Below are 72,089 nucleotides of genomic sequence, written 5' to 3'. Positions count from 1 at the left end.
TGAGTGTTTGAAATAACTTGCATTTTTGCATAGACTGGCTGTTGAACTCTGAATTCTCGGTAATGCTGAGGAGAGGTGATAAATTCATTTATTCTGATAACTGCAAATCCTTGAATTCACCACTGTCTTAATCCACTGAGACTGGTATATAATGAAGCCTCTTGGGCAAAAGGGCAGGTGAGATGTCCCTTCTGCCCTTCACATTTAGAAGTGGAAGATTTCATCTCTTGTTCCTCAATATTTGTCTACCTGATTTAACATTTTTTCAAAGCACAGTAGAACAGCCTGTGCCCAGCCCCACACTGCTCTGATTGGATAGTTTCTATTCATTTGTTAGAGCTCTACACTGCAGTCCAGCCATAGAAGTAGATGTACTATAAATTTTACACTTCTGTTACAGTGACCCAAGACAGGTTCTTGAATATCTTCTCTTTCTCAGACATGTAAAGCATTTTCCATATGCCCACCAGACATCTGTGACAGGCTATAGGAGCCTCCATGTGGAAAAAAAGGAGAGTGTGGACAGGCATGGAGACAAGGTAATGCCATGAAAGGAAAGGAGCAGGACCCTCAGCCAGCAGCCCGCTAGTTCGGCTCTTTTCTCCTTATGTCATCTGGGACTATTAATAGCCTAGAAATGTTAAAGGCTTGGTGGAAGGGCTGAGGTTTTGCAACTGATCGTGCCTTAGGCACCGAAGATTGCACCAGCTGATCAGCCAAGTCCTGTCCAAGGGCATCTTGTGGAAGTCCAAATCCATGACAGTATCCTTTGCATGAATAATAGAATCATAGAATCATTTAGGTTGGAAAGGACCTTTAAGATCATCAAGTCCAACTGTTAACCTAACACTGCCAAGTGTAATGCTTCCAGGCCCCTCAAATGGGAATTAATTTCCCAACCTAGTTTGTGTTTACCAAGAATCTCAGGATGCTTCTTGTTTGTGGAGAATGGTGATATGACCACAGCCTAACTACAGGCAATCGCTGTGGTTTGTTTTTTTTGGGGGGGGGGTTGGTGGTTGTGTTTTTTTGGTGGTGGTTGGGGTTTTTTTGGGGGGGGCGGGACGGGGGCGGGAGGGGGAGGAATTTTCTTCAGTGGAATTTACATTTGTGTCTAATTATTTTTGGACCACCAAACTTTCACTTTCTAAAGTCCTTTCCAGCCCCTTGTCTTCTACTCTGTGATCCCAAAAGAAAATATCTCTCACGTAGACTGTAATTTCTATTATTAATTAAAAACATAGTTCCTGATGAAATGTTGTAGATACAGAACATGACTTTAGATAGCGGTCTATGAAGAAAAGTGTCTCCTGGGGGAATACTGAATGTATGGAAATGGATCCATGCTTTTCCTGAGGCCACTTCTTAGGAACTTGTCAGGGCAGTTTTTCAGTGTAGAAGCATGTGGCATTAGCCACATCAGCAGTATTCCTCCCCTTGTTGGTGGATGAAAGTAACTTTCTTTTTTACTCATGTACACACACATATGCTAACAAATATTTGGATTTCTTCTGGTGCAGGCAGAAATGAACAGTTCTGTTTGGTCGTTATGGGGTAAAAATAAGTGCATCTCTGCTGTTGGTCCTTCTCATTTTCCTGACTCCCAGAGTGATTTGCAGCTTCTATTGGAGGAGACAAACTTCCCCAGGCATCTAAATTACACTCCAGCAGTATTCATTATTCATAGCCTCATCCGAGCTGGTGGTATAAACTTTGTGTCCTAAGCCTGTTTTGTTCAGTCAATGGATTGTTTTAAATGCTTGTCTACTGAACTAATCTATTGCCTCCAAAGTTTAGGCTTTGTCTCAGTTGTATTATCAGACCACAGGCTGAGCTTTGTGCTCCTCTTGCTTGATTTTGAGTTAATTCTTTCTCTGTCCCTCCCTCCCTCTCTCTCTCTTCCCCGCCACCCCGCTGCCCAGTATTTTGGAGTCTCAAGCACGTATGTGTTCAGGCAGGGGTAGACCAGTGTCCATGTTCCTTAAGTTTGTAGCCTGGATTGGCAACTTGTCTTGCAGGCCAAGCTCTCCCCCATCAGTCACAGACTAATCGAGGTTTTTCAGCAGCTTTTTGTATCCTCTAAAATGAAATGTAATTTTGACACTTGCCTTTGTTTTTTGTTTGGTTTGGGTTTTTCTCTGGTCAGAGTGCAGTATTTCTTCAAGTTTGGTAACACCATACCATAGCTTTAGCTTTAGCCTTAGCCTTTCTTGTCTCACTGAAAACTATTAAAAAAATCTATGCTTCAGAATTTGAGTTAAAAAGTTTGTGTTTTTTCCTGAATGTCTCCTTTTTATTAAGCACCATTGCTTGCAGCTATGGAATGGAGATCATTGTTTGGATTTTCATCAGTAATCTTCACCATTTCTTGAAAAATTCAGCTTTTGCAACTGTTCCGATCTACTGTGTCAGTCAGTATGTGTGTGTGTACGTGTGCATGTACACGTTTAAGGCTTTTTCACTCTTGGTACCAGATGCTCTTCAGGATTCAGACTAAAATAAACAAATAAAACCCATGACAAAGGCACACATCCTTTAGTGGCCCATTCAGACTGCTCTACTGGTACGTTACACAACATGAGATGCTCAGAGTTCCCAGTGGGATTGAAATTAAAACTCAACCACAGTTCTTGATATCGGAATAGGAACAAGTTCTGTACCCATCTTCTATCTCGGTTATGCATTTGGTAATTTTATTCTTGGCTTCTTGTTTTAATTCCTTCCACTTTCTTCATACCTTTATATTTTCTACAGATTCCACTGACCTTTAAAAACCAGTCTCATTTTTCTGTAATCTTGTGAATTTTGTTTTTAATAACTAATAGTTTTCTTCCAACTATTAATTCTTTTTGATAAACTCCATTTTTCTTAAAGTAATAATGTTGCACATCACTGGATTAATTTTTCTTTATAACAGCTTAGTTAAAAAGACTATGAACTCAAACAACCGTCTTGCTGCTGTTGTGATATTTCCCTAACATTCTCCATGATTATAAGGTGCTAAATTTTGTCTCCTGAACTTTAGAAACCACTGCAAAACACTGAAAGAAAAATTCTAATTCTCTTTTTCATTTATTTTTTTAAATCAGTGGACTCTACATAATGTGAATGTGGCATTAGCCTGAATAATGATTTATTCTCCAGTACCATCTGCATATTCTGATTTAATTATTCTCCTAAGAAGGGAAGGCAAAGGAGATATTATCTTAACAAGTTAAGTTTTAACTTGCACAAGAAACACTTTCCCCTCACTGCCCTTTAAATAGCTATTTCATATTCCCCGATACACAGCAGGGGGAATGGCATTTGCCATCCCGTGGCAAAATGAGTCTGTACTCCTATGTATGTAAAACTAGTCCGTGTGTGAATTAGCTTTGAGTTGTATTGTGTTTCTTATACTAATATAATATTGTTCTAGTGCTTGCCCCTGATTAAAGAAATACATAAATAAATAATTTATAATTTAATTAATAAGGTATAATATGCAAAGCACAGTAATTTCAAACAGCTTGTAATGTCTCTAATGTACTTTCAATTTTTTATTTTACATAAGGGCTATATTCATTATGTGGTTATGATAAACATACTAATGAATTTTATTACAGGAACAAATTTAAACATGTAAATGAGATCAAATAGTATTAAAATGCAAACGATGGTGAAACTTATTACAAACTAACCTTGCCAACATACATGGAGGGATGTTATAAAAAGGACTCTAGGAAGTTGCATACTTGATAGAAAGTTAGTACAGTCATTTTACAAAGTCACTGAACACAAGAATTTGTGAGCTCTTCATTTTTAGTGTTGTATAAACTCTCTGGAACAAAAAAAGTTAACTAGAATCCTGGGTTTACATGTAACTTTGGGTGACAATTAAAATCCCTTTTCTTGTTCCAGTGAACAGTAATCTGTGCATAATTACATTCAAATGAGATATTAGCATTTTTTGTGCTTACCCTTTGTTAATTGCAGAGTTCACTCACCATGGTGATGCTTTTGATAGAATCAAGCAACCTTATTGACCTGATGCTGCAAGGCATGTTTGGAAATTCTGCTGTATTCTCCTTTTTTTTTTTAATTTTTTTTTTTTTATTTTTTTTTTTTTTTGGCATTTTGAGGAGTCCTGCTGCTTTTATTACATTCCTGACACTTTTGTTAATAAATCATTGCAAAGTTAATGAAAATTGCATTCAGGCATATCCAAAATAATTGTGTCCTTTGTCATGCTAATAAATTGAAAGATGTTGATCCAATGGGTGAATGCGTGCCCATTATGGTGAAGTTTGTGATATGTGTGCCTGTTGCGCTTGTACTTTCTGGCTTGGCATATCATTCCATGTAGAAATGCGTATGGGGAAAACAAAAGTCAATATGTTTTATTTCAAAAGTTATGCAAACTGCCTCTTAATTATATTGGAAAGTGAGGAAGGATTGAAATGTTTATATTAAGATGTACAGTTATGGTATTATCTGCAAGAATCAGCAACTGCCTTACACCAGAATATATTCTGCGATGAAAACAATTAAATATCCCTTTCTTCTTGCCTTCTGAACATTCATGCTTATTAAACCCAGATGATAAAAGATAAAAACCAACCAAACAAAAAAACCCCAACCAAAAACCCCCTAAGCCTCACTTTCATACAAAGCTGTTGTGCATGTGAAGGGAAATAATCTAACAGTTGTGCAGGGCTTTTTAGAAGAGAGGGAGGTGGCAATTTTTATTTTATTCTCTATTCCAGATGTAAAGCTGGAATAGTAAAATGCAGGTGGGATTAAATTCTGCATTTATTTTCATTGTGTTTTTTCAGTAGGGACCTCAGTGACATAATATCAACTAGAAGTACCACACTGATAAAAATTGGTTTTGATTTTTGGTGCAGGATATATCTTTTATATGTTGTAGTATAACTAAAAAAAATAGGATGGAGACAAAATGTTAGGGAAATGTTTAGCTGGAAAAAATCATATTTCGTCATGCAATGTTAGAGTAAAAAAAATTTACTACTATAAAAATATAGGTAATTTTAGTCAAGAATGCTTAATTTATGCACTGGCCCATCATGCTGGTTTTAGGTGGGTATTTATTCTGCTACTCAATCAAAACGCGTAGTTTCCATAACAACTGCCACATCAGTTGTAACATGCATGATGCTGTTTGAATTAGTAGATATTTAAAAGATGTGTTTTGTTGTGTTGTCTGAATGTGTATTTTTCCTCTCCTAATTAAAAGAATCGTGTATTGCCCTGAGATAGGCAGCTATAATTTTTTTTTTTAACAATTAACAGCGATTTAAAGCTCACTGAATCATAATAAGGACATTCAGTGTCTTAAAACAGTATCTGAACAAATGCAAGATTTAAAATTTTCAACTCTTCGCTTTAATTTGCTCTTAAAGTACAGCAAACTCCTTTATACGCAAGAAGCCCACTGACTTCAGTGGAGGTATGCACATGTAATGAGGGTGAAAAACGGCTAAGAAAAGGTTGTACGTTTTGGAGACTTAAAAGACGCCTTTCAAAATGAGCTTGGACAAAGGGTATGGAGTGAGGGGAAAAGAGGTATGTGTAGCAGTATTGGCAGCATCCTTGGAGAATTAGCGCTTAGTTAAAATCTATGACTTCTAAAAGTTGAAAAGAAACTTTCCCTGAGAGCCATAATCACCCACTGTGTGATTTTTCTTCTGAAGCATTTGATAAGCCTTTGGCCAATGATGAGGACTGGAGGTGGAATTAAGTGAAGTGGTAGTCTGATCCAGTTTTATAAGTGTGCTACATAGCTCTGTGTTTGTAGCAATGTAATTTACTCCATTTGTGGCACATTTATAAATCTTAGAAAAATGAAATTATTAGACTATCAAAACAGTAAGGTGAAGCAACACAGTTTCAAAGCAGGATGAAGGAATGTCTCATTGCTCCTTTTTATTTTTGAACATTTTCTCTGTATGACAGAAATGGATGGCCTCTTTCCCTTCTAAATAGCCTCTGCAAAGATGTATATTTACTAGAAATAGATATCGAATACTGTGTGCATGTCGGGTTATTGACCAGGTCAGATCATCTACTAAATTTAGATTTAGGGGTTTAGATCAGTGAAGAGCAATTTACAAAGTTCAGCTTTCCTACTTGTGCTCCTTGTAACTCACTGGAGTGAAGACTGACTGAATTCAAAGGGTAGAAATATGTTCCCCTGCTTCAGTATTTGGGTCCGGGCTAATTCTATTTTGTTCTCCCAGCCACTGAGGAGTTGCCTGTTGTATTGTTGCTGAGCTCCATCCCTGTTTTGTACACATTGGCATAGGATGTTGATTAGTATTGCAAGATGCACCACTTTGACCTCCTCACAGCAATTCTGTGTGATCCTGACCTAACAACAGGATCCTGGTGATAGCACAAGGTAAAACATTATGCCAGCCCTGCCTGTGTTAGCGTGATTCCTAGACAGAGTTTCACCATGGTGATCCTTGCTGAAAAATGGCAAATCCCTGCCATTTATGCTTTTAAAGCAATGCTAACACTTCAGCAGATAGTGCTGTAATGTGTATCCTGAGAGTGTTCACTGAGGCTGAATGAAGTGACAGTAAAATCCTCACCAAAGTATGAAAAGGTTACTGCAATCCTCTTATAGCTGGAGTCTGACGAGTTTTCCCGAGTTTCTTCTTGTTTCTTCTGTTGCTCTTTCATATTCAGGCAATTCTCATAATAAAGTTGCTAGTGTCTGTTTTATGGTGACTGAATTGTTAGCTTTATCATTTGTACTTCATTGCAGGGGTTCCAGTAAAGCATTTGTTTGTTGCCAGTTTTTTGTCTGTCTGTTCATGTGAGTTGCTTTAACCTTACTTGGAACTCTGCCCATCAAGGCATTTTAAAATGATATGGTGGTCTGCAAGAACTGAAGAGGCTGGCTGGTCAATAAGCATATTTAATTACCTGGGGGTGGAATGTGTTTTTGTGGGTCAGGTCATTCTACATACACTGCCCCTATCCCACAAAAGACTTTATAAAAACAAGCCCTTTTCAAAAGTCATTTTACACACGAAAATGTGGCTTTGTAGAAGTAAGACAGGTCATAGTCAAGCTGCCTCCAGTGTACACTGTTCCAGAAGTGCAAAGGTATTTTTTTGCATGAGTGTGTTGCATGTCATATGTGTATAATGTTTATATCACATGTTTATAAACTTTACAAAGTGCTTACATTATAATTCCCAGTTTTCTCATGCAGAACTTGTTACAACTTTTATCCTAGAGGCCGAATTCCTGTGCTAAATGCTTAGCCAAACTGTAATAGAAAAGCAAGCAATGTAGAAACCTTTCTTCTTTTTGGGGAGAGAATTAACGAAGGTGAAGAAAATTTTGCTCGATGCTTTCTAAATAATGCAACGTGAAAAATAGTTGAATTTGGTATTCAAAGCGTAGTATGGATGTTATTCCTATTGAATGCTGTTGCTGAGTATTCGCGGTGCCCATTTTGGGGAGAAGAACAAAATAAATATTTCAGGTAATACAGTTAGTATCCCTTTGACTGCTTTAAGTTTGAGGTAAGTTTACAAGAGGTTTACCTTCAGTCAAGCTAATTTAGAGACTCAAAAAGCTCTGCTCACTTTTCCTAGTAGAGAATCTTGTGTGAAAGATGGAAAAATGAACAAGAATAATCCAGGAAAAATTTGTGGTCAGAGCAGTTGCTAATGAGCCTTTCGGGGTTGATAATGACTTACTCTGACCTGGTACTGTAATCCCAGTTTCTCTAATGCATATTCCAACAGGTACAGGTATTAGTTTGCTTTGAATTTAACAACCCGAGGGCTGACTCAGCCTGTCTTGACCAAGCGGCTGTCTGTGTGGGCTGAGAGCAAGCCATGTCAGCAGTCTAAAGGGAGTCCTTGTGCAGTGCTAGGGAAGGGGCAGACAAGAAGAGACTCCTTTCTGAGGAATTTGGGGGCACTCTATGGGAAAGGCACTGAAGCTCTCTACTCACTAGTCAAGGTCGCTGAGTCTTGTTGGTAAGCATAAAGCTTGTCAGATGGCATCAGCACATCCTGCTGAGAACTTCCACAGCAGGGATGGCTTGGGTCAGGAGAAATGAGACCTGAAGAACAAGGAACTTCTGAGCAAGAGATGGCAGCATTATTTTTTTTTTTTCCTCAGTGGATAGAAGAAAACAAGAAGCCAGCATATGCTGAAAGTGGAGAGTCTGAGCCCCCAGAATGATTTTATTGTTTGAGAAAACATGACCAATAAAATTTAAATGGTTGCCACCTTATATGGTTGAGTCATTTGCTCTCAGTTCTGACTGTGAACAAAGTCAAAAATAAAATTTTTTTGGCAGTCAGAGAAAGCAAGAGACAATTCATCATAACTTATAAGAACTGTAGTATACAATAGATGTTTCTTTTGTTACTCCTGCCTTAATTCATCATATATACAAGTTGCCCACAAACAGACTGGTTTTAAGAGGTTCCCACCACCATTTATTAAAAGTACAGGGCCTCTCTTTGCCCCTCATTTAAGAGTGTCTTATAATTCCCTGCAAATCTTTCTACTAAAAAAAGCCATGTTGCACTTGGAGGAAGTCCAAGACTATCATAAAAATAATCAAAATAAATATCAGTTATTTTAAAATTAAATGGATAACATCGATAAATAACCCCACTAGATCTTCGGCACTCTATATTTAGAAGAGTAAAGTAGCTGACTTGTAATATCCCTTTGCAGATAAGTGTTTGTTTTCCCCATGCTGGTGCGCATTCTGAGTGGTCAGTGTGTACAAGACAGTGTCTATTTAAAATATTGTGCTGGACCACCTCCGTAGTGCAAATGTCTATGGATTTTAGTGGATGTTTTGTGAATGGATATACTCTAAAGAACTGTAACGTTTCAGACTTTTTAGAGGAGTTTTTTATTTTATATGAGGAATTCTAAGATTTAAGAGAAAAAGAAATCGATTTCGTCAAATAAAAAAATCATAATCTTATCCTATGTAAATTTAACTAGCATTTTGTATGTCTAAAAAAGATATTACCTCACCCTACAAACCTTGTCTTCCTAGAAGACTTATATATGCATAGATTCACACCGATGTATGTGCATGTTTTCTAATAAACTCCTGTCCTTATTCCAATACGTACACACAACAGTGTAATGTTCTTTCTAAACTGTAATCGTATATTTTCTTGAGATGTCTTGGTGGAGTATCTTCTTTTTGCGAAACTATGGATCCTAGCTCATATGACTGTAGTCAAAGTAAATTCTTTCTAAAGATTATGGCGCCTTATTATTCAGTTCTTATCAGAGTAAGTATCAATGAAAGGCAGGAATAAAATGTAGAGTAGTAGTATTCATTAGAGGCAATAATTTCAAATTAATATAGAAATGTCTCTAATACATGATCCTTTGCTAGGTTGACTTGTTGGAACTGGACATTTATATTTCTACTTTGATCTTTTTTTTTTGCAGTCACATGAATATGGGAGGGAAGATGTTTCTTATTATTTTCCTTCAGTCCCTCCTGACACTCCCAGGCTTCTTTGAGCATGGCTAGGAAGTTTGAAGTTTGCCCTTTTAGCCCACAAGAGCAAAGTTGCTGCAGTGCAAATAAGCACAGACCTGCTGTCTACTTGGTGGTAGCTGAGATTTCTCTGTGGATCTCGGTATACATGCAAAGGTGATGGATTGCTGGTCCTGGCTGCTCCGAGTTGGGAACCAAAGAGACAGTGGAGTGATACTTCAGGGCACTGCCAATTTTTTGTTTTATAATTAGCCATGGCACCCGTTTTTCCCACCAGAGGGCATGGTGCAGGCCTCCTGATCAGTTGCAAACTAGCAACAACGCTAAACTGTAATTTCTGTGTAATTTCATGCTGTTACATGATAACTTTAAACCCTGCTTGCTGTTGAAAGTTCTGTAATTGCACAGTTGTTTCAGTGAGGTTCTAAAAATGTTACGGGTGTGCTGCCGTTTTATGGGTCACCTATAATAACCCTGATGCTATTCTACATATCCTGGTACATGCAAATTACAACAGTTGCATGTTATTTTATTCTGATTGTCATGCAGTTTGTGCCATGTGCTATAAAGCTTTAAAAGTGTACTTGGGAAGTTAAATAAAGGAGAGAAAAACAAACAAATGGTGTTTTTGGTGTAGGCATCTCTTCTGGTTTTATTTCAGATTTTGTCTCTGATCAGCATATTAATATCTGTAATTAAAACATGAAAGATCATAAACCATATTCCAAAGGTTAGTTACATAAATTTTAACATTTCCGTATATTCTTGATATTACTGTAGTTCATGCAGTTATATTATGCACTCTGACATCCATGTCATGTCATGTTTGCTCAACTGTTTTACTACTAGTCAAAACTAAAAGTTTTTTTTTTTTTTTTTCCAGTTCTCTCTCTGCAGGGTCAGCCTGGCTTAAAGAAAATGAAGCTGTCTGCTATCGGCTTATACATCATCACCAACAATAAACATGCCAAGTTCAGAACCTGTATTTTGTTATCTGACTATTGTTGATAGCAGAAAAAAGACAGCTTGATTTTCATTAGCAGGGTTGACCCTACAGGGCTAGGAGCAATGGAAAAAATGTATTTTGACTTGAAGTAAACTGAGGAAACATGACATGGAAGTCAGAGAGGGATTATATATGCATCCCTAAGGTGTCATTTTTAACAAACCGTCCTCTTTCACTTGAGGAAATGCTGAATAAACCACTGGAGAGTGTAGCTGTCCAGTTGGCAAGGGCTAATACTTCTGACTGAATTATGCATTGTCCTTTGGTTTTTTTTTTGGTTTTCCTTTGGTAACTGTTTCTCTTGCACTTCTTGGGGATAGCGATGAAAATATATAGTTTTTGAAATACGGAAATCCAGACTTCTTAGATCTGTTGCTCATGTAACCCATTCTAAGAGAGCATTTTATAAGCTTGTGTAGACTTGCCTTTTAAAAAATTGTTTGATTTTCTTCATCCAATATAGATTCAAATAAGAAGTGCCTTTTTATGCTCATTCTAAGGTCAGGCACTAGGCTGGGAGGACTATTTTCTTCTGTCCTAGTTACACTGTGTTAAGTTTTTTTTGCTTTTGTTTTTGTTTTTTTAAAATTTCTTCTACCACTATGTATATTGTTTGTTATGTCTTTCCCTACTGCCTCTATGTGTTAAAGATTGGGGAGATATTCTAGAAAGTCTTGATTTGGGCAGAGAGTTTCAATTCAGAGCTGTGGGCAGGGGTAAGTATATAAAGTTATGTTTCTTCCCCGCCCTTCTACTTTGTGAAGCCTATTGCTAAGCGAGCCTGGAAGCTGCTGCCATCGTTCTACTTTTGGACACTGCTGGAGTTCCTTTCTGAGAGTGTTTGGGGAAATGATGAATAGTTTTATAAGAACAAAATTTGGCCCTAAATCTGAAGCACTGTAACCCTGTTTGGGAAGTTATACCAACTGTTCTATAAATCAGCCAGCAATGTGCTGTCAGTGCTGAATTTTACTTTTAAAGCACAAGTCCAAAATAGAGGCAGAATTCAAAGAAGAATTCAAGGGAGTAGAAGTTTTGCCAGAGCTTTCTGATGCAATTTAGGAGAATGGTCTGTGCTGCGTGCCACCAGAAGATGCAGCAGTCATCCCTTCTGTGCTCTACCTTTGTCTCTTTGATATGTCTACTCATCTAATTTGTGCTGCTTTCTGCCCTGAGCAGAAAAATGGGTTTTCCTATGCTTAGAGCATGCTGAGGTGAATCTGTTCAAATTTGCTCAGGAAGAAAAGCCAGTTCAGCCACTTCTCACAGCAGTAACAAGGCAGTAGGTAAGGCAGAGGCCTCCAAACAGCACAGTCAGGTCACAGGCTTTCCAACCCACCCGATTCACAAGTGAACTCTGGCTCCAGGAGAGAGCTAGCCCGTTACTCTGATGCCTGCTGCAGTTGGCACTTGGATTTGGGAGCCAAACAGGGTGTTGAAATGCTGTCGTTTGTTGCAGTAGGTGGCCTCCCGGTCCTTGGCAGTCCTCAGGCACCGAGTTAGCAGACTTTCCGATCCAGGGGTTTATATCAGGTGAAGCTGAACTCTCTGGAATGCTATTCAGCAAACTTGCTATTAAAATGACACTGCCAGCTGTAATCTTCTTGGTTTTCATTTTAATTTTAGTGCCAAAAAGTTGACAAAGTCCAGATTGTAGCTTTGAAACTGCCAGGCAAGCTAATCCTGTATAATTTTGTGTAAGCATGGGGGTGCTTGCTAGTTAAGAGATGATACTTGACATCTCTTAGCTTTATTCTGTTTTATTAAAGACAACTCTTTAAATTTACTTGAAGGCAAACAGAGATCTTAATTGTCATGTAGAAGCATTTACATGATAAGATACTGTTAGTTATTGAAGTGATAAGAATTTCAGTGCAACTATGGTTGAGATAGCAGTAGAGAATGGGGATATATTTTATTTCACTTTCTCATATATTAAAAACATTGTGCTTCCACATTTTTGTAGAAATTTTGAAACCTCAGACTCCTAGACTGTAAGTCTTCATTTGCTGAGCTAGCCTAATACTATATATCTACACCAATAAATATTAACAAAAAAATTCAGGAAGACAAAGTGGTGTTTTTATTTTAGTGCCAGTGTTTCTCTGAATGGTGTAGTATTGATGTTTGAATGGTGGAGGAAAAAATAGAAATACTTAATACTGCGAAAAATTATAAGTACTTAATTCTCTAAGTGTAAGAGAGTGCCAGTGTTTTCAGGATGTGGGGGAGAACATTCTTTTCTATTTCTTTCTTCTTTCCAACAGTCTAGAAACCTTGCAGAAATGCCCTTTTTCTACCATTAATGTAATGTGAAATATTTTACTTTTGTCTTCAGCTGTTTATTTTGCTAAATAGTAATTGTTTGCTGATATAAACCAAACCAAAATCATGGAACAAAACAGCTGCTGTCTTTGGAAATAGTCATCTTGTTGAAACACTTTCCCATTTTTTGGTGAGAAGAATTTTCTCCATCAAAAGCGTGAAGGAACCACTATTTATTTTAGGATTATTATTTTAGAAAAGACATATTTTCACTCCAATCTTATCACTTAAGCTCAAGACCATGTGAGCATCTGCACAGATCTATAACAAGAGGCCATTTATAAGAATACTAATACATTAAGTAAAGCCATTTGTTCGTATTGGCAAAAGCTGGAGATGAAGAGTTTTACTGTTAGAATGTCTTATCTTAAATTTGTGACGGATTGTGGTGGCCTTACAGGCTAAGCTGTTTGAAAGATACAGTGCTGATTCAGAAGACAATTACTGTGATTTTCCAGAACACATGTAGAAAAGGCAGAGAGTTAGCTGTGGCTGGGAGAGTAACTGGCAATTAGCAGCACCCATGTGTAGCCTAATTCCACCACTTGTGTTTTTCTTTACCCTAGGAGGAGAGTTTGCATTCGAAGATGCACAGCACCTTTCTTTTTCACATCTGCACTGTAATCTTAGCCTATGCAAGGCACACTGAGAGGAAGGTGCGTCTTTTATTGCAGTGAAGTTTTCGAACAGACTCGTTGTATTCAGAGATTATATAGCGTGACTGGAGTGAGTAGGATTTAAAGCCATGTGCCAGTTTCTTGGCTGCAGCTCCAGCTGCCATGTGTTATTTCAACACTGCTTTCAAGGTAGAACTTGGCTGGTTTTTTTTCTGACAGAAAAAGAGACCTTGGGAGGTTTAGAGTGAAGACATTACTTGCTATCTAACGGAAGGTGTGGAAAGATAGAAAATATGACAGAAGCAAGAAGCTGGCATGACCTGAAATGTATTGATGCAGAGAGGCCACTACATTTCTTCTGAGCAGTGCTACCTGATAAGATTTCTTTCCCCTTAAGAATTTCCTGTCTGCTATAAAAGATACCACATAGTTTTACTTTTTAATTCACAGGATTCATCTGCCTTGTCCCTTGTTTTAGGGTGAGGACACACTAATATTAAACACCTGCTCAAATCAGAAACTTGTGTTGGTGCTGAGAAAGATGATCGTTCTTTTTTCCTAGTGTACGGTTTTAGCATCCAGAACAGTTTTTGCCTCTTCTAAACATAAATCTCTGAGGCTATCCGTTTCTTTCCAGACTGATATGACCTAAAGTATAAAGCACCTAGATAGATACCAGTAAGCATATGTAAAAATCTGGGAAAATTTTCACTTTTGCTCCATCAAACCAGTTCCAGTAGAGTTTCTTCTTTATATGTGACTTATCTCTTCTATAGGACAAGCATAATATTTTTTTTTTCCTGAAATGACTATAGTTGAATCTGGTGAAAGAGATCATGTAATTTTTATATGTCATATTTGTGAAATGTTTATGTATCATATATGGTGATACCTGATGACGAAGTATGATGACATATGGTGAAAATATACGGTGAGATAGGGAATTGATATTTCACATGCAGATCAAGAAGTATATCCAAACTCTTCACTGTGGTCATGGTGGCATTGCAGTTTTCGATATGCACACACAGTGAGCAATCACTGTCTGTTTGAGCTTGCATGTTTTCAGCCACAGAAACTCAGCCAGCCAAATCCCTGGGTGAAGCAAGGAAATAGCAGTTAAAAAAAAGGAGAGAATTCATCTCAAGAAAAAGGGCTTGTAACCACTCCAAAAGATGATCCCTGCTTCAGTGGAGAAGCAAGACTTTTTAAGCATCAGCCATGGCACTGAAGGAATTATTTATTCTAGGACAGAGTACTTAAAGGCAGGCTCCATTCTACTGTGAGAACAGCCAGTCTGTGCTCCATGGTGACGGGAGTCCAACTCTTTATCTTGAAATGTTGCATGAAGCCGTGGATGTTAGGGGCTGCAAATGCCTTTAAATGTTCCTAATCTTGACAGTGAAATCTGTTAATATGCATATGGTTGATTAAGCTGCCACCTGCATTCTGGCATTAGAATATATATATATATATATATTCTTTATTTTCATGCTACTAAATTTTGAGTAGTTAATGTTACTGTCCCACTGTAAAATTTTCTCAAAGATAAAAATAGTTTGGTGTGGTTGGTTTTCTTTTTTCCCCTTCCCTAGTGCTCTTTAATCATCTTCTAAATCTTTGATGTTTACATGCTGTTAGCTTGTAGGAGCATCACTGACAGTTTGTCCACATTGGCCCATGTGACCTTGACTATCACATCAGTTCAAAAGTTAAAAAAAAAAAAAAAAAAATCACATAATCCTATATTTGTCAGGATAAGATTGTTTTAACTCCAACTTGTCAATCTTGTCTTTATTTTTAATGTTTTTTTGCACTGCTCCCCACTAAACTCCAGCTACAAAATGGCAAAGGGCCATTGTGAATTAGTATGTGGTATTTCTATTGTTGATGCTGCATCTTGTGTGAAATATGTAATTGCTGTCACTGAGAGATTTTCCATGACCATTAATTATTTATTACATTGTGATAACAAAGTTGTTTTTTTAAATCTTAAAAGAAGCGTGCATTTTTGGAGAGTTTGGCAATTACTGGAGAAGATTCCTGCAGAATACAGCTTATTTACCCTGTCTCATTTTAGGCAGCTAACTTAAGTACAGGAAATCAGGATCTGAGCTGTTTATAAAAGTCAACAGAGCATCCACAGGAGTCTTTAGGGTACCCAACTGGGACCCTACTTATTTTTATTGATTACGTAGGAGACCTACTCCTGCTAAGGTAGATGATGTGATGTGAATATATATCTCTATGTTAATTCGTCAAATTAAAGGAAAATAAAGCCCTTTGAAATTTAACAAGGGCCACAAGGTTATTAGTGTTAAATCTGGTTCCTGTGTCATTGAAGATAGTGGAAGCTGGCCCAAAACTTTAGGTGTGATACTTGTTTGACATATATACACACTAAGTAGCTATCGCTCTATTGAAATCAGTCTTATTCTGTGTAGTAGAAGTTGATAGAAAGCAGTTAGTTGCAGAAGGTAAATATTGTACATAGGTGACAACACAAGGTAAACTTTTTTTCTTCTGAGAAGGAAAGTCTTATTTTTAATTTTGTTTTCTCTGTAGTGGTGCCACTTACGGCATATGATTAATGTACATCTGAATTAGTGCTGATAAATAATGCAAGTCACTTCAGTTAATTCTTCTTGCTGAGCATATCTTCAGCATGAGCAACGCTTAATCAAAGATGAGCATAACATAGAGAAATCAAAGTTGTGAGTTCATTTCACAATGGAGTTTGAATATTGATGTGATGACAGTTTCAGTGCTCAAATGAATATTTAGGTTTTAAAGATACAGTTCATTCAGGAGTACATCTAGGCCATGGGAAGAGCTCAAAGGTGACAGGATAGCATTAGAGAGACTGAACTAAGATGACGGCCTTGCTATTTTTCCTTTCCACCAGAAACAGACCTACGTTGTCCCATTTGCTCAGTGTATGCATAGTCCCACTGCTTAGTGTGTACAAAATCCCACTGCACAATCCCCTTGCTTCAGGAGACTACCAACTGTATGGCAGAGCAGAAATCAGACTATCATGTTGTCCTTCCTTTTAAAGATTCAATTTTTTTTATTTTTTTTTTTTGCCATAAGTACTTCTGTTGGTATTTGGAAACACTGTGGAAAGTGGATGGAAGCTGTTGGTACATTCCCAGAGGTCTGCTGGAAACACTGATGTGGAGTTAATTTTCACATCTGACTAGGACTCTAGTACTGTGTCTTCAGGACTGAGTCTGAAGAGGAGGGGGAAATGGAAATAAGAGGAAATGAGGAGTTCACATTTTAATTCTCTCTAGGAGTAAAAATATTTCTTTTTTTCTTTTTCTTTAATGCCTATTAAACTTGTAACTGTGAATACTTGAATTAAAAATTATATGTAATGACTATTTTAGACAATGTCCTTAGGGTGTCTTTATAACTCTGTGATTGCCTGCTCTCTCAAGAGGCACTGGTACATCTAAAAATGGAAGCCAAGGTGTCTGTGTAGTTGCTTGGTAAATGTTATTAGAAGTATGGAATCCCTGAACTGGAGTCTTCATTACTTGATGATATTTCTGTATTAAGTATGACACTATGGTAAAATGCCCTTTAAAAACATATGATAGACAATAAGAATTAATTGATCTTAAAATATGCATTTCATCTACAGCCTGGTTTATGCATACATGGTAATGCTCGTAGGAGAAAGCCAGGGCCCCAAAGGAAAGTGAGAGGTTGGTTTGATGAGCTGTGGAGGAGGCATGGCATGTTCCCCTAAGCTGGTTTATCCCTAGAACTTGTAGGGAAACTCATGTCCACCTCGTTGTTAAGACATCTTCTACACTCTGCTTCTCACCATGTGAGCTATAGCTTCCTGAGAAGGCATTCCTTATTTCCATGTCATGCTGCAAAAAGGGGCAACATGGAGCCCAGTGGTGGTAATTTGCTGAAAGAATTTCATCCAGCTGGAAAGAGAGTTAAGTCACTGCCTCCTGTTTTTGTCTTCATCCTTGTTATTAATCAGATACCAGAAGAGTCTTGAAAGAAATTCAGGGGAAAAAGAAGGCAAGCTACAGCACTGCTGTATCCTCCTTGTGACTCCCAGTAGGATTTTCACTGCACTTTTCTGTCTTAAATGTTCTGTTGAATGTTATGTCCTATTTCTCAGTTTCCTCAAAATAGGTTTTTTTTTTTTTGGAAACTAACTGCAAGCTAGCAGTAACTTACTGCTGTATTATAGATGGTAGGTGCTTTATAAAAACCAAGAGAGTGGACATTGTTTCCTCTGTACAGTTTAGTACTTGAAAAACAGAAGAAAACCTATTTCATACGTTGTTGCCTCTGTAGAATCACTCTTACTCGTAGCTTGGCAGAAACACCAGGATTTATTTATTTATTTATTTATTTATTTATTTTTGTTACCTGTGAAGTCAGTGGGTGTTCTAGTATTGACTTTTTGGAGTCAAATGTAGTCCAGTGCTTGGATTTCAGCACAGGCCTGATTCTAAGCTAAGTAGCTCACTGCAATACACTAATGCATGTGTGACTTATTCAGTTTTCTCAGGTTTTCCTACACCTAATGATAAAGCTTTGCAGCACACTGTATCGATACTGACAGTGGTCAGGCATGAAATGTTGTAGTTATTAGCACAGCATGTAAAACGTCTGACTACAGGGGTATGTTTTGCTTGTGGCGTTTAATGTGTTCTATAGTACAACAAGCATTTAATCGTCTACTTTATTTTGTTTCCTTTTTCTTAATTATTTTGTAACCAATAAAGAATCTATTTTTTAAAAAGAAAAAAATACTTTCCTTAAGCCTGTCTTTATATATAGATGTATATACATATATATGTATTTATGTAACTATGTGGGTATGCACACATGTATGTATTCTGTAACAAGAAATGCAGACCCTTTGCCTTTTCTGTTACCTCTCTGCATTTCTTGACACGAGTTTTTCTCTTCTGAAGCACTAGTAAATTGGATTCATTGAAGAGCATTGTTGGTTCAGACAAGAGTGGTCATGGCTGAATTTTTCAAAACAAAACCTAAATTTAGATTCCTGTACTAATACATATATAGTTACTTTGTAACTTCAGTGGGGGTGGTGTACCTTCAACACCTTGGAAATCAGGTCACTGTTTAAGGGTCTAAATTTGAATAAGGTGCCTAAGGTCAAAGATTTTGGCTTTAGTGAATTGCCTCAGGTCACAGAGCAAATGAATGGCAGAGTCAGCATTAGCAGCCAAGTCTTTTCACAGTCAGGCACAGTTTACTACGCTGTAGCCAACCCATAAATATGTCTATATATGCCTCAATGTATGTAATTAATTCAGTCCATAGTGTCTTAGCGCTTACCTCTTCTATACCGTGTCATGGCTGAAGGCAACATTGCATTTTCATTAAAACCTTGGCAGCCCTGCTTCTTACTTCAGTCAGGTCACAGCGTTACAGCTGAGAGTCAAATTTGACCCAAAGTACGTTTGCAAAACAACATCTGCTATTTTCTGCTGCTCTTTCCTCCATTTGTGAAGTATCCAACTTTATAAGGAAACTAAGGTATTTATGTAAAAAAAAAAAAAGTTTGGGCAGTGGAGTAAAAGGTGTCAGTGAAGTGCATTACACTGCATGCTTCTCAAAGAACAGAAAGCATAGTGTTCATTTTACAGAGGAGTGTTTGTTTAACTACTGGAGGTTACCCCAGTGGCAAGTTCATCCTTATTTGATAATAATGAAACATAAGTTTGATGTATTTGCTTGAGTAAGATTGCCATCTGGTAAATAATATGTTTTGTGAGTGTTTATAACAATCATGGTTTAAGCCAAAATTGACTTATCATGATTGCTGCAAATAATACTGCAATGTCCTGACTTAGCTTGATATTTTTTCTTTGTTGAGTGGAGAAAATGTATTTTGAGGGCTTCTTGGTTTTATGTTTTTAGAGTATTTCATGCAGTATAAATCTTGCCTTTTCAAAAGCAATGATTATAGCTGATTATTCTCTGTACTCAAGCTCTAAAGAAGAAAAAGGTTGTTAATATAATTGTTAAGTATTGTTATATGTATTTAGGTTTTTGCTTTTAGGTTGGCTGTAGATTATTCCTTTTGAATTTTGGACTAGAAAGGGTTTGGATTTTATGTTTTTGTAATTTTTTCTAAACATTTTAGTTCCAGTGAAGGAAGAAGGTTCAGTACTTTTCTGTCTTGGGAAAGAGCAGTTCCATAAAGCATGCCAGATCTGTATCATTCCAAGACTGCCCAGGGATGTCATCTGCATTTCTTAAATGTGATATAAACTGGAGGAAAAAAAAACTTTAAGAAGTTCTGTAACTTTTTAGAGTTTCTGTGTATTTCCTTTTCTTTAACATAGTACGAATCAAAGATAACAGATTGACTTGAAAAAAGGACAGGAGTCCTGTCTTTTGGTAGCTCAAGAAAATATATCTACCAATAGTACACACTTTCTCACACCATCTTAATGGTTGGATTCAATGCAGAAAATGGTGGTAAAAGATTGGCTCTTTCCATTCATTCTCTCTTCTCAGACTGTTTTCCAGATACTGCCAACTATAGTGTAAGATTTTGTACAGTTTTTATTTTTGCAATGTGGACATCTGTCCAGTGGGAACAGAAGTGAGAATTTCAGAGTTTAATGGAAACCTGATAACTCAGTTATGAAAATGCTAATTAAGGCATATTTAAATGAGGCCTTTACAAATGATAGTTTTTATGACTAAAATCCCTTCCCACTTATCATCTGCTCAAATGACTGATGTAAAAAATTAACTGTTACATTTGAAAACAAAAAGACTATAGGACTGAGGAATTGTACACCTATTACAGTGTCACTGTGATTTCTTCACATGTGCATGTGGTGTATTCTATGCTTTGAAAAAAAATGATATTAAGTAAAATGATGTGTTTCAAGGTTCTGTCCTATTTCTATCTTCACTACTATGCATTATCTCTCAGGCACTTAGGACTTTCAGATATTCAAACTTCCAGCAGTTTCTTCCTATGGAGTATTTATGGTACTGGGAATTGTATCCTTAAATGGTGTGGATCCATGGATCCAGAAATGTGGGAGAGCACCACTGTGGGGGAAAAAAATGTTCTCTCTCAAGCAGAAGCTGTTGGATCTTTGTAGGTGAATAAATACAAGCACTTTTCTGCATGTTTTCCATAGTGTGGCTAACAACCCACTAGTGCAGTGTGATTTTTCTGAATTAGACACCCATTTCACACTCCCCTTTCTGCCTGTCAAAGAGGTGTCAGCTTCCAATAGAGACTGATGCTACAAAAGTCACTGTAGAGTTTTGAGTCCTCAAACTGGTTCTTATAGAAGGATTCAAAGTGTGCTCCCCAATCTAGGGCATTCGCTAATTCTGCATGGAGGACACCCTAAAAATATTGAGCGTACCTACTGTATTTTAGTCTGGAAAGGGTGACGTGTATGTGCCAGTTTTCCTGAACAAGGATAAGGCTCTGTCTCTTTGTCTGCCTCTCCTCATTCATCAAATGCTTCTGAAAAAAAAAGCCCTCTGCTTAGCACAATGGATTTAATAGACATGTTTTCTAACAAATCATATTTTTAAACCTCTTAATTGCATATTTTCCTACATATCTAGTAGTTATGCAAACCAAATGGGACACAACCATGTACAGAATATAGGTTGCAAGTTTTAGGGCAGGTCTCTTTGTTTTATCTTTTATATTAAAAAATCTGTACAGGATATTAATTCTGTACAGAATACACTAAAACACGGGTGAGTCCCAGGGTATGGGAATCTTGTTGTTTCTGATAAAACTTGTTCCCCTTGCAGATTTTTTTTTTTTTTTTTGAAAACTCTTGATGAACCCAAGGAACCTCAATGTGTTGCGGCATTATCTGCATGTGAAAACATTTTGATAGAGCTCCGATGGCATTCTGATACAGAATCATTATATTGAATTTTAGTGCTTTAATAAACATGGTGAATCCATACTGGCATGACAGATGCCATATAGAAGACAAAGGTGTAATGAGAGTCAAAGGAATGGAAACTGAAACTAGATAAACTCAAGCCAGAAATAAATAGCAAGTTTTAAAAAAAGTCCCTAAAACCATTTACCAGTGAATGAATTATTTTCATTCACTGAAATGAATTAAGAAGAAATGGCTTTCTAAAATGACTGCTCTGACTCAAATAAAGGCTATATGTGCAAAAGAGAGAGACTTTGTGGCTCATGACATACAGATGTCACAGACAGAAGCTGATGCTGCTTCTGCTCTTAAAAATTCCTGGAAGTTCAGCAGTGTGCAGTTTATATACATGCACAGCTTCTGGTATAGAGAGATGCACCCAGGACCAAAACCAGCATTAAAGTCTTTAAAGAACAATTTCAGACCTTTTCACAGAGATCCCCTTCATCTAGAAACAGAAATGTACATTGTGTGAATGCATATGCATAGGATAGGCAACCCTTGCATTTGTTTGTTTGACACTTCAGTGCAATAGCAGTACTAAACCATGATCATTGTTAGTAATTAATGGGATTAGATATTTAAGTCACTGTTGTCACTGGTTTGGAAAACCAACACTTTATATTTTAATCTCTTTTTAATGTCAGAAGTGGGATTTCTGTATTACCCTAAAACAAAACGTATGACTAGATTAAATAAGTAAAAGGCATTAGCAAACAGCAATTAGTTCATGTATTATTGTCAGTAGCAGCGGGAAGGTCTGTGATGTAAATGTGTGTGTATATTCACCCATTAACAGTCAAGGAAAAATAAGTGTGTACAAGTCCTTAGACTATTATACAGAACTGTTAATGTTTTCAAACTAGAGCTGTGTGGAGTATTTTTTCTGTAGATGTCTTTACAGCAGTGAATTTGTTCTATTTTGACCCAAAGCGCATCAGTTTTTCAGTTCACCTCGTGTATTTTTATATCTGGAGTGGGAGCAGAGGCTGGCATGAATCTATATGAAGTCCCTATCACTGTTCTTCTAACTTGCACCAAGACCAAAAGACTAATGCTCAAAAAGGCTGAAGTTGAAAGTGTAACCACAGAGATCCGGAGAAAAGTGCTCAGACGATTGGAAAATTGTGGCTGGTGATCAAGAGGATTTTGATTAAAAAGCACTTTATGTAACATCTTCCATACACTGATAAATGTTCAGCTGTAAAAGCTCTCTGGGAATGAATTCCCTCTAATAATGTTTGTTTATTTTTACCTTATTTTAAGAGCAAACCTCAATTATACATCTGCCAAAGGAAGGGAGAGCATTTAGTCCACTTGTTAGTGGCTTTAGGATTTGATGAAGGGCTTTAAAGAGAACTTGAAAGCTAAGTTGCTCTTGACATTTTGGTTTTCTCTGAACTTAATACATCTGTATTTTTGGAAAAGCTTGACGATGGGAGACACTTTTTTCCATCTTCCAATATCTGGCAGGCTTCTCAGGGTGTTTTGAAGAACCACTAATGTGCGAATGACAGCTGCAAAATGCGAGTATGGTTATTTAGAGTAGTAAATTAGAAATCATTTCACCAGACGAAGCCTCCAAATACTATAGTATCATCAGAAAACAATCGATTATCTATGTTTTGTATTTTGCCTTCCATCAACATGCGTGAAGACATCTTGCATCTCATACACCTAGGTCTATATGGAACTGGGTCTGTGAAAACACTGGAAAAGCATGCTTCCTACACATTCCTATTGCCAGCTGGTGTAATGACATTGCTGTTACAGGTGATAAGTGAAAAGAAAGGAAAGACATGCAGTTCTGAAGGCTTGTGGGAATTTCACAGCTATGTCCTCTTCTGTGACTTGTGTTTCCATCCTGTGCTCAGAAGTGAGTCTGGTAACAGGGGCCTCCTGACTGGATTGAGAACGCAGTTGCACAGGTGACCCCTTCTTTCACTTCACCCCGACCTTCATGCTGAACTTATGATTGTGGGCTCTGTTTTTTCAGCTTGATCCTGAGGTCACATACCTGTAGCTACTCTCAAAAGTCACTCGGTAACTTAAGGTAGAGAATAATGCTAATTGTCAGGTTGACTCTCATGGTGTGACCAGGTTTCTGTGCACTGGCCTGGGACCGGTCTCTGACTAGCTTCTAGATAAGGCTAAACATGTTGGATTTGTGTTTCAAACACCTCTCTGGATTATGGTATGCCTACCTTGAGACAAAAGCTCTTTGCTAGCTAACACTGTTGCTGTTGGGATTTATTGAATGGTAAAATAGCCAAGCTCAAGACAATATTGATAAAAATGTGGTGACATCTCAGGTTCTGAATTCACTTACCCATTAGGTCTAAAGTAGACCTGCTCTATCTGAAGCAGACATCTACTAGCTTTCTGGGATAAAAGCCCATTGTTCAAGAAAAGGCTGAGTCTGAGGAAGATTAAGTTGTCTAGAAATCATGAGAGAAGAGAATGAGCCAAATGGTTGGGTTTGGTGGTTGGGTTTTTTTTTTTTTTTTAGTGAGAATCTGTTATTATTTCTTTTTTCTTGTTTGCTGTGGATTTTTGTTCTTAATGATAGAACCAGGTGCCAACAGCAAATGATTTGCATAGCTTGTTATGGAGCTTGATCAGCATCGCAGCTGTTACTGCAGTTCTGGATTGCTCCAGTTTATGCTACACTTGCTGGTTTGAAATCTGCATGGCGTGCAGATCATATTGCTGATATCTCTGAGGAAGCTATCCCAACAAATCTTAGGAAATAGTTTCTTCCTTTCTTCTCCTGGTGGTGGCTGTTCCTTGCCTTACACTTGCATTATTTCAGGAATCTTCCACAGTAGAGAATGGTCTGTATTCAAGCACAGGCAGCACTGTGAATTTGACTTATGTAATACAAGCCTTTTCCATCAATATCTGGCTCAACAGCTTGAGTCAGGTTTCATATGCTGTATAGTTACTAACGCAAGCTTGCTGTAGTCCAACCTGATTAATCCAGTATAAATCAGGCTGCAAATTCTCTTCTGGTGTAGATTAAAAAACTCATCAAGTCAATTTTAGATGAGTAAATTGATTGTTCTTGTATGGTCATGACTTACGTGATTTTTTTTGTTCCCTTAAAATGCTGCGTGGTATTTTGTGGTCACTGTACACAAACTCCAGTGGGAAAAAAGGTGCAGTAGCTACTTAGCAATTTCTTGTGTCTCTAAATAAATGTTGTCTCCTTAGTAAACTTGATTACTTCTCATGCTTTTACATAAGGAACTAGTAAAATTGTGTCAACGGTGTCTGTTTAAAGAGAAATGTTACACTGTAACCTTTTGAATACTGGGAAGTTTCATGTAAAGCAAGAACATCTTGACAGGGTATAACTGCACATTTATTCAAAATAAAATGATCATTTATTAAGAAAACAATGTCTGCTGGTGGTAACCCCGTTCTGATTTTCTAAATTAGCCCTTCTCCAAAACAGCCTCATTATCTAGGAAATGACTGCTGCTAGTAGAGCATCTGAAGAAAATAGGCACCAGTAGCAGTAAGAATATTATTATTATAGCAGCTCCCAGTAGTGCTGCTACCATTAAGGTTCTGTCAGAATTTTCATGGGAAGGCTCCTCTTTTCCAATCTTTTTAATTTTTATTTTTACATGACTATAAAAATTGGGGCTATATAGGAAACTTGCATATAAGGTCTGAGGTTGGCAGTGTGTGTTTGCTTTGAGCAGCTCTTGAAAAGTAGCTTGATACCACAAAAGTAGATGTTCTTTGATTCCTATGATTGTGTTAAGGCATGGATTTTGAACTACTTGGTTTTTGTCTTATGAAACAGAAGGTGCTTACAGTACATTAAACCTAGCCATTTTATAATTTTCATCTGAGTTTGACCTGGGATTCTGTTAGCGTATATGTTGCAGTGACATAGGCAGGTTGGTAAAATTGTGACCCTGCTGATATCAACTGGAGTTTACTTGTTGACATCACTGGACATCAGGATTTTTCCTCTGCTGAGGAAGGTTAGCGTTGATTCTGAATAACTGAAGTTTTCAAGCTCACAAGCAGCTCATAAAGCAAACAAAATACACAGCAAAAGTATCGTTGCTTATTTATTTATGCAGTTCAGCTGGAATTAGTTACAGTGTTTCCTACTATGCTAATTAAAATATTTATCCTGTTTGGTAAAAGGAGTGAAATGTTAGCTGCGTTCTTAGAAACTGTCCTGGTTTCAGCTGGGATGTAGTTAACTGTCTTCCTAGTAGCTGGTACGGTGCTATGTTTTGAGTTCAGTATGTGAAGAATGTTGATAACACTGATGTTTTCAGTTGTTGCTCAGTAGTGTTTAGACTAGAGTCAAGGATTTTTCAGCTTCTCATGCCCAGCCAGGGCACCTGACCCAAACTGGCCAACAGGGTATTCCATGTCACAGGACGTCCCATCTAGTTTAGGAACTGGGAAGTGGGGGGGCAGGGTTTTGCCGCTCAGGGACTGGCTGGGTGTCGGTCGGCGGGTGGTGAGCAATTGCCCTGCGCATCATTTGTACATTCCAACCCTTTTATTACTACTGTTGTCATTTTATTAGTGTTATCATTATCATTATTAGTTTCTTCTTTTCTGTTCTATTAAATCGTTCTTATCTCAACCCAGGAGTTTTACTTCTTTTCCTGATTTTCTCCCCCATCCCACTGGATGGGGGGAGTGAGTGAGCGGCTGCGTGGTGCTTAGTTGCTGGCTGGGGTTAAACCACGACAGAAACTGACAAAGACCTCTCAGGAGTCCAGAGTTGCAACACCGGGAGATCAGCAAAACATGCACCTGTGATCTTGTTGTATATGCAGAAGCGATGTCTGTGAATGGAGAGTGTTTACTGTTTGTTGGCTCCTCGTTGGCTAACGTGAAATAATTTAGAGGCCTTGGTGCAATACCTGCTTGTTGAATATCAGTTTTGTCGGGTGAAAACAGTCCTTGTAATTGATATTCTAATCAATGTCTTTGTAAAAGGAACCAAGCATTGAATGGACCTGAAAACTGATCTACCCTTACAGCTATAAAAGTGACCCCGGCAAGGAATAGGAGCGTTGACAGGTGAGGAATGGAGGTGGGAAGCACACACTGCCGGCTTGCATTATGTCTGCAAGCGCACCTCCATCAGCGTGCCTGTTAGCTTGATGTCTTTATGAAGTCTGAATTTGTGATGGGTCTCTTTCTGAACCTTCTGCTTTATTTAGCTGAAAATCTCTCCTTCCAAGTACTACCCAAGCAGGTGAATGCATTTCTGGTAAAACAGTCCTGTTCCAAATATTTCCTGACTGAATTTTTCACAGGGGCTGAGGGAGCTGCAGCACTGCCTGGCATTGGGGGAGAGCAGTGCTGGGGAGCAATGCGCCAAACCACACGCATGTGCCTGGGCGCATGCTTGAGGAGAGGTTTGAGCTCATGGGAAGAAAAGTTCATAACTCATCGCCTTCATGCTCTGTGCTGCCTACCCAAATAGTGAGTATTGGCACGGAGCGGAGAAGAGCCAGTGCGTAGGCTGTGCAGCACATGTGTAGCCTTGATCAGTGTGTCTCTGATCGCCAGCATGGCCACGTGGCATGGGGAGGAGGAGCGGTCTCCCTGTGAGAGGGATTTCTTCCCCACTGGAGCTGGGAGGGAGTCAGGAATGGGATGGTGATGGTGACCCCAGGCTTGGCTGTGTTACGTAGAGACATGCTGGGCAAAGCCTTTGTGGACGTGCGGCCAAGCTCAGGGACTTTCTCATGGAGAACAGGAATTTTGTGGCTGTGTTAATTCTAAGCAGAGGCTCATGCTGTACAGGGCTATGGTTGTCCGGATGGTGTTTGGTTTGTTCTTGTTATGCAACACTATAAAGTGATGCAAGTACCAGCAAAATGCAAGTTTGTGTTTTGTCTAATTATGACCTCCTTAAGTTAATTTTTATGCATCAAAGCTATTTGACATTTGTCAAAACAAATTCAAGTCCCTAGGAGAGATTTTATGACAAAACCGCCATTGATCTGACAGCTTGCTCTCTAGGGAAGAAATAGTGTGGCTGACATTAAAGACTTAATGCTTCCAAAGTTCTTCTTTACTACTAGTCCCAAGGCAGAGTGTCTGGGCCTGGGCAAAGCCGGCTGCCACCTTGGCAGCTGGGAGTTTGACAGTGTTATGAAGAATTGCAACTGTTGATCAGTGGATTGTTACACTGTCGGTGACAGCATTGCAAATTAATTCTGAAATTAACTGAGGGAACATGAAGAGGTTCCACTGTTCCTCTGAAAGGAAGAGGGCAGTGTCGAAATTACCAGCGAAGCAGAGTAAAAATTGCTCTCCGCGTTCTGCCTGGCAGCTGGATGCGAGTGCGTAAAATGGGGATGTCTGGCATCTGTGTTCACCTAGAGAAAGCTGAGCCTTGGAGGAGATGACTAATACAAGTTGCGGGGTGGGGGCAGGGATGGTTTGGGTTTGCTATTGCTTTTGTAAATGATTTATTGCACCTACTGTATCTTAGAGATGAGAAATTAGTAGGCTGATATTTCACTTCTATTCTTAAAATAACCTGTTATTTTGCAAAATGAAATAATTTCTCATATAGCAGTCTTCTCCTATCCTTTGTCAGATATTATTCAGCCTAGAGTACTTCCAAATACTCAATATTATTTCACCTACGTGTACAGAATGCGGTCTACTTCAAACCTTGAGGTATCATTCACTGGTTTGTAGTAGCCATTAACATATGCTTTTCCCATGGTTTGTGTACTTATTCTAAGCATGTGCCTTTTACAATGCAGAACACAAGAGACTTGTTTTGTAAGATTAATGAAGGTCACCAAAATTCTCAAAAGTATTCTGATAATTAAGGCTTTGTTTATCAAAAACAAGTTATATTAAGAGCAAAAAGATTCATGGTAATTATTCATAATCTTAACAATTCAAGTGTAGCCACCTCATTTGTGCATTTAATTCTTCTTGTTAATGTTTTGCATAAATCTGCATAATTACTTGAGTTGCCTGTTGTAATTTTGACAGCTACTCAGTTCATGTGCACTAAAGTATATCAAAAGCTTGATGTGCTGAATATTTATAATTTTACGTATGTTCTTGGGATAATATTTTTTCAACAATATTTTTAGTTTTTGTAAAATTGACCCGGTATACTTGGAAAGATTGCCAAACATAGATCTCCATATTAGCACATGATGGAACTAGAGCAACACTTAAAGGTATAGTACTGGGGTTTTGAAGTGTTTTACAGAAAATACATACGAATTGTGCACATGAAATATTTTGATAATTTTCTAGTAGGTGTGTTATACTTCATTAGTGTGAACATGTACTTTTTAAAAAAAAAAAAGTTTTTCAGTATGTTCTCTGCATGTGTAGGTACATCTTGCTGCCTAGATTTTATTCATAGTCACATACAAAAGAATAATAGTGAGGAACAGAAGCACAATGTTAGTGTTGAATAGCATTAGCATGGGAAGCTGGCCTTACTGTTACACACACTGCATCGCTGCATGGCTCCCAGAGGGCTTGGAGAGCTCTGAGAACTATCTTCCTGCAATTTAGCAAAACAAAACAGCGTCAACAGCAACCAAATCTAACTTCTGGCTTCCCAAGTGCTCCTGCACATTAAAATTTTGTGGGTGATGGAAGGAGAGTTGAGTTCTTAGGAGAAATGTAAGACATACAAAAATAATAATGGTGTAGGTCAGTCAAATTGTGTCATCCTTCAACCATAGTTTTGGGGAGGAAAAGAATTTGCAGAGTGCAAAGGTGCTGATGACCTCTTCCACACATGGAATAAATATCCCATTTCGTAAGGACAGCAAATACTGAGGTTATTTATAAATATCATTGTGCTTGTGAATTATAAAAGCAGTTGCTAACTAATTACAGCAGTAAGTTTTCAGTGTATCTGATGACTGTCTGGCACACTGCAGTGTGAATCTTCAGTCGGCTGAATTCACACAAATTATTCAGTCTTTTTACAAATGTTGACAAAATGCTGGTTTGAAAATCTAGTTCGAATTCTTTAAAAACATTCTCTCAAGACAATTTATTTTTGAAAGACTCTTGTGCATACTGAAGTTATCAAGTTTTGCACTTAGGAATAATATTCAAATGTATATGCTCTGGTGTAGAAGTGTGTACTCACTGTTCGGTCACATTTTGACCTTACTAAAATAGTACTGTGTGTTATAAAAATGTGTGCTTATGTTTATTAGCTCTTTCACGCAAAAATCAATATTTTTATACGAAAACAGCTCTCTTTAAGACAGATAAAAGGAGGGGAATCCTACTTTAGACATCACAGCATTGTTTCCTGGGAAAGAGATTTGATACGAATGAAATGCTGTGGTCCAACAGGAGAAGAAAATGAATGTATTCAAGTGGTACCAAAAAGCAGAAGCAAAATTCTCATTTGGATGCTAGTGTTCTAGCTGTACAGATTCCTCTGCTCTCACAGAGAGTTGATGCTGTACATTACTTTTGAACACTTAAGACATTAGAAATGCGGGTTATCCGTCAGTCATAGATCCACTTCAGAGGTGTAACACCATGAGAGGGGGGAGGAAGATTTAAACTGTTTCTGTTATGCTCAAAATATATTGGGGGTTGATTTAAGAGTAAAAGGAGGAAAAGTGCAGTTGTCATGCACTGCTATCTTTCACTTTAATGAGCACTCAAATGTAAGTGAAAAATTAAAAGGTTGTTATATTTAGAAATAGCTAGAGCCATATACTCGATGTGTGTTGCACACAGTGGGGAATGAGCATAAAAAATGAGGGGGGAAACCCATCTACTTTGCAGCTATATTCATTAATTAAAAGAAGATTGTTAAACTAAATTTGGAAAGAAAAAAAAAAGGAAAAAAAACTTCTTTAATTGTGTTTACCCAAAAGCCTTTTCTTCCTAATTTAAATAGCATAAACATCTGGACTAAAGCAATATTAGAATCATGGCAGTAGTCAAGCAAATCTTGTGGAAAATAATGAAATTAGATCCCTGGTGTTGTGACAGAGTAAGGGCAGGATACATCAGTTCGATGTTAATAAAATTTCCATGAATGACTGAATACAATTAAGAAATTGTCAGTTGCGGCAATGAACTTTTGTAGCTCATAGATGTTTGCATCATTTGATTATGCTGGCAATTTAAAATTGTTTGTTAGTGTCTGTGTTGGGATATTAATTATGACCTTTATTACAGCCCACAATTAAACTAGTCATATAGCAACAAGCAGCCTGTGTTGTGGTAGTAAAGGATCTGAACTGTTTAGAATAGGGTCTTGGTATGTTCAGACCATTCACTGATCATCCAAATTGGAAATTATTTGAAATGATCCATTACTTTAAAAAACAATTCAACTGGTCTGAATAATCCCTTTAATAAAGAAATTTTGGTTTAATAGTGTTTTAACAGTTTTAATTGCTAACAACATCTGTAAAACTGTTTTTAAAAAGGGAGAGAGAAAGCATTTTTAACTGTGACTCCCAAGACAAGCTTTCTCCTGTTTCAGGAAGAGAAACCAATTATTCATTGGTTAATTAGCTGTAAACAACTTTTTAAAGATGCATTCATTATATATGTAATTATTTGAAAAAAGCTTTAATGTTATTTGTGCTAATGCATAATTATTAGTGCTTGCTAAAAGGATTAACAGTATTTAGATGACCACTATTGTTGGGAAATATCAGAGTGGAGAGATGAGATGAGCATCAGGAAAGAAATGTGCAGCGATGAATCAAGTGTGTGCCTGCACCCCTTTAGCAGTGACAATGAACAAATCACACGTTCAGAAACAAAAGCATTGCAAACTGAAACCACGCACTTTTTCATCTTTAATATTTCTGTGATACGTGAAGAAAATATATCACCACCAAAGTATTTCTATACCCAGTGGAATACATAGTTCCTGTGATTTGTGTGTTTGTTTTTTTTTTTAAACCCCCTGGCCCGTTTTTTTTTTTTTTTTTTTTTTTTTTTAGAACTGTGTAGTCTCTTTATTATTGCATAGCTGAATGGCAACTTTACAATGCCCTCAGTACATCCATTTACTAAGTGTTATACCTAATTTACTAAGAAGATGTAAAGTCATAGTGAAATCTATTTAGGCTTTTGTAATGTGTTGACTGGAGTACTGTTTATAGTCATTAGCATATGAATGAAAGGAATAATATTTTAAACACTTAAATATTTTTAATATAGGCCAAAGGAAACTAACATTTGTCATAACACGTTGCAAATTCCAACTAAGATATCACAGAAACATGCCTGAAATGTGTGTTGATTTACGTCTGTGTTTATCAAAAAAAGGTTTGACTGTATATACTAAAATTACACTGAAAGACACAATTCAGGACCACACCAATAAGAGTTTAACTACCTGAGTGACCTAATTCTGACACAGCCATAGCTGTGTTGTGCTTAAATTGTAATCCTGGACATATCTAATAAAATAATTTGTGTTAAACAGAGACCTGATATTTAATGTGCCAAGTCCCTGTATTTTCATGGAGTTACAATTTTTCAGAGCCATTTGTGTATGTGGCTAGCCACAGAAGCATGATAAATGGTGTAACAGGAGCACTACAGATTCCCCTGCAAGGTCCACAAATGTGCTTTAGCCCTGACCTGGAAGGATCGACCTGAGCAGTGGGAGATTTGTTCAGTCTCCATGAATTTGGCTGCTTTTCAGATGCTGCCAGTAATGATGCTAATTGCTGGCATTTGTGGCAGTCGGTTTTGTAACACAGGCACCTGTACCACCATGTCAGGATTTCTGATCTTTTAAACAAGAAAACAGCTCTCAATTCTGTTTTTATGAAACTGGAGGAACAGTGTTTGACAGCTCTGAAGGAATACCATGGGTGACTTCAGCATTTCAGTTCATTGGACATTTTTAATTCTCCGGAGTATATTAAGGAGAAATTGTGCACTTTCATTTGTATGATTTCTTTAAAGCAATCATTATGTGGAAGCATTTGGGGGATGGAATTTTTGTAACTGTTTTAGTTGACAAAGAAATTATTATGTTTGAAGGGATTTGTGTATTTAAGCATAGATGATTATTTAGAAGGTTTGGTTGCTGCAAATTGGAAGCCTTGTAGCTCAATTTACTAATTTATTTTGTGATCTGTGACTAAACTGAGTAAAAATGCAAATAGTACAAGGCCTTTACATTTTATCACCAGATCAGTTTACTGATGGGAGGATCAGAGTCACTAAACAGTTCAACACTTTTGTGATTTCCAAGTAGTCAGACACTAAAGGCATCTACAGTGAAGACTGCAGGAAAGCTCACATGAACAGAAATTTTAATGGAATTCAGTATTTATTTGTTTCTGACTTGGAATGCAGAAGCAAGACTTTATTGTCCATTGTAAGGGTGATATTTTTTTCTCCCATCACATGTGGCAATGAGCCATCATGTTGTGTCGCAGCATGCTCATGTGTTAGGAGGAAACAACTGGTAAAGCTAGAAAGAAACACTGAAAGCTTAAATGGGTGTTGTCATTTCCTTTTGATTACACCTCTTTTCAGAGAGCATTTAAAAAAATTATAATCTTTTACTTCTGTCACTTTTATTTTGAACTGATGTTGCCCCATGTCTTTAGGGGTTTTTGTTTGTTTAAAAGTATTACAGCTGTTTATTTGCTACTTATTTGCAAGTCAGTCTTAGCAGTGGTGTCAATACCATTTTGGAGCCCGTGCTAGGGCACAATCTTTCTCCTGGTGAAACCAGATGAAGTTGTGCTCTTGCCTCCTAAGGAAGCAGATTTGGGTCTATTAATCCCTATTTTTGCAGATCCAGCAGAGGGAGCAGAAGTCCACCGATGGGGTTGCTTTGGACGAAACATTTGGGGTGGCAGATGGGTTGGCAAAAATTGCTTGTGGAGGTGGGGAATTGCATGAATCATTCCCCCCATATTCTGAGAAAACTGCTCAATTAAAATACTAAAGATTGGTCTGTAATTCAGTAATTTTTCACATCCTGGAATTACATTTTTTCTTTAAATTCTCCATGAGTTCGTACCATGTTATAACAGTTGATTAAAACTATTTCTAGTGCTAACACAAGTGTGTGATCCCAATTAGCCAGCAGATAATTGTTTTAGTAGGGAATGACACCCAATCATGTCTTTGCACATCAAGCCCCCTCTCTATATTTGTGAATATACATCAGAAGAATTGGCCAAACTGGTTTTGAGTGCGCCATACGTAAACATCAGGCTTTACTTTGTGTACATACTAGCTGCAATTATGCCAGTTTGTGCAACTAGGATTTGTAGTCATTTTGTCAGTCTTCAACAGAATGCAGTTTAAGGGGATAAAATTTAGAACTGGACTGTAAGAGATTGCCCACTTTAAAATAAAAAAAAAAAAGAGACAGAGATTAGCTGTAGTGCTCCAATGTTATTTTAAGGTGCATGCAATTGATACAAATCTGTTATTAGTGTTGTTACTTCTGCCTTAAAAGTGCTAACAGTATATTACAGCAGAAACTGGTAATCTGGGGTTTGCTGCTAAAGATGGCAGTGGGTGGATTTTGATTTACATACAACAGAGCTGGAAGCACAGCATTTTAGAAGATACACAAGGGACAATCTTCTGCTGATTTCCGAAACCAATGAGATCAAGCAGCCCACCAGCAATGGTTTTGTCTCCTTAAGAAGTGTTTCCCGCTACTTCTAGAACTCTATTGGCAAGTTTAGTCTAGTTTGGTAAAGTTAAAATAAATTTTATCTGTATAAGTATATATGCATGGCACACGATCCTTCAAAATTTGCTGATTTCAGTGTGAGCTAGGCAGAATCACACATGAATCATATGGCTGGGCAGAATCACAGCCACAAAAGAATTCAGCCCAAGATAACCAGCAAAAAAGCAAAAATTATTCTCAACTGATTTGCTGCAGCGTGAGGATTCACCTGACCCCCCAGACCACCCAGAAAGTATTTGCTGGCTTGGGTCCTGTGTTTCCTCATTCACTTTGTCTTGAATTGCTTTGAGGTACAGGCTTGATGTTCCTTTCACAAATTGAGGCTCGGTTGCAGTTGAGATGATATCCAAAAAAAGCCACTAGTGTTTCTTGAAAAAGGTCTGTCCAAAGTTCAGAGACAACTGGCAAGAAATACCTGTGCAAATGGAATACGATGACTTGAGTTCCTTAAGGTAGCTGGGTGTGTGGACTTATGTACATCTACATTCATAGAATTAAAAATATCAAATGGCAGATCTATATGAATGGCTTTCTGATTTGCTCACCAAGGCTGCTTTATGTAAGTACTTTTAGGATATGTGTTTTTTAGGGAAGTGGAGTGATGAATCCAAATCTCATAAACTAAAACTCATAGGAAACTTATGACAACCTCATGGGCTAAAACTGTCATGAACTTTAAATATAACTATATTTAGGGTTCTCATTTGCTTTCTGTTGGCCAAACTTGAAGATTGTGTAGAGATCACATTTCCAAATCTTTCTCTGGAACTGTGAAGGCTAAAAACTCACATGAAAATCTAGATTTTATTTTTTTTTAAAAGCAAAGATTTTGAAAAACCAGAGCATTAAAAGTTATCCAGATATTGTGAGACCGATAAATGTAAGAGTTGGAATACGGCTCCTGCTCAGCATAGAAGACAGACCCGTGAAAGGAGAGTTTTGTGCAGTCAGGGCTTCATCTAGCACAGGGGACAGAACAATGTTGTACAAATTTAGAAAAAGGAGCTTGTGAGAAAACATCAAAGGTAGAGTAACCAGCTCTAGAAGAAACAAGGCTTCTTCAAATAATATTTTTGCATTATAAACAGTTCTTCAGTATTTTTAGAAATTCAGTTTTAGTAAGTATTTTAGATTATAACCCATTTGATATCTTAAAAAAATGAAATGAAAATGAATGTTTGGTTTTATTATTTTCTTATCTTTCTTTCTTTTTTTTTCCTCTTTCTTCTTTCATGCTAGACAAATGTGACAGTGAAGAAAAAGAAAAGGGCAATTGGGGGACAGGAGGTTGTAGATCCAATATATCTTAGTTGATGAAGGCAGCTTTCTTTTTTCAGATGAATTCATTCAAAGATAATATCTCCCCCTCCCAAGGAAAAAAAACCCCAACAACCACCAAAAACATACTCCTGCGCAAATGAAAATGTTCAAACTTTCTCCAAAGTAACTTTTTTACTGAGAAGATCATTGCCCTTGCTTGGCCACCTTTGTTGACAAGCAGTTGTGGGATTTAGCTTTGATTAAGCAGTAAACCTTATAGCTGGACATAAACCTAGTTCCTTACAAGAGGACATCTAGAGATACTCTTATTTTATTTCCCTCCTCACAAGATGTAGGATTTTCTGAAGTTACTTGAGTTTCCTGACTCTAGGGACTAAAACCTTGTGTGGACCAGATCTGCATCTGCCTCCCCCTTCTATCTTACCTCTTCCAATTATCCTAACGAGAAAATCTTGTGTGTCATTAGCTCCTGCACACCACCTCCCTGCAGTGCTTCTTGCCTCCTAAGCCCTCCCTTGCCTGCTGGTGGGCAGGCAGGTGGGTGGGTACGATGCACTATGCACCCACAAATCTGGAATAATGACTGTCTGTGTTTTCAGTTGGTACCAAAATCTGAACGTTTACTGTATGCAAAGCTTGCAAGATGTGTGGACTGTTGGTAAATTGAATCCATTTGAGGTGCTGATGAGCTGAAGTTTGGTCTCCCTTGGGACTATATAATCTTTGTAGAAAGGAAAGAGGCACAAATGCTTGTAGGAAGGTTAAGGAGATTGGAAGCTTTCTATGAGTCTTAATACCTTTGGAGTGGGGTTTATTTTACTACCTAGCAAAAGGGGGAGCTTGAGGCAACAACCACAGAAAGGTGGATGGATGACTGTTACAACATGAGTTTTCATAACATGATCTTCTATTACTCAGTGTTGATGGGTTTTTGCTGATTAAAGGAGCAAAGGCGATCCCATCATGACAACAACAAACTAAAATAGAACAAAACCTTCCAAGCCTACACATTAAGGGAAAGAATCAGAGAATGGAAAATGAAACAAAAGCTAGGGTATTCAGAGTGCAATCTTACAACATTTCTGGCATAAGATGCTGTGGCTTTTTAAACTCTATTCTCTAAGTTAAAGATGGAGTTGTTAGCCTTTGAATTTTCTTGCTTTTAGCAGTTTGTGTTAAACATTAATGTTAGTGAAAATAGCTTTTTATCCATGTGTATTAATGGTTTGTTTGCCAAAGTCTCTGCTCCCAAATGTGTGAATTTCAGCAGCTAGCAAACATCAAAGCAAGGAGATTTTTCAGCTCAAAAAGTTATCTTTAAAATTGAAGATTAGTCTTTCACTGTATAGTTTTTGTGAATAATTATTAGAATCTATAATAAACACTTAGTCTCTCTTTATTGTTCTGTCTATTATAATGAAAGAGATATGCCTTGATGGTATCATTTTAATTAACTCTTGCTGTGTTTTACTGAAGTTCAAAGCATTAAGCATTGTTTATGTAAGCACCACTACATTCAGGTTGCCTGAAAGAAGTAAATAAAACTGTAGGTCAAACTGTATTAATGTGTCTTGCCAGTTATTATTACATCCACTTTTGAGTAGTATTTATTCTGTAATTGATGGTTGTCAGCCTGTAATTTCCATAGTTAAGTTCTGAACGCTTCAAGTTTTCTCTAATTTTTCCAGTGTTTACACCATATATAGTCAAAGATTAAAGTAAAATGGAAAAACGAGTTAACAATTTTTATTTGACCAGCTTAATATTTCTTTCTTCAGGGGAATCACTCCAGTTATTTGCCAAATTCATATATCTATAATATTCTTTTAGATTCAATTTTCTGCCCTTTACTTTTCTCCATTTCATATTTACTTTATTCTTTGTGGTCATCCCATCTAATCTGTCTATCTGTGTCTACCTAATCGGCCTAATATATCCATGTATCATTTCTTTAATGATTTTATTATTGAAATGACACTTAGCATTTGATACTTAAGCATACATTACAAAAGCTTAATTCTCCCATTAGTGGATCAAACTTCTATACTGCTCCCACATTTAGACTGCTTCATGAGTTAAAAAAAAGCCTTGTTGAATATTGTCCAACAACTGTAATATAGATCTATTTTTTTAATCTGTACTAGTGAGTGGAAGCCACTGTACAGTTCTGGGTCACTTCTACTCCAGCGTTGACTGGAGTCTCTGGTTGGTGAAGAAGCAAGATTTCTTTTCACTGTGCAACTTGAATTTTATCTTTAAGGCCTTGCTTCTGCAAAGGAAGCTTAGAAATTAAACTTTTCAGCCACTTTGCCATCCATAATGAACTGCAGATGTTTTAGAAGCTTCTGTGGCTTTTCTCTATCCATTTTATGTCCAGCTTTACCAAATTAACTTGTCTTTGTTTCAGCTTCCTTCAACAAAATAATTGACTTCTGAGAAGCGCATAGCTAACAAGAACATCTTGCAAATTGCATCCATTCTTACCCTCTTTATTTTGAGCTTTTCCAGGTATTTAACATCCCTGTAACAGTGTGCTGGCCCTTTGAGCTCTTCCCATATATAGCCTCTGTTATTGTCTTCTGTCTAGACACCAGTAGTGGCAGTGTTTTCCAGAACTTGGCTGCTTCATTCCCATTCCTCCAGACTCCCTTGTTTTCCTAGGATCTAGCAAAGGCTTCCACCCTTATTTTCTAGAACTTCTTCTATTAAAATTCCTGTAAGATAGCATGGATTTGCTCCATTTCTTTTCCTGTTCCTCCTATTCATCTTCATGTCACCACATAGTCATGCGTCTGACATGGTGTGACTGTTCTTTACTTTCGTGCTTGCAGTTTCTGTCGAGACAAGTCGTGATGTGATGCTATGTCTCTGTATCAGGCTACCTCAACATTTTCTCACATGATTTCATATTTCTCTGTCATACCTCTCTGTGTCTTTATTCTGGTTTTTGGTGTTGGTGGTTTTTTTGTTGGGGGATTTTTTTGGTTGTGTGGGTTTTTTTGTTTTGTTTTGTTTTTTTTTTTCTCTGAGCCCTCTAAGTCTGGGAAGTGCCTGACAAATCTGCTGTTATGAAATATTCTGGATAAAAGACTAGTTTTGTGTTGTTGAATGGTTTGTATGTAAAATTTTTTTATTTTTTTTTTTTTAGATAAAGCTTGCGCTTTACTGAAAAGAGGTTGTTAAAGAGAATTCCATTGTGTTTCTCTAGTGAAGCATAGCTATCCACTTAAATATGTTGTACAGGCACTGAATAATATAACACTTAAGGGGTGTTGAATTTTATTTTGGACATGTTTTTGTATTTTTTATTGTGGCAGAGACTTTATGGTGATAGGGTGGAAGGGAACTGAAGTGTCCAGTTACATGCTATGGTTAACAGAGTGGCCTGCAGTTAAGTTCCTTGAGATTAGACTCTTTTTTTCTTTCTCTTTTTTTTTTTTTTTTCCCCCCCCTCTTATAAGCTTGATAGGCTGCAGTTGAAGTTCATTGACTTGTCTTTGTTGTGGGCAGAGTTCAAGTACTAGATCAAATTAAAAACTGACATTACCTTTATGTCTGTACTTCTATAGTGCATTCCTCTTTTACAGAAAGCCAAATACCTATTTGCATATTTTGGATTGCTGAAACCAAAGAAACAAAGCAAAAGAGACAATTTTTACTAGTTCATAAATGAATCGATGATGAATAGCAAACCTCATTATTCCTGGACTAATCTGTTAAACAAATGAAAATAGGTGAGCCTCTGTCTCCCTTTTTTTGTCTCTTATTTAAGAAAATGGCAAGATCTCAGGAGAACATCTTTAACTAACAGAGCATAAGTGCACAGAATGACAGTTACAAATAATTTTATACAACAGGCAGACAAATTGTACTGATTGTATTTAAAAAAAAAAAAAAAAAAGAAGAAAAAGAAAAAAAAGCCTGGCCTGAAAGAGTACAGTAAATCACAAAAGTGATCTCAAGTGAACAGAGATAGATTTCTGGAATACGGTGTGCAATGAAACCACTGACCTCTTATACAAGGGTTCATGTCTTTTTCTACAGAAACAGATGGGTAATAGCATAATGCTGAAATCATGCTCTACATAATATGGACCTAGTGATTGCAGACCTGATTGCTTGCCATATGGTTGCTGAAGGGTTGAAGAGAAAATGGGATGATATGCAAACCCTTAAAAGCAACATTTTTATTGAATGGCCATTACATTAAAACCCAAAATCTGCAAATGAAGGAAAGAACTGTGGTGAATAATGATGAAATAACAAAACAATAAAAGAAGAAACACAATAGCATGTATTTGTTTTCAATATGCAAAATAATACTCCTGTTTTTGGGTTGTTTTTTTTTTTGTCATTTTGCCTTGTGTTATGAGCATTCAGTGGAAAGTTGGTGGGACATTGCTGCCTGCAGGGCACAAATACAGTATAGTGGAGCATTGCAGTATTCACTAGGTCAGACAGAAAAAAGAAAATAATCACTTGTCTCAAAGGAAAAGCTTCTCAGTTAAACGCTAACTAAAATATGCAACTTGCATACATGAACCACATTACTGAGAGGCTGGTGGAAAGCCTTCATAAGACTTGCTTTTCAAGACAGACTTCTACAGCGTATTTACTCTCTCTCCTGAACAGAAGTTGCTTTTATCGCTGAGTTTTTTTTTCTTGGTACCTTCTTGTTACTGGCAAATAGCCTATTTTTTTTTATTGACATCTGTCAGTATGTTGCTCTGTGTAGTTAGAGGAAATGTAAAGACCTAGCGTGCAAGTCCTCCACTTACTAATGTGTACTTGTCTAGAAGAGGCTTCTTCATAGGAAGAAGATTATACATAGCACTCAGCAATGTGACCACAACTTCATGGCCATGCCTACTTGTATGCTGAGGATAAGCGTATATGAAAGTGTGACATGATGAGAATGATGGCAAGTCTTTAAAACTGATGAGAGACAGAAACGGGGTCTGAAAATCCTGGTTTCCTGGGCTTTTATTATACAACATTTGAATGGCAGGCCCAGTATAGTCTCTTTTGAGGCATTAACAGCTTGCTCTGTTTTGCCATCGTTGATTGATACAGGGAGTTTACCCATTAGATGAAAGCTATAAATTAAGTTCATTCTAGAGATTATAGAAGTTTGGCGTTAGATAACATGAGCCACTAGAATCTGGCTGTACTTTGCCTCTTCTGGACGCTCAGTCATGCATGAACATACAGATGACTGACTGCTCAGTGCAGAGTGGACCTTACTGGCTTTTAAGGGGAAAGATGCCCAAAGGATACTTTTGTTCGTAATGTGAGATTAAAGCCTCCCAGCACAATGTATCCTTCCTCTGTCAGGAGACACTCCTCATTCTGCAAGGTGTGTGCAGTCTCTGCTCTCTAGCACATAGACATGTTTACAAAGGGATGGGTAGGCAGTTACCAGTTTGTTTTAGCAAGTACAATATTCTCTTTGTCATGCTGTGTGGCTACACTGCCTTGCACATGGGTACCGCAACAGGTAAGTCTCTGTACAGTTGCCCTCTAAACCGTGCTGCTTAAGAGCTTCCAAGATCAAGATGGGGTAATATAGGTATCTTTGATTAATCACTGCTAACTACAGACTTCCTTAGCTTGGCAGGCTTGTCTGATGCATCCCATAGATCACAATTTGTTTGACTGCAAGAATGGAAAATATTTACTTGAACAATTATTTTCGAAGAGACATCTTCCATGTATGTGAACCTCAGGATCATCCTCAGGATTGTTAAGCTTTTCATCAGCTGCCCACCTCACTTTTTTTTCATTTGGAGGCCTGAAGACATATGACAAGCAGCATACTCCGGTATTTAAGACGTTTTAAGTATGGCAAAACAGATTTTCATATGATGAGAAGAGATTTCCTCCAGCCTATAAAATTGATTCTCATACTTCTCGACTAGTGACATGCCAGCTGTGTGGCAGCAATAAGTTTTGCATAACTTTCAAGAGCCCATGCTGACCTACTTAACAGGCATCCACTGCTACATAATGTATTTAGGTCAAGTATTGTGTTTGAGCTTATCATCAATCTTGTAATAGTCCAGCTCACTGTGAAAGCCACAGGTACATGATTGATGCAAAATATTCTTGTAATTTTCTTAAAGGGAGGCCTATCATTGTGGTGTTATTATTTGTTATTTTTATTGGAGAAGCATTAAGTATTGCCAATCACAGCCACCCCAAGCTGTGCTGTTGTGCCACTGGTTCGTCTCCCTATGTTACCTGGTTAAAAGGATGTCCAAAACCATCTGTAAAAAGAGATTTTTATTTTTTTTAAATGGTTCATTTGGGCCAGACAGTACACATGGGAGTTTAAAATCTGTATTTTTACTGTGACAGGTACTGACCATTTCTTACTTTCAAAAAAAACCCCCACCCCTGGCAATTTTGCACCTTTGTATGCTATATGCAAATATAGAAGAGGTCCCTTGCAAATAAAAGTAGCTGAGAATCATCCTTTTGTTAACTGATGCTAGTGTTTGAAATAACCGTGTTTCGCAACAGTTACAGTGCATGCATGTGGGGAGAGCCTGTAGCTGTGTCTGGTCTGGCTGTGCAGCGCTACGAAGTGGAAACCAGATCACTATACACGGATGCATGCACCCTGTCTCCTGCACTTCAGTTTTGGGATGGTGGGAGAGACTGACTTTTGCATACGACTGAAGAGACTGGACTAAGCAATCATTTTTCAAAAGCAGTATGTTTCCTTTCTTTTGTTGCTACCAGAGCTGCAGTTGGTGTTTCAGCCCATACTTTGGGCAGACTGTTAAAGCATGTATTTTAATAAAGTAATGCCAGCATACTTAGTCATCCATATAATATTAGCGAAGTGCACATTGGTTTGTGCAGTAAATTGTTGCGAAGTTATATGACATCTTAATGTTCTGACAGGATATGAAAGACAATAACAGCACTGAAAAGACCAGAAAAAGCCCTTTATAGCTACTGAATAATATATTAGCTTTTAACACTGTATATACGAGCAAAATGGGATAAGGTATAAAATCAACAAAATATTTATACCAGACATTATATATTTTATTGGGATCGGAACTATACAGCCTCACAACATGGTGTGAACTGGTTTTGATATGGTATTCATTACCTCTAAGAGCTGTAAATACCTGCAGTCCAAGTTCGAATCTGCCCTTGGGGCTGATGAAACGCTATCTTACTTGTGCATAATTTGAAGAAAGTTACTCTGGAAGAAACTCGTTGATCTGTTGCGTGAATGGACTTGCAGGGATCATTCCTATTGCCCAAAATGTGCAAGTGTGGGGACCTGTGATCAGCTACTAAAATGTGCAGGTGGGTACCTGCATAAAAATGCTTCTAAAATTGATGTATAGTGCTGTGGATCTGAAAATCTATACTGCACTTTTTAGCAGTATATTATAATGTATGAACCAGGAAGGAAGAGTTACATGGCAATGAAATGTGCATGATAAAAAGTCCTATTTATACATGGATCCCAAGAGTTTGACAACTTGTATCCTTTGCTGCCTTTTTAAATGCTGTGCAAACATTATCAGTTCATATGACAAATTAGTTTGTGTTATCTGCTTCTGTATTCCAAACAGAACTTCCATGATGTTATTTGCTTCTTTATTTAAATACTTTCAGAGAAAAAAAAAGAAAAATTTAGTGTAGTACCTTTTTCACAAGGTGAGAGTACTGAGCCTTCGCTCTGAGCTCTGTCACTTTGAGAATCTTAAATTACACTTTAATGTTACTTTAACATGGTTTGATTTGTGATACAGCTGGACTTTTTCAACAGACCTTATTTCCAGAGTTTTGGCTTATCATATTGAAAGATTGCTTTAAAATGATGGGCTTTAATTCTGGATAAATAAATAAATAAAAAAAGTTAAGCATCTTTAATATTGGATTTTGATGATACTCAGAAATATGTTTTGCATTTTTCTGCAACAAATTATAAGATCTTCAAAATTCAGAAAGAATTTCTGTAGTATAATTTCATTTCAGTAAGAATTTGTGAGTTCTTTTCCTTGAGTTCAGCGATACCAGAATGAGAATGAGTGGGCAGAGGTGAAATTCCTTCTGTCAAACACAATATTGATGGGGGGAAAATAGGGAGGTGGTTGTATGCAAAATAGAGACACTTTAACGTCTGCTTATATACTAATTTATTTATACATACGACAAGAGGAGTACTTCTTACTCAGGATAACATAAATAACCATAGCACAAAATGTTTTAGGAAGCATACTTGAAATTACAGTGTTGTCTTGGGTAAATTCAGGAATTATGCAAGATGAACAGTCATTCTTTTCAGTTCTCTAAATGTAAACAAATTGGCTATTTGTTTTAGGGACATAGTTGTATTTCCCAAGCTGCTACTGCAGCCAAATGTCGGGTACATATATTACCTTTTCTTGCTCTTTTAAAGGCATCTGTGTGGTTGAAAGGAAGGGAGGGAAGAGGACAAAGATGGAACTTCATTTGGATATTATCTATAAAGATTGCTGACTTTCTTGTATTTTAAACAGGTACATAGAGGCTAACCATAGCATTGGAAAAGTTGCAAGAGTTGCTGGTTTTCTTTGTTGTGGAAGTTAATATTTGCTAGGTGTAAGTCCACTGAGCCAGTTGATGTAAAATGAACTGTTCTGATGTGAACAGTCAGCTTCAGAATCTGGTCCTGAATGTTCAAATTCCTGTTGCAGGTGCCTTTGATTCCAAAATTTGAGGAAAAAAGTAGTGAGAACATTCTCTAGTATAGGATGGGGTGGGTGTATTAGGGGAGTTGTCTAGATTTCTATTACAGCTTTTCTCGTTAAATTTCTTAGAAAGTAGGAAGTACATTCTAATCTTTTAGCTGTCTTTTTCTTTTATATTTAACAATTCAGCAGCACATCGATTGATCCCTTTCTCCAAACACACTGAAGCACTTGAAACAATTTCTTGCCACATCATTATTTATAGCAATTCACTAAATTAAAAAATGCTACTTTTCCCTTGCAGGTATATACATCATTTATAGTCTGGCTTCATTATATTCTGTACTGTATAAACTCCTGTAGGAAAGTGGTTATGTAATGCTCTTATGTCATTACATTTACATGCATTAAATTCCTGGCAGAATCATATTCGCTGTAACGAAAGGTTCATTAGCAGGACAAAAATGCTTAACTTGGGAAACTGCTAGAAGAAGTGAGATACATTTTCAGGCTGATATTGTTGATATGCAATTATATATTATGTACAGAGTTCATCTGGGATTAGCTAATCCCAAAGGACAAGTATAAATGTGATAGAAGTTGTTCATTCAAATCTCTTTCTGTAGTCATAACTTTGAATAGAAGTTATCATCATTAAATCTAGAGTGTATATAAGGGCGACTCACTGAAGTTAATAGAGCAATGCCATTTACACCACATGGGAGCTATACATAATACTAGCACTTTGCAAACTGCAAATACAGAAGAAAAAAGTTACTTGGTGTACCTTATTTACATGTGCAACTAGTGCAAAACGAATTTATAGCCTCAATTCTGTTAGGCATTTAAATAAGTTCTTTATTCTTCCACCTCCTCTCCCCTGTTGTTGAAGCATAATGGTGGGCGCTTTCAGAGAGAACACCTGGGCACATTCTTTTGCAGAATGTCATGGCTCTGCCTGAACCAACTTTGGAAATTGATCATTTTAGTTTTGTTGAAATGGCAGTTAAATAGGAGGAATATATCAAGAGTTAAAACTTCATTACTGGAGAGCAATAAAAATGCATCAAGCCTGGAATATTGTCTAGAAGATCAGATTTCTTGGTTATGTTGACACTTTAAAGAAATATGTTTATTTAAGGAATAGAAATTCTATACACTGGAATACTACAGTGATAAATTGCATTCTAGTTACACTATCTCTGATGTTCTAGTTTTATCGCCTGACAATGGACTGTTGCTATCCATACGGAAGTCAACTGGAAAAGGAAAAAAATAATGCTAAGGGGAAAATCTGCCTTAACCTTTCTCTAGTATTTCAGTGGGACTAATGCTGAACAGTGTTTGAAGTCTGAAAATATTTAATTGTATTTGTAAGCACCTTTTCACTGTATTGTAGCAAGGAATGATCAGGTATAGATGTGCTAGAGGTACCACGAAGAAACTTATCTGCTTGTAGTTTCTGAGTGGATGAGAAGCAGGGGACACTTTGAGTTTCATGAAAAACTGGAAATAAGGATGCTTACAAGTTTCCAGACTTATATGCCTGTCAACTTACCTGAATTTAGATGTTATGGCTGTTTTCATAACCCGAAAAGTGTTCTGCACAAGTGTAGATTCTTAAGAAGGGCTACCTGGAAAACACTGTGATAAATATGTCTAGTTACTCCCAAAGTTGTGAGGAAGTGATTTTTAACATATTTCACAAAAAAATTGCTTCTTGTTCTCAGTTTTGCAGATGGTTTCCCAGGTTGACTTGTTAGGATTCTAAGGAAGGACAAAAGCTCATTTGGCAGAATAGGAACTCTGTCGTTACTCATGTTGAAAGCATGTGTCTTTTTCTTGCTCATCTACTTCTGTGTTTGAACACTGAATAGTCTATGGATAGTTTCTTCTGGTTTCAGTTATGAGGGACATTCTTGTGGGATGATGAGGTGTCTACAGCTTGAATTGTCAGTGCTGAATACTATATACATGCTTACTGCCCTTGCAATTGCTGCAAGAGAAGCAGAGAAGGGTGAAGTGTAAAGTCCCCAGTTAATTTCCAGCCTGGTCGATGTGACCACAAGTGCCTTCTATAAAGAACAAGAAAGCAGAAAGCCTGGCTTTATAGGAAAAAACAGTATTTATTGATTTATAGAGGTATATTGCAACTTGCGTTTTGACCCAAAGTTGTTTGTCACAGTTTAATAAATCAGTGTGGAATTCTACAGGAAAGAAAAAAATATCTCTCTAATAGAGGCCATACTGTGCTTTTCAAATGGTCTAAACTGGAGGAAGGCTGTGTCTTGCATTTGCTTTCACTCTCAAGCATCTTTGAGAATGTTTTGTGGAAGGAGGGTGTAGAAGTTTGATCTTCAGCTATTGATATCTCTTTGAAATAGGTATCAAGCATGATGGAGGTTTTGAGACATCTGCTACCAATTGTCACTTTTGAAAAACAAGAAGAGGGATTTAAAACAAAAATACTTGGCACGCCTTACTACTTTAGTTCTGCTGAATTGATTAGAAATGCTGTCTTTGACGTAAATCAAATGAAGCAATATTTGCAGTCTGCATAATGTACCTGAAATAGGTCTGCAAAGCTTAGGCACCATATACGTTTACTCTTCCTCCTGTTCCTAAATTCTCTGTTCTCTTGCTCTAGTGAAATACCAGTATTGCTGGGTTAATGATGTATTTCTGTACAGTAGATGGAAGTGATACAACGTAGTCTGCAAAAACGGGTACTTCAAGAAATGAGAGTACTAATATTCAAATTCTGCATTTCTGCGCAAACAGATGCTTTTCCATTTCCCGGTTTCAAGCACCTACCTGATTTTCTAGATTCAGTATTTGTGCACGTTACTGATGTTCAGGCCTGAAAATTATGACTCCCATTTTTTTACGACTCCCATTTTGAGGAAAAAATGGCTTATTGCATTGTGGGAAAGCAGAGAGCTCTCTTCAAAGGTATATAAATTAATTCTTTTCATTAAAGGAACAGAGGGAGAAAATGTGAAAATCAAGTAAGTTCAAATATGCTTTAAAAGACTGATAAAAGGCTAAAGGAATTACTTGAAAGAGGCAGGATAAACTTCAGAAGTACATAAGATACTATTAGCTTTTTACTTCCAGCTTTCAGTCTCTGTATTGATGTTGCAGACTGGGTTGCAGTAGTGTGTTCAAACTACAGGAGCCAGAAGGTCTGAAAGAGTAACAGAAGCAACTAACTGTGCTTACGCATGCTGCAAGACAAACCGGCAGTTTCATCTTCAGGTCTGGCAACAGGCACAAAGCATTAAATCTGTGTGGTTGTGGTCTGTATTGGCACCAGTGTTAAAGAAAATATCCATACATCTCAGGTGTGATTAGTGACATGCTGCAGAGGTTGCGTAGTGGCAAATGCTCCCTCGTGATTCCTGCTGGGCTGTCCGCAGAGGAGTAGGAGCTGCTCTCTCTGTGTAGGGAGGCTTTCAGACTGCATATAGACATCTGCTTTCACGGCATTGCTGCCTCCTAGACCACAAGGGGAGTGTGATGGGCTGAAAGATGAGCGGAGCTGAGAGATGTGGTTGTGAAGATCTGTCTGTGCCATCCTTTTTTTTTTTTGGACAAGTTTATGGATCCTAAAAGATGGTGGAAGCTGTACCCATCAAGGAGGGATTTTATTTTCCTTCACAGCATGGGCAGAGAAGGGCTATATTTGTAGATTTCCTCTGCAGATGTAAGGAATGAGTCCTGGGTTTGATTTCATCCATATTTAGCTTTAAACCGAGAAAAGCTTAATGTGCAAGATGGCTGAAATTCAGTATACTAAGTGTGTTCAGTAAAAAAGTTTCCCTGTAGTCAAATTCTCTGCTGAATACCACCTTAAGGAGGTTTGCTCTTTCCTTCTACCCCTTCTTTTCCTATCAAGAATAGAACTAGAAATCAGAAAAAGAGACAACGGTATCAACCAAAAAAAAAGACAAGAGAAAGACAGAAAAGAGGTGTTGATTTTAGAAACTTGGATTTACTTGTTTTTGCTTTTAAAAAATTAAGCTTTCTCATTCAAAGTATCCTTTTGAAAAAAAGGATGTTTTTCTTTCAAAATCTTGAATGGGAGAAAATTCAGGTTTGTGTCAGGCAGAGCTGACATATTTTTAGATGCAAGTTTCAAGTGCTCTGCTTAGAAACAGACACCTTTTTAAAAAGAGATTTTGGGGTTTCTTTCTTTGTAACTTGACAAGATGGTTTGCTCATGTCAATAGTCTTTTGATCACTCAAAAGACATTGGAATAAAAAATATCAGTACTTCCAGTCTTTTGATCCACCTCCCTTAAGTGTTGTTACAACAGGAATATATGGGATCATTGTAACTTTTCAACTTGCCAAGTTTGTGGGTGTAATCCAGAGCACTTTGGAGACTGGACGACTTTTGGCACGGTGCGGGCAGGACCTGGAGGTGTTCTGAAACACTCCCACGCTGGGTTGCCCCCAATCTGAAAGTGCCATTCACTGATCTGCTCTTTCCAGCTTGGGGCAAACACTTTGAGTAGGCATTTTTGGGGAGGGAGTCTGCCTTCTTTTGAAGGTTTAGCTCAGGAAACCCCTCCAAAGCACGCTCATGGATACTTCTCTGACAGAGGTCCAACCCTTGTGTCAGCGAAGCGTGGTGATTTAACTTTATTAAATCAAGGCCTAGTGAGACACATCCATACTGCTCCTGCAAATCAAAGATCTTCTCTGCATTTTGTATTTGGGTTCTCAAGGTGCATTGCATCTTTGGAAGGCAAGTTATTGTTGTCAGTTATTGACATTCACATTACTGAAGTGGAGAGGGTTTTATACTAAACCTCCTACTTTCTCATCTTATTGAATTAGTGGGGTTTTTTTGCATGCATATCTACATGTTAACAGCATAATGTTTTTTCACGGCAGGAGAGTAATTTCCTAATTCATTTGTACTGCCAAACATTCTTCACTCTAGTTATAACAGAAATACAATGGGGTTTAGGTTTTTGTTTTTAAATGCCCTGTAAACCTTGAATTAGAAAAATAAAGCTGTGAATATATAGGGTTATCCTCTCCTGAATGTCTCTGTAAACCCTGATCACAAAAGCTGTAGGGAATATTTTCTGTAGAATTGAAATTTAGCAGAAAAAGAAAGTACATCATTAAAACCAAATCCTGGTATTCATACAGAGTCTGGTTTTGTATATATGTGTGTATATATATAAAAAAATAAATTAGTGATTCTAAATTTGTTTAAATGGATTGCTTGTTTTACATGAATTATAATCTACACTTCAAAGCAACCACTTTCTGTGTGATTTGCCTTCTATGTAATGTAATGATTACAAGCAGCTTAAGCATCCAGTCAAGAAGAACCAGGTGTAGGACCTCAAGATGGAATATTTCTGTAAGGAGTGGCATATCTAGAATTGTGGTTTTCCCCATGCATATTTCAGGAGGAAAAGAATGTCTCAAAACTCTAAAAGAAGTAGATTAGGAATAAGAGAGCCTCTGGAAACAGGTTGAAATCCCCACTGAAGCTGGTGGGAGCTTTGTTACAGACTTCAGTGGATTTAGAATTTCACTGTAAGGATTTTTAGATGCTTTTCACAATAAAAAGGCAACCTATTTAATACTAATCCAAAACATTCACTGCATAGCTTCTGTCCTGCTCAAATTCAGATTCACAAGTCTATAAACTGAAAGGAGAACTGTAAGAAAGTAAAACTATGTATTTCAAGTAAGAAAGTAACTTGAGATCTTTACACATCATGCTTTTGCTAGTTATTCTCGGTAGCAGAAGTGACTGAGCTGGAGTTGTTGTGATCCATAACACTTTGTAAGGAGGGGGGAAGCAAAGAAACTAGTGCACGCACTTACTTAGAAAACGCCTTGAGAAGGTATGTGACACAAACGACTGAAACTCCCCAAATGAATTTGCAACACAGCATACTCATTGCTGCTGGTTCTTTTTAAAGGGGAGTTTAAAAAAAATAATCCAGTTGGATGGATTTAAGGCACTAATTCTTGCCAGTGAGAAAGTAAACCCTGGATTTAATCAAATTTCTACCACAGTTGCACCCGAACAGATGACACTGAATATCTTCTTTTTGTTTGCACTGTTTATTTCCGGAAAACAAGGAAACATAAAGAAATACATTAAGATCTAGAACTGCAGAACAGGGAAATGAAATCAGTTTGTCACAGAAGATTTTTTTTATTGACATCTTTAGTTTGTTTTGATGTCTGTAATTAAATCGCTAATTGTGTGTTTCTGTTGCAGTGGTCATGCTTTTATTACATAATTGCTACAAGTTTTTCTCTCACCACTAACAATATTTGTTTAACCTTAGTGCATGCTAGTTACATACTTCATAATGTAAAAGCTTAGAAAAAGAGTTATTGACTGTTACGATTAACTAAATCAGAGGGGTTCAAAGTTCTTTGCCATAAATTAAATATGTTTTGTGGCAAAGGATCAAAGATAATAAAAGGATGAAGCAATTGCAGTCATTAAACAATAAATATTATTTCAACACCAATTGAAGAAAACAAACAAAAAAAAGCAGGATAACCGATGGCTTTTTAAAGGAGGGGAAAAAAGTTTAGCCTAGGGTAATAAAATAATTTAAAAAAATAATTTGTACTCTGATCCTTTAAGCTTGCTTCTCTGTTTTCTCAAAAAGCATTTGATTAGGTGAGATGCAACTCAGTCACCTTCTCTTTTATTTTTTTCCCTTTTGAGTTTAGGCATAATTTTTGTCAGTATATTTCAATCTATTCATTAATTTTTCTCATTTGTTTATTTTATGCAAACCATAAGAGACATTTTTTCCTCAGTGAAGATTGCCTCTTTATTTTATTTTGAAATATTTGTATATTTATTTCATTAAATGAGATAATGCTTTTTCTTATTAACATAATTTCCAGTACATTAAACATATTTCTCCACAGACAGAAGAGAGGAATCAGATTAAATGACAGTTAAATCACTTGCAGCAATTTCAACTGTTAAAAGAAATAAGTGTCTCTGTTTTCTTTGTGATCACGAGATGTGCTGTAAAGGGAAATGAAATACTAAAGAAAGGAGGGAAAACATAAAGAAATAATGACTGACTTATTGCAGTAATACCACTGAGAGAAGAAAAACTCACTACAAATAAACGGAAAAATAATATAGTGGTTTTGAAAGTTACCAAAATTCATTTCTTATTGATGAGATCAGTGCAAGCCTAATACTAAGTAAACTGCAGGAGAAAAAAAAAAAAGCACACCAAACCCCAAACAATGCCATAAACTACGGATGATGAAAGAAGAAATAAATACTATGCATTTGGAGGGCTATTATTCTAAATGCCTTTAATTTTTAAATAATTTATTTTTTATCATATTTAGGGAAGGGGGGAGAAGCAATTATCTGTTGGTAAACTAACCATGCACCTCTGTTAACGTATTTGCTAAACTAGTTAGGGTTCTCTGAATGCCCCTGTGTCCTTACTGCAGATCTGTCATGTTTTCTTGAGCAGGCATGGGGCTACATGAAGGGGAAGATTATCTTTTTATTAACTCTTATTGTAAGATGTTCCAGAATTATTATAATAATAAATTTATTTGTCTTAATTATATTTTTATTATTATTTTAATTTCCAGAGTCTGAACCAGCTGCTTTGAAGAGATCTTTCGAATGAATGACTGAGCTGTGAATTTCTAAGGTAATACTCGCATTATTGTTTTGCCCCCAGTCAAGGTTTCCTCTGTTTGTGCTTTTAGTTATAAACCAATTATTTTTGCACCAGAGTTTTATGTGCCTGATCTTGTAGTCCTGAGTAAGGACTAGTCCAATATTTGCCATTGTCCTTGTCTTTCTCACTTTCTCGTCAATATACTCTAGAACTTGAAGCTCTTTTATGCACCCTGTGTCAAATACTGTGATTTTCAGCTTTAAGATGGAATCAGCGAAGGGGTTCTTGGGATGGGGGACCCATTTTTAGCTCCCTGCTCTATCTCAGAGTTAACTAAAAATACCCTTTTTAAAGGATTTTAATTGTAGTCTTTTTGCTTTTAAATGCCTGATGAGCAAAAGTGATGTCACTGTAGCACAGCATTCTCCCTTATGTGAAATGGTGCAGGAAAAGCGAGGTGGAAAATGGCACAGTTGTAAAGCTTTTACAGAATTGTTTTCTGGGGCTGAAGAGCAGACTCTGCCTTCCTGCTTGGAGCACTTGTCTGCTGAAGCTGAGCAGGGTACACTACAGGGTCATTACAGAAGGCTTTTGCACACTGGGGTTGGTGTCCCTTGTGTCTTCTTTTAAAGTTGTATTTGTTGTGCCAAGGGGAGCTGTCAGGGAATGGAGGTGGTAATGGAATTTAGCAGTTGAGGAGACTCTAAGAAATTGCAGTGCATGTGAAACATAATTAAAGAAATAAAACCAGAAGCATCTGTCATCATCCTCTGCGGACATCAGCCAAGTGGGGATTGCTCCTGCCAAGCAGGATCACATCTGTGTTACTTTGAAGGTGCATCAGCTGAGCCCTTTCTCACAAATGCTCTAAAGCTTCTGGTGGGCATGGGTTGAGGGTCATTACAAGTTCTGCCACAAGATCACTGTGTAAGGAAGCTCTGCAAAACGGAGAGAGCCGGTAAGTGAAAATAAATGCATAGGAACGTTTCTAATGACGGTGCTTATACTTACAACCTTCATTACCATATTTTCAGAGGGCATAATAATCATTAATGTGTTTATTGTGCCCCTGTGAGTTGGGGCAGTAATGTTATCCTTTTTTCACACACACAGAATTGAAACCTAGACAGCCCAAGTACTTTACTCCAGGTCACGTGAGAAGGCTGCCAAAGACCTGTTCCTACTTGCTAGGTCCTCTTGCAGGATCTTGACTCATCTTCTTGGCTTTAGGTCCTTTTTCAAGGTGCCTAAGATAGGAGATTAGTTGTGCTGGGCTTCCTCTGCAGTCAGTAAGGAGAGAGAGGGATCTCCAGAGGAAAATTCTGATCTCTGGGCATTTTCAGTCTTTCCCAATGGGTTTTGGAGGGTGTCTACAAAACCATGCTCCTCTCAGCAAAGGACCTTAAGAGACATTTTTGTATCTCTCTGCTCTGTACCCTTACTAAGGATATGATGCAATTCAGTACCACCATGAAGTAGAACATTTACATTTTTGCATCTGATGAAGAAGCCCAGTACAGCTATAATTAACTTTTGAAGATGCTTCATCATGCTTGCAAAATGACATGCTTGACCATAACTTAGATCAATGGGCACCTGACAGCCAGAGCAGAAACAAGCAAATAAAAAAGTCCCTTGATGAGGTGTGAGGTTAAGTGAACAGATGTCCTCCGCTGGATTTTGTTGCGATTGAGTCACCCTCTGAATAGCCATGAAGTTCTTATCACTATGATCGATTGTCCTCTTTGGTCTCAGAGATGTACTGGCAGGACGACCCAAACCTTATCTGTGTCCTTTTCTCTAGGACTTGTTTAACATGGGCTGTAACCCTGCAAAATAATTGGACACATGTTTAGCTTTATGCATACTGATTACTCCTCTGAAATACAAAGAACTAATACATAACATGTAATGGCACTGAAAGTGATGGCAGGTTTGAGACTTCAGTTTATAAAAGTGTGTGTAAAAGGCTTAGTTAACTGTTTTTAAACAAACTTTTTAAATGAAGTAGGTGATGAGAAGAATTTGTTTCAGAATGTAACAAGTTTATATTTTGCGTATTCCATACCGAGGCCATTTTTCTTTTTGTGACATCGTAAGAAACTAAATCAGTCTTTGACCAAGAGGGTATGATGCTAAAGGTGTTCTCAGAATAACATGATTTAGCTTTTGGAAAATATTAAAGCATGACTACATTTGACTTTTTATGTTATATAACAGCAGTTTTTCCATTCTGCACTAAATATTATTTTCAGATTTCTTATCTTGCATGATATTGCCTATTTCATGCCTCTGACAAACTGGCTGAAACAAGCTCTTTTCCCCAAACTTGAGATATTTGTGGATAAAGGATTATTACCTGTGATATATTGTAAAGGATGAATAAATTACAGCATCGTTTAGGCAGGCTTGCAGATGCAGACAAGGTGTTTGGTTTCTTGTCTGATGCCACAGCCAAGGTCTGTGTCAGAGTTCATAAAGGGATTCAAGAGCATTGGATTCCTCCTTTTTGTGCTTGGCTCAGTAGGTTTAAGATCTAGAGTGGTCTGGAACGTATAGTGGAATATTTTCTTGTTCCATTTTTCAGTTAGTATTTTGGATCTGTGACCTATTCTATCTGTCATATGGCAATATTTTAAAATCAGTGAGCAAATTTCCTTATTGATAGGGGTACTAAAATTCACATATATCTTGCTGATGTTACTAAGCTCTGGTGTGGGGAAGCGTGTGGTGGCAGTGTGTCATTCCACGCTCTTAGGTTTTGGCTATAACATACCTCCCTTTTCTGGAGAAAGGTTCATGGGAACACTTGAGTGCAGAAGAGTGGCTTGGGAATTGATGCTTCTCTTGGCAGTATTTGAGGAACCCGAGTGAGACTTCATTCTTTGGTTTGTTTTTGCTTGACACAATAGAAATGGCAAAATAAGAGGAAAAAAATAAGCTTGATCCTCTGCTCTTCAGAGAAGATCTTAAGATCTTAAGATAACAGAATCTCTCCATTCCACTCACTCTGGTATATGTCTGACTTGATTATTCCTGTGCTCTTGAAATCTGATGCAGGTGAACAATATCTTCACTGAAATACAATGGAGAACTGTGGAAATGCAAACTAAAGTTTGTGAAAGTCAGAATCTATATTCACTTTATCTCTGTCTACATTTGTTGATTCCTGTAACTGTGATGCAATTGCTTATCTCTAAAAATGATTGTACGTGCTATACATTCGTGGTGTGGGGTTGGTACCATACCTTTCCCTAATTGATGAGCAGAGCTGTTGGATCATCTCAGACTTGAGTCATATCAAGGATAGGATTTTTAACTTTTTCTTCTGTTTTGTTTGGTGTTTTTTTTTTTCCTTTGACTGTCAGTTCACTGTAACTTTCCCCTCATTTCTGAAATAAAATTCAAGGGGAATGTTCTAGCCTCCTCTGAAGGCATTCCTGAAGTTTACTCCTTTCCTGATTGCACTTCCCACCTAGTCTAGTTGTCTAAGGTTGCAAGGTTCTCCCCGTTGGTCTTTACATCTTCTTCCAGCATTTGTAAACCTGTTCACAAAGGAGACTGAAGTTTCAAACTAATTATGTTTTATGAGTTGTGTAATTACTGGTGTCTGGGTATGGGACAGATATCTCGTAAGTACCTCACTGAGGAAAAGATGGACAGGACTCATTTGGTACCTTTTCTCTCTGTTGGCAGCAGCCTGCTGCCCAGGCGATGTGTGCATAGCTCGGGACAAACCACAGGATTCGTTGCTGTCCTTTACATGATAAAGGTAATGAGGTGGCACGGGAGGACAAAAAGTGATCATAGAAAACCAAGCTTCAATAGTTCTGTTGCTTTGTGGAACAGATTATCATTTCTTTATATGGAAATTCAAGTGGGAAAAGTGGCTTAGATGGAAAAAAAAAAAAATCTACTTGATGTTTCTCTTGATATTTCCAGCAAGTAAATGTGAACATAATAAAATGGTTGTGTTTCTTGAAAAATATTTGGTTAAATTTAGCTATGTTTTCCCCTTAAAAAGGGGGGAGAGTGATAATAAATGTCATTTGAAAATAGAAGTGTCCTTGGTTTCCTTTTTTCAGAGAGCTTAAGATAATTCATTTGTTCTACTTGTAGTTTGTCTATTGATGCATCATCCCTTCCAAAACTGTCTGTGGGCCATATTACCCAGAGTTTCCTACAGTTATTTTTGCACTATTGTTAAACAGTACCATACAGCATGTTGCTTTTTCAATTTATGGTGTGGGATCAGCACATAGTTTTCCATTGTGGCATATTTGTGTGTTTGTCACTTTTATGGTTTATATGCTAGCATATGGCCAGAAAGAAAAACTTTTTTTCCTCAATTTTCTTCTTTTGTATTGTTTAGTCTGTAGTGCCTTTACATCAGCTATTTTTAGAAATCAAATTCCTGGAATATAATCAGTTTGCTTAAAAAAAAGAAGAAAAGTTTGGAGGATACAGTTCATGTGGATTAGTGAGAGTTCTGTGAATGGCTTTATTTTACTACCCAGGGCTGTACAGCAGGGAAAAATCGAATGCCTATTTTTATTTAGACTTCTCAGTTTAGTCATTTAGTCTCAGATACCTCAGCATGCCACTTGCACAGAGACTAGTGCCTGCATCGAGAGCTTTTCTGAAGCAAGCAGAGCTCTTCACGTAGTCAGAAATTGCCTGCATGGGTATCATTGCATGACAAGGACCATATGTTTGCATTTGTTGTATATGTAACCCCAAACCAGGCAGTACCAGGACTACATGTTGTCCAACTACTACTTTATTGCAGCTGATCTAAAATTGACAAGAGATTTTTTTTTTTATGGTGCTGACAGTGTAGTTATTGTTTTGTTTAACTTTGAGCTCGTAGAAAAGACCATTTTTTCTTAATTTGTCTATGTTATCAATTCTCACATGACAATCAGATAAAGAAATTCCTTTTTTTATCTATTAAAATAATCAATACAAACTAGCCACAGCCATGAAAAAGTTATCAGCTCTGTCATTCGGTAGTTAGATTATTGCCACACATTAGAGGATGCTTTGGCTGTAATTTGAGGAAAGAATGTTGTTGTTAGCATGGCTTCTGTAAAACAAGGAGTTAAAGTTTTAAGCAAAACAATAAATTACTTGCGTAACTCCACTTTCTTATCTGTGTAGTTCCACTGTACCACATATTTTTAGCTCACCCAGTGTGCAGTAACCAAAGACCAGTAACCAGTTTGAAATTCTCTACAATAGATGTATTACAATAAATCCCCTGTGTTGGCGGCTTCTGGATTTCCCATTTGTTAAAAGTTGTTGCACACCATGTGACCCACGATGTAAAGCCTGCTGGAAATAAAATACTAATTTTCTTTAGTTTCTTTGGTTAGTTAAGTACTTTCAAGAATACCAACTGTGATTTGAGGTAAAGAATCCCTGCAGCAATTAGGATTCATTTACTACTGGAGCATTTTATTAATTACACATTTGTAACCACATGGATAGTCACAAAACCAATCGCACATGTCTGTTTTTAGAGATTTGTAGACAGAAGATTTAACGTAAACATAGAAATGTTAAACTACTCATCTGTAGCCTGCAAAGAAGATAACAAGAAGGATTCTGTTCTCTGTATGATTTGTGAACAATGCTAAGTAAATATTCATCATTAATATATAATAACTGTTGCTTTTGGCAGTTCACTTTTCATTTAATTTCATAATGTGTCCAGTAAATGAAGTGGTACAGGCTGCAGTGTTATACCATCACAATTGCATATTTTCAATCATTGTTAAATGAAGGCAGCTCAAGGCAAAGCTTTAACCCCCACTAGTTTTGTATGTGATAAAAAGAGAAGGCGCTATCAATCTTTATTGTCTGTCTCGCTTACTGTAATTGCATTCAATAGTCCACTGATTCTGTTGTCTGTGCTAATGTCAGGAACAGTGAAGAGCCAGATGCTCAGACTAGATCATATGCATCCAGTGGCCACTTTGATAAGTTGGCAGCAAGTCTCTGGGTCCGATGATAAATTGTTAACACTATAGATTATGAGCAGCTGAACGCTGGGAGTGTATATGGAGAAACTTCTTACCTTGTTTTAAATCTGGCATTATGATGCTAGCTAAAGGGCATGCCATGTATTATTCAAATGCATCTTGTGCTGGAAATGTGCCAATGAGTCATTGTATCCCCATGAACAGTAAGAAAACAACAACAAAAAAACAGAACAGCCTCAGAGTGATTTGAACATGACATTAATAGTCCTAAGACTGTAAAAAGTATTTCAAAATAATCTCTAATAGTTATTATCTGATTCAACAAGAGAGCTTTTGAATTACGGTATTCCATCCTTGAATCCATCTTAAAAGTTGTTTTTTCTTGGCAGCTTTTTTTTTCTTTAATTTGAAGTAGTAGCTGGAATGTTTTACAGAGGAACAAACGATAATGCTTTAGTGAAAGTATGAACAGTGATATACCTGTGTGGGGAAAAAAACTGTAAATAAAAGGACTATAGAATAAGTTATTTGCTTTTTACATGTTACTTATACCTTTACTCTATGTCCCATATCTAAGGTTCTTCACAGGTTAATTTTTTAAGTGTCATCCCCTGGACAAGTAGCTGTTAAAGGAAATTTAAAGAGACTCAGAAGCCTCATCTTCAACCAGTTTATATCATTTGGTCAGAAAATGATCCTGTTTTTTTCTCGGGATAGATTTAAATGGTATGATCCCAACTGTGGATGGTGGTTATATCAGGACAAGTATGCCTTGCACCGTAACCCTTGTAGCTTATAGCTACAGTACTTCTGACAGTATGGATACAAGGTCTAGTTTTTGTGTTGTAAAGCACATGAACTCTATTGTGGTAGTTGTCTCTGTGTGTTTTCGTAGATTGTTAGCTCTAAGGTAATAGCGATCTTGAATGTAGACATGTCAGTGAATAGAATTCTGATCAATTAGACCTTTTTTTCACATGGTGATGGTTCAGAGGGCAGTGGTTACTAGCTCTACAAATAAGAGAGGTGGGGACTTCCAAAGGCATGACTCAGAGCTGCTCTTAGAAACTACGTCTTGAACAAAGGCTGTCATCAAGTGGTTAACAGAAAGTGTTGAGCACAGACAGTTATGTCTGAAAGACAGAACAAAAATGCTTGATTCGTGGGCATGTATTGCATATCTGCAATATATACCTGCCTGCTTGGTATCAGTATCCTGTGCCTGGCGTCCTGTTCTAGTATTGGGCATCTACATCAACAGAGCTCAGTCTTTTCAGAAGTGCCTATGGGATGCCTGTGTTGCGCACTTTCTGTGTACTGGCCCCGTGCTCAAAGCATCCCTCCAGGCAGGTTGTGTGGGGTGCTTATCATACCTGCTGTAAAAGCTGGTTCAAGGGTGCTCAAGGTGAGAGTGAATGCCTTCCCGCTTGAGCTTTTGGGCAAAAGAAACGTCACTGTCTTCTCTTAAACTTTAAATGAGTAATTAATGTTTAGCTTTCAAGAGGCTGACTGAGATACTGTGGCTGGGAGTTGGGTTCTAAATAACTTCTGGTCCAGGCTGGAGGCCTTCCTGCAGCCTTGAACTGGGTGCTTCATCTCCTGATGGGCACAGAAGTAAAGGCAATCCTTTCTTCATTGCTTCTCTTGGATACTTTAGGCAGCTTATTTGACTGCTGCAAGTGTTATGTAGGTACATCAGCTTCCCTCTGTGCAGTGTAGCCATATGATAAACAACCTCTGGTAAAGCTGGCCTTGACTGAGGAGAGGAACAGAACGCTAGAATATATGGCAAATATTAGTTTTCATACATTGTTTCTATCTTATGAAATCAAATTGCATCGTATTTGGAAATGTATAATGAACTTTGTGCTACTTAATGCTGCTGTTTGCAATCTGATGTCTATGTAGAAAAGTCATTATTTGAGGGAGTTTGGAAAACTAAAATTAGTTCATTAAATTCATGGTACCTACTGTTGCTTTTTTTTTTTCCTTTGGATTTTGTTCAAATTAATTGAAGTGCACAGATGTTCAATTAAAGCTTAAAAATCCATGGTTACAGCTGTTTTGAAGCAACATTGTTGAGATTTAACATATCTAATAATGCTTCTCTCAGAAGAAATTCGATTAATGACTCTCTGCTAAATAATTTTGCACTGATATATTAAAGGAAACGTGGAGTAAACTGTAAGGAGATGTAAGCCGACTGCCCCATTTATTAATTAGAATAGTGGACTAGCCCATAAGATACCAGAATAAAAGACCTGCTTTTCATTTTCTTATACTAACATGTAGAAGAACTCTGGTTCACAGGCAAAACATATTGAGTTAGCTGGAAATTATTGATATGTCTCTTGCAATTCATGGAGAGGTAACTTGAAATAGCTGCTATGGAAAAGTCATCTACTAACTAACCATACTGGGATTCTGAATTCCATCAGTACTGCTTTGTAATGTGGAATAATAGCAGTATCTTGCATATGAGCCATGGTAACTGTTAATAGCATTGTGGCTTTTAATATAGGTTGTTATGTTCTAATATAAAGAAAGAGAGCTTAAGATAATATGGAAAAGATGTGATTTTAACAGCTACAGCAGAGATGCTGCTAGACCAGGTGTCATTCGTGTGGTGGTTGTGCTGTTTAGGGAAGAACCTCAGATGCAGAACAATGAAAGTAAGTTGTATGTGAGGACCAAAAAATTCTTTTCTATTGTGTTTACAGTGTATGTGTGTTCTGTGGGGTGTTCACCAGTTTCTAAATGGAATTTATTGAACCACATTAATTAATCTAGTGTGAAGAGTAAAATATAGAAGAGGAGTTTAATACTTATTTGAATTATCGCATTGTTTCTCTGGTAGGCCAGCTGGTATAATCCTGTGGGTCTGACTGAAGCCAAGATTTCACCCCCACAATAAAGTCAGCAGTAATCCTCCTTTTCACTTCAGCACAGAAGATTTTGCCCTTAAGTTATTTTGTTGTTAATATTGTTATTACTAAGCATTAGTTAATAGCACAGAAGCAATTAAAGCGTACCATGACCTAGGTACTGTCCTCGAGGATGTCACATCCCATGCTTCAAATACCTTGGCAGTGTGTTTAGTTTATATATGGTACACACAAATCAAGCTATTTTATGATGAAGAAAGTTACTAGTAAGATCATGTCCAGTAAAGTGAAATTGGACTTCATGCCGATGTTTCCTGTGTTAGGCCAGAGCTTCAGCTACTAAATTAGAGCATCTCCACTGGAACTAGCAAAGGTAAGCTTGTTCACGCCTTTTTCTGTACAAGTTAAACAAGTTAAACAATCCTGCCTCCTTGATTTTTTTGGCTCTAAACATCTAGAGAATTGCTTAGTGATATTGCACAGAATGTGAGTCTACATTTATCAATTTACTTGAAGATTAAATATTCTATTTAGTACATGTAGATATGGATATGCACCAAGATACATACTTTAATGACATGGTAGTGCATGTTTGTATTTTATTGGAGCTGTTGCATATTTGGACTGGATGCTTTGAACACTGATCGCATCTGCCTTTGTTCGGAGGCAAATGTGGGGGACTTACAAGATCTGAAGGTATTCAGAGGTTTTAGCACAATCTCAGAGATCATTATCCCATGCCTACCTGTATTTTTCTACTTTTGGACTAAGGAGGGGGGCACCTTTGCTGAGGGCAGCAGCAATGTGACCTCTGGCCCTGTACCCCTGGCTCTCTAATGCCAACAGGAGGCCCAAGGAGAGGTTGAGACCCCCATCCAGGAAGGATTAGGGGTTGCAGAAAGGATGTTGCCAGTCTCACCAGACCTTACAAAATGCTGCACTTGGCCCTAAGGGAATGCCTTACTGCTTAAACCCAGGTCTTTCTGTAGAAATAGAGTAACACTTTGGTGTGGATACCTGACAACTAAAAACAAGCAGCACACAAAAAAGGAACTACAGCAGAAGATTATTTTGGGGCCATTGGTTTTATTCTTAACCACTTGCTATTAAATCAAAACTAAGTAATTTTTACAGGATAGTTCATTGAAGGAATACCCTTTAAAATTCACTCAAAAGTTTTCTACCAGTTTGATGTGTTGTTTTGTACTTGTGGTAGAACTGTGTCATTTGCAGTGTGTTAGTATAAGCATCCTGTTACTTGTGCATTCAAGAGTGGGCTTTTTATTTATTTTCAGTTCTTAGGTAACATTAGAAGCAGTAATCATAACTGTCCCTTTAAAGTGACGTGGCTTCACTGAATAACTTTTGAAATAATTTATTTGCAGATGGTCTGCTAGATATTAGTTTGGTTAGAAGATTTCTGCTGTAATTCACAGTTTCTGAAAGCTCTACCAGAACAGTAGATAATAGATAGGAATCAATTTTTGCTGGGGCCAAAAATGTAATTTTGTATGTGAAAAATATTGTCTGTATGTTTTTGCAGCTGCAAATAATTGGGAGTAAACGTAATGGCTAGACCTGTTGCTTCATTTGTATTTGCAGACCATTATGTTCTTGTCTCACTGCTTTTAAACTGATATGTAGTTCAGCTCTCAAGTGAAGCTACCTATTTATAGCCAAGCGGATCAGGATCTATACGTCCACCTCCCTGTATTGGTCTCTCAGTTGGGACACAGAGGAGCCTGAGAGCACAAACGGTTTTAACAAAACTGCAGCCATATTTTTAGCTTATGTATGATAAACAACATGACATTTTGCTTCTTGTTGAAGAGAAATTATATGGAAATCAAAAATATGTATCCAATATCTTGTTTAGAGGGGGTAGAGGAATCAGGTTTAGAAATGTTCTGATGCTCTTCTACAATGGTACAATATTCAGAATTACAGCATCTAGATCTGAAACCACTGACTGTAAAGGAGAAAATTTTTCCCTTTGACTCAAAACCCTTAATGTCAGAATCAGGCATTTAAAATCAAAAATTCTTTGAGGTAAATTCAGAAGTAAATTGTTTCAAATCAAGAAACCAAACCCATTTTCTTTGAAAAGATAAAGAAAAGCCCCTTGACTTAGAAATAGGTTAGTATGTGAGATAAAATTTCATAATTAGGACCACTTTGAGGAAGCTGAGAAGAATTTCTGAAACATTTCAGAAGCATTAAATTTGAATTTCTTCCTGAAAAAGTTTTGGCATAAAATTTCCCTCAGTTTGTGGTATACCATGCTAGTTAAACTTCTCCTAATTATGGGGCAGGAGCCTGAGTCCATAGCCTTTTGAAGCCAACAGCAGCTTTGCAGTTGAATCAGTAGACCTAGGATCATAGCTAATGAAGTTGTAGTATTTAAAAAAAAAACTTTAAAAAAAATCTTCTTTTTGTTTTTAAAGCAATGTAATAGCAGGGGGGATCAAGTTCTGTCATGGGATCTCAGTCCTCTGATTTCTCGCTTCTGTAGTTATTCCACTTGTGTTAAGTTGAACATAGTTGGTAGACATTACACTCTTCTGATTAGATGAAAATCTTCACCTTTGGAAGGAGACTAATGACTCTGCAAAATGAAAGTTATTAGAGAGAGAGAGAGACTTTAGACTTTTCCTTTTTTACTTTTCATATGGGTTATATTAGTAGTGATCTGGGCAGATTTAAAACAACCAGCCTGCTGATGTTTTTTATGCATTTTTCTGTGTTTCTAGAATTGGTTTGAGTTATATGTATAGAGTATGGCGTGTAAAGTTCCTTGGCTTTAGTATATCTCTGTGTTATATTTTAAAATATCTGCATGCTGGGAAACTGGTCAGATTACTCCAGTAATGTACTCTTTCTATAGGAGTTTTGGGAGAAAGCTCAGCATTTTAAACATGTGTTGTAAATTGTCAATTTGGGTTGCCCCAGAATTTGAAAGGAGTATTTTTGTGTTCCTATAAGTCTTGTCAGCATGTTGTTTAGTGCAGGGATTCAGTATGTACGTAACGTCTGTAAAAAGGTATATGAACAGCAGCAGCAGATACTTCCATGAGCGTTTGTGAGGTGAAGTCTAACATCATTGCTAGGTATCTGCACAGATGTTAAATGGCTGTCATAAAAAAAAATTAGAAACGTTCAGGTGTAGAAAATTATTCAAATTATGTAAATATTCAGATGTTTTATATAAAAATAAGAAGATGCCACCTTGTGGTAAGAAATATGTTTTAGTGTATCCAGAAAACCTTTGGGTGAATAGGGTACATATCTGAAAGCTGGTAATGATTTTTTTATTCTTTTTTTTTTTTTTTTTAAGCAAGAAGTGCTTAAAGTTAAGGTTAAGTTTAATAAGTAAAATTCAATTTTAGTTAGAGAATTACATGACCAAACTTCCCCTTTCCTCCTCCTTACAAATGTACTGTTGTACTCAGGCTAATTTACAGGACTGTTGAAGCAAAAGCTGAATATTTTCAAAGTTCTTATTCCTGTGTATTTTTGAAGCTACTTGCTGTTATCCCAGAAAACTGGGGCTGGGAGGAGGGACACACCTTTATCCTGGGAAGCGGTCTTATAGCTGAGACTTCTTTTTGTAGTTATTGCTTTGTGGTTGATACTGCATATGTAGACTGAGATAGAGTAAAAGGTTGTCTCTGTTTTACACTCAGCACTTAGACTGACTATTATTTGATTTGTAGGCAAAACTAATTTATGGAAAAATAAAGATTTTAAAAGATTGATAACATCTCTAAATTTATCAGACAGGCATGTCTACTATCTTCTATATTGTGCCATTCTTTATAATGGATTATAAAAAGTTTGTGTTTGTCTTTGCACCTATTCAAACTTAATTTGCAACGATAAGGTGAATTGTGTATCCTAACAACATCCTCTTTCTCACCAGGATGATGTTCTTTAAATGTTTGTTTGGAGTAAAAAAGAAAACCTCATGCTTTCTCTTTTTATTTTGTAATCTAATTTCTGTGATTCAAATAATCTACTGTACCTGCAACACACTTAGTGAGACCACAGTATAACTGCTGTCATGTACATGACAACAAATTACTGTTGTCTTACTGTTTAGGTCTTTTTAGTTTACACGTTGATGGTCAGGAAAAAACTACAGAAAAAATAATAATTGGAAAATCTTACAGTCCTAAATTTTGCACCCGTGCACACACACACGGTCCTTAACTTCAGGGGCTGTGTACCCTGTGCAGGCACTTCTGTGCATATTCATGCTAAATTTATATAATAATAATAATAATAATAATAATAATAATAATAATAATAATAAAAGGTTAGCAATTTTTCCCCAATTTGAAGAAGTATTGTGCTTGTAATTAAAACATACTTTCTCTTAACATAATTTATTTCCTTGCATAATGTAATTTGACAGAGCATTATAAATGTATATCTCTATGCTTCATGACCCCATTATGAGGACAATTTTTCCATAGTAATTCATTTGTGTTCTGTTTCTTCTTGCTTTCTGATTACACAATCAGTATTGAATTGTGCAACCAACATCCTGATTAAAATGAGACAAAAACCTATACAGCTTAGCTCACTGAAAATCTCTTCTTGTTCCCCTAAAGACAATGACAAAATTCTTATTTGTTGAAGGAGATGAAGTTATTAAAGTGGATTGCAAATGGAAGAGTAGAAGGTGGATCTCCAGCTCCCCATGGGAGGAAGGCAGGATAGGAAGTATCAGCCACAAACACAATTTGGAGAAGTATTGCAGGAAAAAAGGAGAACCATGAGAAAGTTGGGATTGAGATGAGAGGAATTTGGGGGAAGGTTTCTCCTTTTTCTCCAGATTTTAGGAATGCAGTAAGGTACAGTGTTTTTCACAGCAACAATTAATTTATTTTGTTACCAGAAAATAACTTAAAAAAAAAAAGAGAAGTGATTTCAATGCAGGAGTCATAATGCTACCAAATGCACAAATAATTTTATTTTTAATTTTATCTCGCCACCAGGCCTAAGAATCTGAACAGCCCCAATGGTGGGTGGCTGCTGTGGACTGTGCCTACCCCAAACAGTTTACAGCTGCTGTGTCTTTAGAATAACCTAAAATGTGCTTGACAAATAATACAAGGAAACCTGTTCAGTCACTTGAGAAGGGTTACTATATCACTAGTGTGGAATAATTTTGTAGTTAGAATTAAACACACATTCTGGTAAATGGTAGGATTAAATAGTCTAAATTGTACGTATTTTTGTTTGTGTTTCAATTTCCTTTTTTACTTTTTTGTCTTTTTTTAAAACTTTGTGAATAGTGTAGTATTCGATTATTGATTGGCTACTAGTTAAAAAAGCAAAATTTTGATTCGTTTCTTGAGAATATTAACAAAATGAATGCTGAATGTATAAGCATGTGTATTTGCAGTGCTGTGTTGATCTTGGGAATAATCAGCTAAAGAATTAGATCTTAATGCTTGAGACTTGAACATATTCAGAAAAATTAAGGAACTGAGTTGCAGTTTTGACTGTTGCACTCCGCAACACTTACTTTATTGATTAATTTTGTCATTTGAGAATGTGTTTACATGGATCATGGGCTGCTCACAAGCAACAACAGTAAATTAATCAAACGTATTAGAAAATGGTGTACCACAAATCTTAGCCATGGGCCAGGTTCAGTAAAGTGCTGATTAAAATAAATTATTAATTTTTAAAAATTTCATTAGAGCAGAATATGTGGGTCCATACTTAGGTTTCGGTGCTGTGAGTTCCTAATTTTTAATGCCCTGGCTTTTTTACTAGCTTTTTCTTGTAGCACATATAGTTTTATATTATCCCTTCTTACTTCCTATAGAAATAACAGTACTTACTACAGTGGTACTATTCGAGATGTTAAAACTCTAAGTAGTTATAGCTAGAACTGGTTGGAAAATAGGAAACAACTTATGGAACATTTCTGACCAATTCTAATTATTGCCATTAATGTATCATTGAAAAATTTTAAACAGAATTTCTTTGGAAGGTATGACCTACTCTTTGAAAGTGGGAGAAAATACTTATTTTTAATCACCTTCATCTCAAGAGCTGTAATTGAGGTTATGAAGTTATAGTGGATTAACAGGTTAGCGATTTTTTTTTTTCAATATGGGGAAAAAAAATTCAGTGAGTTTCTTATAAAAACTTTACTAAGTGCTCAACCTTTGAACACAAATGCAAAATCAAATGTTTTAAGTTAGGGCCATAAGCTTCACATTAGAAATTAATCATGAGGTGTTTTGGTGATAAAATCTCTCTCATTTTAAAATGTAATTTATTAACCAGCACAATATCTATTTCAGGGCATTATTCAAACTCCAATAAAGATTTTCATAATATTATTATAATGTGCCAATATTAAGCCTTGTGTGAAAGGAAAGCATGCTTTTTCTCTTGGCTCGCAGTCTCCCTTTTTTTTGTCCCCTCTGGGATGCAAAACCAGAAAACCCAGGGACGTGACCTCATGTTTGCTGGCATAACAGAGAAGCTGCAATTGATCTTGAAGTAGATAGGGTTGTTGTTGGGGCAGCGAAACTCTGGTCCCTTGTAGCTGGGTATTTGTTGGCCATGGCCACTTCTGCTTGTGCCGTGGGTGTGCAAGAGAGGTGGGACACTGATGGCTGAGTAGTCATTCCCCAAAGACTTCTGTGCTCTCCCATGGACACAACATAGGTCTGTGCTTCATGTTAGGGACCTGCATGGGTACTAAAGGGTCTAAGGAAGGCTTCAAGGTAAAGGGCATCCCGTCTCTTGCACCTCTATCTTATTCCTGCCTCTCATCCCTCCTGTCCAGCTTTGCACTGCTGTTGGCTCTCACTCACACATACAGTGGTGGAAAAGAGTACATGTAGCATGTTTGATCAAAATGGACTGAAACAGATGGAAGTCTTGGGGTTGTACTGTGTTTTTTCTTTCTGTGCTTGATAAAGAATAGTCAGTAAAATGCTAGCACAGTATTAGTTCTGGGGAAAAAAACAACCCACTTGCAATTCCCCTTCCATTTGCATCGCTTTCTTTATGTTGTAAGAATAATTTAATATGACTCTAACATGTTGATTCTGTGAAGCCTCATAGAAAGGCAAAAAGTACATGACAGTACTTGAACTGTGCTATTTTGCCTGTGCTGTGATTATTTTCATTTATGAAATTCTAAATTCTAAATTCTGTTTTAAATATTGAATATTTCTGGTGAAATGACAGCTTGTGCTAGCTTTAGGATATGCCTGCTTGGTAATTATTCATGAGACGAACAGCTGAAAACAAACTAGTTATACACCTTGGCAAGTCACTGTGATTTTAATTCTGTGAAATTTCCCTATGGCCATGTGACTTTATTCTAAAGTACTCTAACAGTGCAGATGTCCAGAATGCTGTAGCTGTTACAAATGTTATTCCTGTATTCAAAGTTTTGAATCATCAGTGCTTCAGGAAAAGGGAAAAAAAAGAAAAAGAAAAAAGAGAAGAGGAAAAAAGACTGATGATACAGTGTGTGTTTTGAGTGTTTGTCACATACTTCATTATATGCAGCTATCATACATTACTAGAACACAGATATATCACAAGTTATATATCTCAGTGCATGTTCAGGGCATACAATGGAATTTGCAATGCCTGGAAGAATGCATCACTGAAATGCACTAAGTATTTTAAAATATCTTGTTTAAGCTATGATACAATAGGCATCAGCATTGACATTTTTGGAAGTTTAAAAGTAAGATAATTTCTGTGTAACACTGGATGAAGAACTGAAATGCTTTGGATTTAGCTAAAAATAAAACATTTCTCTACTTTTGCCTTTTCTTTTTCTTCTCCATATGGCTCCTGAAACATTCCTTCATTTAAATAGGTTTTAGAGCTCTTTCCTTATAGTTCCTAAAGCATTCATTGCTTTTGAGAAAAAAACATTTTAGCATGTGCTATTTTTGTTATTCTAATTAGAAAAAAACAGCTGGTCCTGCGCAGCTCTGACAGTAGTCTTTTTCAACACACTGTTCAGATTTTTTTTCTCTTTTTCTGTCAAGCTACAGGCTACCACCTCTTCTCATCCCACATGAGCCAGCCCCCAAAACACCTGCATGTGCAGCCTTAAGTATCACATCTGCCAGAGAACAAAAAGAAAATACTTTATTGGTCACAGGACACATACATCAAATTATTCGTATTAGGAATATATATATTCACAAGTAACTGGAAGTGACACCAGGCTAATGGCCAGTAGCTTCATTTGCCATTCAGAGGCATTTTTTAGTGTCTAGCATGCATTCTTTCTCATACATATAAACCAACTTAACTGCTTTCATTTAAAAAAAAAAAAAAAAAAAAGGTAATCAGCCTTCACTTAGGATTTTGATATCTGTAAACGTGTGTGCCTACAAATAATCATTGAAGCTGATCAAAGTCACACTCTCTGTTGCTATGGTAATGAATCCCCATTTTGTTTACGGATGGGTATCCGCCACATGACAAGAAATGATGTCAGGTGGAAAGCTGAGATAAATTAAATTTGTGGTCTCAAGTTATTAACATATGTTTTGTGTGAGTGTGTGCATGTGTATTAACTAAGAAAGGGAAGATCCAGAAAATTCTGTTCTTTTAAAATGACATGGAAACACAGTGCTTACAACATAAATCACAGCACAGTTTATTCCAGTTAGATGAAAGAGACATAGAGTGGTTGGGGCAATGACGTTTCCGTGGAACATCCAAATCAATGGAGCTGTTCTTTAATAGTCCTACTCGTTATTTAATTTCCTTGTCCATTGTTTCCTCCTGTTTGCAATTCCATTTGTTGATTAGATTGCTTTTGCAACTGTCCCTAACTTTACATATGTGTGTTTCGTCTGAATGGAAAGTCAGAATTGATGTGTAGCTTAAAGTAAAAAAAATCATGACATTTATTTACAAATAATTACACAAATATTATTATTATTTTGGAAAGCAGAAGAATTCGTACAATAAATATTAATTGCATTTCAGAACAAATGCTGTAATGCACTGATAATTTCGAAACACACTTTGAAGTCCTAAAAGCATGCAATTAAGATGAAAATCTGTGTATCTGTCAATTAGAGTTTACTTCTCTTTGTGCAGTATTTCCCCTAATGCCAGCATTCTCTGATGGTTGTTGCAGGAGACTGGCCTTTATGGGACAGAATAAAATGCAGGTAGGTATTGAGGAAAATCAAAAGCCTGTAGTCAAAGTAATCATTAAAGGAAATTTGTTTCTATACAAATTTTGGATATGACAGCCTTCTCTTTTTAAGTTTTATACATATGTGTATGCATGTACATATGTTTTTGAAGAAAGTGATTGAATGCATTTTCCTAAAAGAGAATGTACTAGCTATTTCACAAAGTGTGGACAAGAAGCTGTTTTTATCAACAGTAATTTTCTCTTCTTGGTCATGTGTTTACATAAAAAGGATAACAGAAATGCCTCTAGCCAGATGAGATTTCAATTTCACTGACTTTCAGTTCCACTTCTTATAGCACCTGTCAGGGTACCTGAATGAAATCCCACTAAAGTCAGCAGAGAAACTCAACAAGTTCAGCAAGTTTGGGATTATAGGATGGTGACCATATAACAAAAAGCAGAAACCAGAAATTGAAATGATTCCTGAGTTTCCGGGGGACTTCATACCGAATTAAATAACATGCATCTGATAAATTTCCCTGAGGAACAAATTTCCTTAATCCTTTTTTTAGAAAGTGTAGAAGGCATTAGTTAAGAGAGACAACAGAAATGAGCATTTGCAGAAACTCTTGTACCATGAAAACATTAGAGGGGCAGGGCTGTTAGATGCAGCAGAGATGGGGAATTACTGACAAACTTAGCCAGTGCTTTGGTGTTCAAGCAGACTGAAACAATACCAATTTTTTTCTTTTCCAAAGTTTGGCTTGTGGAGCATATTCCTATGTAGAATATTAGACTAGAAACATATTAGAAACACAGAATATTAGACTAGCAACAGAGACTGCAACAGTTCTATTGCTCCAACTATAGCAGCTATAAAAAAAAATGCACCGAAGATGCGTTGATATTTTCATACATTTATATGTTATTTAATATAGGTTCAACAGAGTTTGTTATTTTCAAGGCTGCAAACCATTTTTCTGTTTCTTTAGAAATATAATAATCTCTCTAATTCACGTGCCATGTGGTGGTGTACCACCTAGCAATAGGTGTGTAATTGAGGGCAGAATTTGACCCTTTGATTCTGTAAATCACATATGATCATTACAGAAGAGCTCAGATCTTTAGACGTTGTGTGATTGCCAGCTCACCAGCCACCCTTCCTTTGTCACATTATTTTTTTAGAGTCTGACACTCTAATGAAAGCAATACAAAAGGCTGCCAGAGCCCAGCTCAGAATGCCCAATTTGCTTTGACTGCCATTTTAGAGAGCAAAAGTGTGTTCCATTATTTGTATCGATATTAGGATGAACTTAGAAGAGCAGATCTTCTGGACAGGGGGTACGCCTTTAGTTTCCTTTAAAGGGTTGTGCACATTTGTGCACATTTGTGGTATCATGTAAATAATAATTCAATAGTAGCAAAATTAATGCATTGCTGAAGGTGGAGTAACAGACTTCTGTTGGCTCTGTGGAGCACTAGGATTTAAGCATTACTCAATTTTCAGCCCATACACCTAAGCGATAGGATTTCAGAAGATTTCGTGCATGTCTTTGTGTATAAAAGCTGAGCAAACGCCATTTTCTTTGGCCCAAGCTTCTAGAATAATCCACAGTACATCCAGTTGTACTCATTACCTGATGTCTGCGGCAGGGAGAGAAAGTGTGCTTTTTGGCACACTGTTTTGAAAATCTTTCCTTCTGTCTTTCTCTGCCGCAAACTTCTGTCCTCCTCATCTGAGATACTTGGGGAGAATGAGAGCATTAAAGAAAGCTTGTCAAATGTTAACCTGATAAAGAAAAGGCTTGGAAATTCGTTTTGTTCCCTGGAGAGAGGCTGTATTATTCTGAGGTGCCCTCTGCTATGTCAAGAGCTAAAGATGCTTCATGAACCACACCTAGCCGAAGATGAGTAAGACCCTCCCTTCGAAAGGCTTAGACCTGTTGAGTATCTTTTTCATTATTACAGCATACGGTACATTGGAGCATCTCAGATTAATCATCTCTTCCGACAAGTAGAATTCCCTTTTGTTAAGACCTTAGGAAGCTAAATTTTTCAAAATACACACTGGAGGGACTGAAGGGGGTTTTATTTCCTTTGGTACCCCATTTACAGAAGCAAACCTCCATGTTTAAACTTACAAAACTGAGGCAGTGAGGGTGTCAATTCAGAGGAAGAAAGATGCATTGGTCCTGAAATTTTGTGAAGATCCTGCATTCTCCTGAGCGCTGGAGAAATTTGTGAAATTCATTATCTTCCAGTCCAGCATTTTAAAGAAATCCCTGACTATATCAAATTTAGATTTGGCATAAATGTGTGT

This window comes from Haliaeetus leucocephalus, unplaced genomic scaffold (assembly GCF_000737465.1).
Source record: "Haliaeetus leucocephalus isolate CR32 unplaced genomic scaffold, Haliaeetus_leucocephalus-4.0 Scaffold450, whole genome shotgun sequence".
In the NCBI taxonomy this organism is placed as follows: Eukaryota; Metazoa; Chordata; class Aves; order Accipitriformes; family Accipitridae; genus Haliaeetus; species Haliaeetus leucocephalus.
Note: the sequence above shows the minus strand (reverse complement) of the source record.